Source organism: Macrobrachium nipponense, chromosome 13 (genome assembly GCF_015104395.2).
Source record: "Macrobrachium nipponense isolate FS-2020 chromosome 13, ASM1510439v2, whole genome shotgun sequence".
Classification (NCBI taxonomy): Eukaryota; Metazoa; Arthropoda; class Malacostraca; order Decapoda; family Palaemonidae; genus Macrobrachium; species Macrobrachium nipponense.
In genome coordinates, this window is record NC_087206.1 from 27,012,607 (window position 1) to 27,084,695 (window position 72,089).

The window sequence follows — 72,089 nt, forward strand, 5'->3', positions numbered from 1 at the left end:
CTATAAATTATAAAATTAAAAATTCTTTGGGATAAATCATTTAGTTAAATGAGTTTACTTATTAACTTCAACAAACAACAGTTGAGATTTTTCAGTCATTCAGTTGGTGGACATCAGCCTACTGCTATGCCATCCTGCAATGATGCCCAGAGCACCGCATCTGCTTGTACAGAAGAGCGGCAATTTTATAGTTAGATAGAACTGGAAATAACTTTGTACAAAAAAACATAACACAATTCACAAATATAAAGTCAAAAATTTTTCTGTAATCGGTTTAAGAAACCTTGTTCAACCTCTTGTAGTTGAAATCCATCCTGTGGTTTCTGCTGAACTTAGGACAATATTTATAGAGGAAAGACTTCAAACTGTACATGAGGGACATAGGCACTTAAATTCAAGTTTCTCCTTTGTCTTGATTATTAAAGAAATCATAATCCTGCACCAACTCTCATATTTAAATGACATACAACGAACTGTCTTTAAAGTCTCATTAATTGGGATGTTTTTTCAAACTCCAGTAATAATAGAGAAGACTGTATGGAGCTCTCATTGAACAGGAAAATGAGGAATCGCACAAGTACATCACAGTATTAACCAAGGAGCTCACTTGCAGCCTCTTCTCTTACATGCCCTAAGAAAGGTAGTCTGGAGAAGGTTCTGCTAAGGGCTCGGGTGTTGTAAACAGGGGGTTCGGGAACTCTGATGGATGAGGAAGAGGTCCGGCATGTTTGGGCTTTCGTCTGTATGCCATGAGCCAGCATGAAACAGCCACAGCGACAGCAACTAATGCTAGGAGAGCAGTAATGATTAGAGCAATTATGAAGCCCCATTTGCTGACACAGACTTCATCCACTCTTGGCTCTGATTCTGAAAAGACAAATACAACACAGTAATGCTAAGTACATAAGCAGTTACATTTTATTTGGGCTTTAATTGTTGTATAAAATATAAAATTTTTTGTGACAATGTCATCTAAACGATCTAATTTCCAAGGAAGTACTGTATCTGTTATAACTGTGCTTCCAAGTAAATTTTGCTTACCTCTAGGCTGCGTATATCTTTCTAGCTTGGTCTCAAGTGTGAGGATGGCTTGAGAACTGACTTGAATTTCCTTTAATTGACCATCATATGATGATTCCTCTAAGAATACAGAATTAGAATCAGGAGCTTGTCGTCGGCGTCTTTTGCCAAATGCATCATATCCATTGCAGTTGACAGGATGACAACGTCCAAAGCAAACTCTTACATTACACTGGAATCGAATTGAATTAGAGGATGGGAACTTAAATGCATTAAACAAGGCAACAAGAGCTTTACTGTCACCCTGCTCTTGTTCCCATTCCCCGAAGATACTAGGATCTGTAGCACAACCATTTTCATCTGTGACAATGTATTCATTGTCTTCTCCTTCAGAATTTGCTGTTAAAGCAACACAACTTCGAGCAAATCCGCCATATATATCTGAAATTATTGATGGCATTAATGCAGGTAAATGTATACTGAGCTTTACTGATGGTGACAATAATGTTTAAATTTATTACAATATGATAAGTTATTGGTGCATTATTTCAATATACAGCACACAAGAATTCTGAAAAAGATATGTGAACAATATCAATTGAGACTAATACCAGATGGGCACAAACAGTATTGAATATTATGTATATAGTATAGTATAATTAATCTGGGTATAACTTTGCTGTTTTCTACTAAAAGTAGACAAATTAAAATACAGTATACAGACAGTCCCTGGGTTACGGCGGGGGGTTCTGTTCCCGGCAGGGTGCTGTAAGCCGAAAAATGTCTAAACCCGAATCATCATAATTATCATGGGAATAAATAGAAACAGCGTTGTAAGTCCGGGTTACAGCACTACACAGCAGCTTAACAGCACCATAAGGCAAGCGCCTCAAGTCCGGAATGACTTAACCCGAACCTGATGTAACCCGGGACTGCCTTACTATGTTGTTACCTGGGCATTAACATAGCTAGGGTAATATAAATGTTCATACTTTTAATTTTAGCAAGTGATTACTTACCAGATGGCGTAACCAAAACACGAAGCATAAGCAGATCTCCAATTTCAGCTTTTTCTATGCTATTTCCAGAAGGATTTGTAATTTGCATAAGACAAGTTGGTGGTGGTCCTGTATTTGCTATTGTTCCTGCTGTAGTTAACATCGATACATTAAAACCAATAGTAATAGTCTTTTCACCGGTATTGTAAGTGCACTTGACATGGTAAGCTTGTGCCTTGTAAGTCAGTAATTTTGGATGTTTCTGAAGAACCAAGATGAATCTAGCCAAACCCTGAAAAATAATTAAAAAACAAAAGTGTTAATATTAATTTGTTTTGTAAGCTACAATATATAAAAATTCATCACACAAATTTAAAACAACTTCAGGTCTATTGCAGTACATTCTATTTATGAAGGGTTTGAATATGTAAAATGCACAGGGAAATATACTTACATTCTCATGAATAAGGCCACATGTATTGAATTTGACCTTGAAATCAATTGTTCCCACATCAACGTCTGGTCTGACAACTCTTCTGCATTCTTCATTTTTAGAGTATCCCTTCACATACATAATGCCATTAAATCCAGGATCCCCAACATTTATATCTACTTGAACACCATCAGCCAAGCAGTTTACTAACATATCTGGTCTCGGGAAGTCCGTCCTTGCAAATGTTGGCTCTGTTGTGATAAAAGAAATTAAGTGTGTTTTGCATAAGAGAAGAGTATCATAAGGCACTGGTCATACTTATTTTGATGTTTAATAGACATTACAATGCAAGAAGTCTTGATATCTTGATAAAAGTATAATGTGAAACAAACCCTTTTCATGTTGAAAATGTACTTACTGCAGCCATCATCTTTCTGGTATGGGTCTCCTGAGTATCCAGAAATACAGTTGCATATGGCTTTATGATTAGCATTAATGCAAGTTGCATATTTGGCACATGGGTCAAATCCGCAGGGAGGAACACATGAACCTCTGTCACAAGCTCTATCAATGGGGCAGTCTTCATCAACAACACAGCCAGGAGGAATGGGTATTGGTGGTTCACTTATTGCTAAAAAAGAAAAAGGAGTTTTTTTATGGTTATCTTGACATAAAAGAGAAATTAAGCTTTGCTTCTGATTTTCCTTGAAAAAAGCAATACATACCAATTTTCAATTATTTGATTTATTTGTATTAGATTTTGCATTGTATTACTGAAATACATATTACATACATCAGATATTTTAATTGTTAAAAATACCATGTGTCTGGTTATGTTTAAGCATGCAATATCATGACTGACACTACTTGTAAATTCTTAACCTTTGCTTCTTAAAGTATTTAAAGACTAAAACTGTTGTTTAAAAAGCAATCTAACCACACCATCAAGTAAATTTTCAGACTGCTAGGATTGGCTCTAAAACTTTATGAAATTTAGGGCAATTTAGAGTAGCTAGAAAAAGCCAAAGTACTGAGGAAGTCCAGTTGAAACAGAACAGAGGGGAAAAATAAACCAAGTAAAAGTAAAATTTTGTTGCTGGTTGGAGACCTGGAGTTGCTACAAAGAACTAAGCACTGCCATGCACAGTATTTTATTCTATAGGAAGTAACTCTCATGAACACAGGAGCATAAAAATGGTAAACTATTTTATAGTTTACGAACAGTAAATAATTTGTAAAGACCAGTATAATTTGCAATAACTTAACTTCTTTGTAGATAATTTAAAGGGTTAAGTATATTAATCCTTACTAGACAGGTAAATAGATTGATATGCAGCTCCTCAGGCCGGGTAAACTTTGAGGTTGGCCAATTCGCGAAAAAAAAAAACTTCAATGGAAAGAGGAAACTATGCAAATGTACATGGTGAAAGAAAAAACTTTAAAATTTTTTTCCTACCTTCCATGATTAGTTGAAAATGACTATTTGTGGGGCCTCTTTTAAAAGACGATTGTAAATTTTACCAACGTATGTATATTTTTTTAAATAAATAAATTAATTTTATTTTGTAAAATTATAATTACTGTTCACACAATATCTAAATAGATAAGAAATAAAACCAGTAACAAATTCTTAGCATATTTGTTGAAAATAATTTATGTAAATTTACTGTGAACGAAGATTCGGTAATCTTTTTTTTAATTTTATGTTTTTTCTAATATTTCTTTGGAATTTCTTTGTTTTTTCTACTATTTCTTTGTAAAGTTAAATTTACAACTGACATACTATCGTATAAGACAAGAAAAAAAACAACAGCAACCCCTTGGTATATTTGCGAGCAAATTTACAAAAATATGTCATGTGAGAGAGATGCAGAACATTCCTCCTTCAAGTCACAAGCACTACTTAAGTCCTGAGACGCCCACACTCGTGATCTTAGTCAGTATAAAAGTTGTCATAAGTGAATTTATGGGTTATAAAAGTATTGGCACCTCTTTCCTGCCTGATTCTTTCCAAATCAATGGCACATAATATTGTTTAACTACAGGATGAATCCGTCCACCACCCCAAACCTGTTATTACTACTCTTGAGGATTAATCCGTCCATTAAGGGTTAATGTGACAAGCATTATTTACCAATACAGGATCCATTTTCATCCTTTATGAGAGGCTGAGGACAGTCGCACGTTCCAATACGTGTTGGAACATAGCCCTTTTCAGGATCACATATACATCTTCCATCCTCAGTCATTATGAAGCCAACTTCTATGGGACACCTTGCACAGTTTCCATTTTCATCAACATAAAACTGACGATCAACAGGGCACACACAGCGATCCTCCTCATCTAAGATGAAGCCCTTTTCAAATGGGCAAACTGTAGCTGTTTCAAAGAAGGTTGCAAGTTTTTGTTAAGAAAGTGCAGTAATAAAAATAATGTTTAATCTAATCAAATTTGCTTAATACAAATGCCTTGTGTTCATTTTAAAAACAAAACTATCGAAAAATTAACACAAAAATGCTCGAATATGTTCAATAACAGCAAGTCTTCATTCTTAATATTTCACTGTAGTTAAATCAGTTCACTTCAGTTGCTTTATATTGAAATAAAAGATTTTAAATTCTCTTTATAGTGTTAATATTAAGTGAATTATATAGTGTGGAAAATGTAATGTTCAGATAACATTTTAAAGATGTAACACCATAATTCTATAAAAAAAATATGAACTATATGAAATATAATCAGTAAAATATATTACAACATATACTAGAGGATGATTAATAAAACTTGAACATTTTATCATTTAAATACAATTTCCTTACACTACAGTACTATGAAATTATAGAATGACAATGTGTCATTGTGTGCAGTAAAAGGTAACTGCACATCATAATCAAACTTATAAAATAAGCCCTTTACCAATCCCGTCATGCACCATGCAAAACAATACTTCCTGAAAAGAGAACAACATTTTAGTTATCAAGCATTCACAAAAGCACATGACAAAGCAACATTACATTGTGACATAGCCAGTCTCATTGTCAACCTCAGTCTAGTCTTTACACTAAGTAATAAGAACTTTTTCAGAAAAACATCCAGGATATAAATAACAAATTAAAATTTAATTTCATATGCTGTTAAAAATATCTTAAAATTATATACATACAGTCAAACCTCTGTCTTTGTATGCCTCTCTTTTCATACATTTCTGTTTCCATAGGCTTCTTTCTCTAAAATTTTGTCTCCGCATACACTCGGAAACACTCCATCCAAGGCCCTGTGCATGACCGGGCCCAGTATCGAGTGGCCAAACAAGAAACCCCATCTCTTGTTACCCATTCTGGCTTTGTTTCTCGCTGAACAACCATCTCCGCACTCATAGTCTGCATCACCGCGCATTTTGCCATAAACACTCATTGCAAAGTAGCCATCATAGGGCCAAAGAAAGTTGCAAGTGCCACCCCTTCGGTAATAAAGGCCAGGAATCCGACAATTTAAGAAAGATCTTGTAGAAAAATTTGAAAGTGGTGCACATGTAGCTGATCTTGCTAGGATGTACGGCAAGTCAGTGTCAACAATCAGCTCTATCCTAGCAAAGAAACATCAAGTCAAGGCAGCTGATGTTGCGAAAGGGGTCACGTCATTATTGAAACAGAAATCGCAACTAGTGGAAGATGTTGAAAAGCTGTTAGTGTGAATCAATAAAAAACAATTGGGAGGTAGTGTGCCTGAAGTGATCATTAGTGAGAAAGCTAAGATGTTGCATGCTGATCTAAGTAAGAAAATGCCAACAACAAGTGCTGCTCTTAGTGATTTCAAGGCCAGCAGAGGCTGGTTTGAAAAATTCAGAAAGCTTATGGGCATCAATAGTATTGTATGGCATGGGGAGGCTGTGAGGTCAGATAGCCATGCCGCCAAAGAATTCATTGGTGAATTCAAGGAGTATCTTGATGCTGAAGGATTCCTCCCACAACAGAGACAGGCCTATTCTGGAAGAAAATGCCAAAACAGACCTAAATCACGGAGGAGGAAAGTTCATTGCCAGGGCACAATCCTATGAAGGAGATAGGCTAACACTCTTGGTCTGTGGGAACAGCAGTGGGGATTTCAAAGTGAAGCCCCTTCTTGTGTATTACTCTGAAACTCCCCGAATGTTCAAGAAAAACAATGTGATCAAGAATACATTGCCTGTGATGTGGAAGGCCAATAAAAAGGCATGGGTCATGAAGCAAATTTTTGTTGAGTGGGTAAATGAAATGTTTGGCCCAAGTGTAAAAAAATACCTTGATGAAAATCAATTGCCCCTCAAGTGCCTCCTGGTAATGGATAATGCTCCTGCACATCCTCCTGGCTTGGGTGACCAGTTGCTAGATGAATTTAAATTCATCAAAGATGAGTTCTTGCCCCCTAATACCATTCCTCTCATTCAGCCCATGGACCAGCAAATCATCTTGAACTTCAAGAAACTCTACACCAAGGCACTGTTTGGAAGGTGCTTCAATGTAACCTCAGACACTGAATTGACCCTAAGAGAGTTCTGGAAGGATCACTTCAATATCTTTATTTGCATAAGTCTTATAGATAAGGCTTGGCAGGGAGTGTCATCCAGGACAATGAACTCTGTTTGGAGAAAATTGTGACCAGAGTGTTACCTCGAGAAGGGTTTTGAGGTGGTTTGAGGCTGATCCCGATGACCTTATGCCTGATGTGGAGTCTATTGTGTCTATAGGGAAGTACATGGGCTTGGATGTGAGTGGCGAGGATGTGGAAGACCTTATCATTGAGGAGCTGAAAGACCTTCAGCAGGAACAGCAACAGATGGCAGATGAGGAGTCTGAGGAGGAGGAGGTAGAGAGAGGGGATACTGTGCCTACTTCAGTGATTTAAGGAATGTTTTCCAAGTGGAATGATTTGATTGAAGAAATGTTTTCCAAGTGGAGTAATTTAAAATTTTTTTTACATCACCGTAACAAATACGTTGCAACCTGTGTCTTTAACATGTTTAATGACAACGCTTTGTACCAGTTCAGGCAAATCTTAAAGAGATGTCCGAAACAAATGTCTCTGGACAGTTTTGTTATTTGGCACAAGTCCAGTGACTCTCAAGCTGGTCCGAGTGCCAGTAAAAAACAAAGTGGGGAAGTAACCTCAGACAGTGCCACTAGAAAACATAGAGAAGTAACCCCAGGTAGGTTCATGATACCTGAAGTCTTTCTGGAGAGAGATTCCTCTCCCTCCTCCTCCTCCCTCTCCCCTTTCTCTCCGTCTTCCATACGCTAACAAGTCTTCCATAAAGTTAAGAGTGATGTTAAATGTTCATTATTCATTCGTTATTTATTTATAATAATTTCTCATTGTTTTATGTATGCAAAACTGTATTTATTCCCCGTAAAATGTATTTTTTAATATTTTAGGGGGTTTGGAATGCATTAATACTATTTACATTATTCCTCATGGGAATTATTGCTTCGGTTTTCGTATGTTTCAGATATCGTTGGAGGTTCCGGAACACATTATTATGAAAACCGAGGGACCACTATATAAAATGGGATGATCAATCAAAATTTTTATTTGGGTAAAGAATTCCTAACAGCATAACCTAATTATTGAGGAGTGGCATTGAAAAGCCTTCACCAACCTTTAAACCCATCGGTGTTTGAGAGAATTTTCAGCTTTTTATATGGCCACAGGTAACTAGAAAGGAAGAGTACAATCACAAAAATAGCCATGTGGTTGTTACTCCATACTGTGTACTGAATGTAATAGATGGTGCCATATGATGGCTCAGGAGTATAAAATAAACATTGAGTAAAGTCATGTTGATGCATGAAATGTATTACAAGAGCAAATAGGGAATAGAGGGGGAGTAAAATGCTTTGTGATATATAGGTAAGTCAAAAGAGGTAAAATATTTTCTCATACCTTGGGGACACAATGAACCATGAAGTAGGAATTGAGAGGGGAGTAAGAAAGTAGGTAGGTGCTAACAAGGATTAACTGGAGAGAGTGCTAGACTGCTGATAAAAATGCCTCATCAGAGAGAGCAGGTTATGATGAGTGCATAGAGCCTATACTATGCAGTGCAGGAAATGGGCCTTAAAAGGAAAATATAGGAGAGATTGACCATAAAATGTTATGATTCCCGGCTAGAGTACAGTTGGAATATTGTATTACATATGAGGGTTTTGGTGGAGATGTTTGATATTAAATGACGGTGTTTTATATGTGATAAGAAGGAATAAAGATTTATTGGCCAGAAAAGCAGTAGATATGGATATAAGAGCTCAGGTAGTAAGAGCAGACATATGATAATAGAGAGAACTTATTATTTCATTTCATGTCTAACCCCCATTTAGGGAAATGTAAAAAAAAAATATTTTCAATGACAATAATGCGATGGAAAACACAAACTGCACCAAATAAATATCCCACTGTTGCACAAATCAAACTTGTAGTGTATTCAGTATACCATAACTCCACCAAGGCATAATTTCTGTATGATATGGTAACTGATTAAGATTCTTAAAAATAAATAAGATAAAATAGTGAAAACCAAATAAAGTGTATAAAATAAGGTAAATTTTGGAATAGCAGTTTCAATTTGAGTAAATTTTTGAAAACTATAAAATAACTGCACAAATTAAGTGGAACTGTTTACAGTAGCTGGAATAAGTGTAGATATGTAAAGAACATTCTTGAAAATTAAATATAATGGGTCTAACATACTGTATAGTTTTAACACCTCCAATAAAAGCCACTAAACTTGATAAAAAGCTACCATTATCTCATTATAACAAAATGCAGAACACTTGATATAAGCATTTAATAGTTCCTTATTTGTATTATGAACTGAAATGATAATTTTTGGAAAGGACAAAGAATGTACTTAACATTAACAGTAGTCATTCTGAAAATGGTTTTACCATTAATGACTATCAGCATGACAAGTTCAAACTCTGTTACTGTAACATCATTTGGGCCAAATTTCAAGTCCCAATTCACACGATCTTAATGTTTATTAAACTACAAACCACATCCAATCTCTCTTTTAAGTTATAGAAGTGAAATTAAGAAAATACATTTACTGTAGTACCTCATTTCCTGTAACTTTAATAAGTAAGCTACAGGCTAGTTATCAGATAAAACTGTGGGAACAATTTCCCCGTATTTTCAAATTTTGTGGAATAAATGCTTCTGTCTTTAAGTCCTGTAAAGCCCGGTCCACACGGTCGAACTTTGCCCAACTGACTTTGTTCGCTGTGACATCAGAAGCAGAGAAACTGCGGATAAGGTTCTGACTTCCCGCTTCTGACGTCACATCAAACAAAGTCTGTCAGGCAAAGTTCGACTGTGTGGACGGCTTAAGTTTTCGTTCAGCTCACTCACTTTAAAAGGAAGCGTGCACTGCTGGATGCATGTGATTCTTAAAAATACACGTTTGTTAGCTGCATTGTTCAATTACACAATTAGGCTTTGTGCTGCATAACATTACATTTCAAACAGCACCCAACAAATCCACACACAAACATACACACATCTGCCAAATGCCAATGTTAGTTTGGTCACATGACTGACATCACTGAAAATGAATCATAAAGCAGATAACTTTGTTAGATGCATCAAATAGCATACGTATATCCATAACACATTCACAGGCAAACTGGTAATTAATCATTTGAGGCCAACTTGGAAAGTTAAACTATAATAACAGCTTACTTTAAGTAGAAGTGGAAATACATGAAAAAAGAAAAGCATTACCATTTTCCTGTAAAAGTACATACTGTATTTCATAAAAGAAGTAATTCCAGAGCATTTAAGATCATAGCCTTAATTTAATAGTATTTTATTCTATGAATCAACTACTTTTGAAATTTGGCAGTAAGAAAGTAGACATTACATAATGTCATTGTAAAATAAAACACTTCTTTTACGAAATTTTTGAGTTAGTTTCATTCTGAGTGTAATATGTAATGTACATGAGTTCATATGAGTTAAATTAAGCATAATTTCAATAGACATTTGTCATATGAAAATTCATAAATAACTGCTTAACAATATTAGTGCAAGAGTAGCATTCTTGGAACATTCTAGCCACATTAACAATGAAAGCAAAATACTAGCTGTAATAATCAAGCAATGTTAATACAGTACTTTTGCAATATAAGATGTAACATTCTTAGCATTATTACTTTTGAAGCATTACAGCTGTAATATTCTGGCAATGTTAAGACACTGAAGATTAGTAAAAGTAATAACATTCAAGCAATGAATAAAGATTTTAGTAGTAATAGTCAAGCAACGAATTTTACTTACAAAGCAGAAAATGAGCACAAAAAGCAAAAACAAAAATTTATGTCTTACTAAGGACACATTTTTCAGCAGCATCTCCTTGGTACCCTGGGAGGCATTCACAAGCAATTGTTCTTATTGGTATGGTGTCAATGACTCTGCATTCTGCATTTTCTCCACATGGTTCTAATTCACATGGATTAATACAGTCACCATTGATACAGGCAGTCTTGCTGGGACAGTCTCCATCAGACCTACATCCAATGACAACTGGAAAAAAATGGAAAATTAATTTTTTAAGAAAAGATTCCTATAAGACATGCTTGATACAATTTCTTGCATTCCCATGGCAAAATAATTTTTTCTTGCACTATTTTACCATTTTTGTAAACATATCATGTGCAGTATGTCTGAAAACAGCAGTCAAATAAAATAATGAATTAATCATACATAAATTGTATTACTACTTACTCTTTTCACAACCTGTATCTCTGGTACCATTAAAACCTGGTGGGCAGGGGCACTCTACAGAGTGATCCAGTACTCGGCAAGTTGCAGGTTCTTCACAAGGGTCAAAAGTGCAGGGACTCACACAGCGCTGGTTAATGCAACTTCTGTCATTTGGACATGAGTCATCAGCCACACAACCAATGGCAGTGCACTGAGTGCGAGGATTACCTCTGGATCCCGGTGGACAGAAACAGACTGCCTCATGGTTGACACCTTGGCAAACTGCTTCTTCTCCACAGGGTTCATTGTTAGGACCACAAACTGGGGCACACTGACCATTACGACAACCATGTGTAGGTGGACAGTCTTCATTGCTGTAGCATCCTATTTCATAGCATCGGATTTCTGGATCACCTTCATATCCTCTCTTGCATGAACAAACGGGATGATGTTCTACAATCTCACAATTTGCATTTGCACCACACTGACAAGGGTCCTTGCAAAAACCATTGAAACAAGCTTTATCTGATGGACATTCAGGATCTGAATCACAACCAGGTTTAATTGGAGGTAGCAGTTCACACGTTCCCCCTACTTCTGTTACCATGCCGTCAGGACAAATGCAAAGCATTGTACGAACTGGTAATGTATCTATTACACGGCAGGTGGCACTTTCATGACATGGATCTAGAACTTTGCAAGGATTTACACATTTTTCATCAATACAGGCATGCTGACTTGGGCAATCTCCATCAGTACGGCATTCAGGTTCAGGAATTGGGTCGTCACAGTGAATCTTTGGATTTCCAGTTTTTCCAACTGGGCAGCGACATTGGGCTTCATGATTGATATTGAGACACTCTGCAGATGGTGGGCAAGGATTCTCATACATACATGGATCTACGCACTGGGTGTTGATGCAGCCACGATCAATAGGACATTCTGAGTTGGCTCTACATCCAATAACAATACATTCATTATAACCATCACCTTGTAAACCAGATGGACAACGGCAAAATGCCCGATGTTGCTGTGCATAACATTCAGCATTTCTCGAACAAGGATCATTTACTAAGCATGGGTTGGCACAAACTCCATCATAACAAGCTTGATCATCTTCACAGTCATTGTCTATTTGACATCCAATTGGGAAACAACCAATATCTGGATTACCCTGGAAACCAACTTGACATGTACAAACTGGCCGGTGATTAATGATCTTACAATCTGCATTACGGCCACAGTCACAAGGGATGCGGCACATGCGATTGATACATGCTTCTTCTGAGGGGCATTCACTGTCAGCTATACAACCAGGAGGAATTGTTATCTCGACTAGCTTACAAGTTCCTTCTTCTGTCATTACAAAACCTTCAGGACATATACAAATCATAGTCCTTACTGGAATAGAATCTACTACTTGGCATTCTGCTGTTGAATCACATGGATTTAATATATGACATGGGTTGACACAACGTTCCTCAATACATGCTCTCTGACTTGGACAGTCTGGATCAAAACGACATTCAGGCGTAGGGTCATCAACTTCAATGGTCCTGTCTTCGCACATGAACCTAGGGTCACCATAAGGTAGGTTCTGAGGGCAATGACAACCAGCTGTATGTTGGAAAACATAACATACAGCATTTGGTGCACATTCATTATTGTAAAGACAAGGGTCAACACACTGACGATTAATACAAGCTTTATCTGTGGGACATTCAGAGTTGCTGCGACAGCCTATTACTTCACAACGTACGTATGGATCTCCTTCAAGGCCCGGGGGGCAGCGACACTGTGCTTTGTGCATTTCAGGATAGCATTCAGCACTTATGTCACATGGATCCCTAACAAAACAAGGATTTACACAAACACTGTTGGAGCACATCTTGTTTTGTGGACAGTCCTCATCAACACTACAACCAGCTGCAGAGGATAAAAGTACTTGGTTGATAACAGTCTTAAATTGGGATATTACAGTGCAATACTAAATTTTTTACTTGCAAGTTTAATACCAATAAAGATTAATAAACCTAAATATGGGAGTACTGTGATTTTTTTAAACATGCATATGGAGAGATGACAGTTTTTCTAATCTTCCTACCTTTATAACATCCTGTGTTAGGATTGCCAATAAATCCAGGAAGGCAGGTACAAATAGGGCGATGATCTAACACTCTGCATTCTGCATTTTCCCCACAGTCACAAGGAGTAACACAGTGGGTATTTAAGCATGCTGTATTACTTGGGCATTCACTGTCAGCTCGGCATCCAACACCTATGGGGGTTTGCACTGTGGATGGCAAGAATACTTATTAATGCATTCATTTAACATACAATTTTAAGGAGAGATGTTACTTAAAATTAGAAATGGTTACTTCATTCTGGCCAGATGTTAAAGTTTCTTTTTGGGTGAATTAGTTGTACAGTGTGAGTTAATGCAGTTAATACTGAGCTGAAAGCACAAAACAGTAAAGAATTCCACTTGAATGACATGTTGACTTGACTGAAAAGAAGAAATTGAAATTAGAATAATGCTTACATTCAACGCACTCTCCTTGCTGAGAAACGACCATATGTTCTGGGCAAGTGCATGTCATAGTCTTCAGTGGGTGTGTGTCCACTAGAGTGCACACAGTTGGATTACCGCAAGGTTCAAGAATGTCACATGGTTTCTGACATACACTGTTCATGCAGCCAAATCCAACCTCACAATCATAGTCTGAACGGCATTCACGTCTTTGCTTTTCAGTGCAAGCAATTGATGGTTCCCCTTCCAATCCAGGGGGGCAACGACAATCTACAGCATGATTTATACCTCTGCATTGTGCATTTGGTGCACATGTGTTGTTGTAAATGCAAGGATCTAAGCAACGCCCATTGAGGCACATGCGGTCGTGTGGACAATCTCTGTTTGCAGAGCAGCCAATTACTATGCACTGAGTGAGTGGGTCTCCTCTAGTACCTGATGGGCAGAAACATCTAGCCTTATGTACAATAGGCTGACATTCTGCCTTTGGTGCACATGGATTATCAACGAGACATGGGTTTACACAGTTGCCATTATAGCAAGAACGGTCATCTGGGCATTGCGAATCAGTTATGCATCCAGCTAGGAAAATAAAAAGATGTATGTTACTGAACTGAGTAGATATGTCTAAATGCCTAACAGTATGAAGATATTACAACAAAAAGTAACATTAAGTTTTTTACCCAAAAATTAATATGTTATAAAAAGCAATGTTAGAACTAGTGAATAAAAATGCAGTTAATTGGTATGGGTTAACATAAGTGAAAATTAAATTGGCAATAAGTTACCCTGGTGCTCATCTTGAAAAGGTTTTGTGAATGCCTGTATTATTATGAATTTCCAGCTGTTTACCTCCAGAACACAAAACTAATAAAGAAAAACAGTGAATGTTAAGGCCCTTACTAGCAGTACAAGCAATCTGTGGATTGCCTTCATAACCTGAAGCACAGGTGCAGATGGGTCTGTGGTTAACAACATTACAAAGAGCGTTGATACCACAGTCACATGGATCACGGCACTCTCGGCCAACACATGCCAAATCAGGGGCACAATCAGCATCACGTGCACAGCCTGACTCGGTGACTGGAACTAGAATTATACTGATATTAAAACACAGCCTAGGGACTCAAACCCACAAGCCCAACTTAGTACGTACAACTATGTATGTGGACATGTTAAGGAATGTAAGTTCAGGCAATCCCCGGCTTACGATGTGTTCGGCTTACGACGTTTTTCAATTATATTCATCAGAAAATATTTCCAGGTTTACAACGCCTGTTCCAGGATTATGACACTTACGACAATGATCTGGCGGAAGAAATATGACTCCAAAAATGCAAAATAATCAATATTTGAAGTTTTAGGATGAAAAATGCAATGATGCAGTTTACATAGTTTTTAATATCCCCAAAGCATTAAAAGTAAGGTTTTTCAGGATTTTTAATGATTTTTCGGCTTACGGTGATTTTCGGTTTATGACACGTCTCAAGAACAGAACCCTGTCGCAAGCTGGGGATTGCCTGTAATTTCCCTAAACTAAATAATGCTCTGTTACTAGTGAATAAGCTGGTGCAAATGGAAAGGCTGCTATACCATACGTCAAAACAAAAGTATCTTAGAAATATTACTTGTCTCAAACCAACATAAAAGTAGCATATTAAGTATTACATGTTATAGATGTTATTCATAATGCTTTGACTAGGCTATTGTTGGGTATATATTAAAGTAGTCTAATGGTATCTTCAAGCCAAAAAATTCTATTGCCATCATAAAAGCTAGGAAAACATGGCATTGAAATAGAAAAAAAAACTTTCATTACTGTCCTCATATGAAAGACAACATTTTTCATTTTTAAGGAAACTGTGAATAAGAATTCAAAATAGTATGTGCACTCTCCAGGTGTTTGATCTAATAAAATTATGCATTTTTTTTTTATCAACATGGACATATGCATAGTGGTTTATGACAAGTTACTTGAAAGGTGCAAATGTGGGGTTTGGATACACTTAAATAACATATACCCAACAAATAACATATACTACCTAGCATTTTCATCAACAGTCAGTGATCCATTAGTCATCATCAACATTAGTAGATATATGAATTAATTCCATATTCATTTGTTTTTAGGGTAAAATTTGGACAGACTAAATAAATGCTTCTTTATACATTTCTTATTAAACAAAGTTTTGAGAAAAACTTTAAATTTACAAGACCACTGACTGAATGCAAGTTTTTGGAAACAAATATTAAGACATTAGGTTAATCTTACTAGGTCTGCACTGAGTATGGGCATCTCCTTGATACCCAGGTAAGCATTCGCACACCACTGCTTTGAAGGGAAGGGATTCTACTACTCTGCATCTAGCATTGCTTCCACATAGATCAGTGGTACATAGACCTTGGCACTGGTTATCAATACAAGCCATACCCATGGGACAATCTTTATCTTGAGAGCATTCATCCCCAGGCTCATCAGAGATTTCACACCTGAATGATGGATCTCCTATGTACCCAGGAGGGCACTGACATACACCCTGATGAGCACTGGCAGAGCACTTGGCACCTGAGGCACAATTAATGTACAGACAGGGATCAACACATTGGCCATCTCTGCATTCTTTGTCAGGTGGACAGTCTGTATCTGCACGACATTGGAGTGTTTCACATTTGGTATATGGATCACCCCGTACCCCTGGACCACAGCGGCACCTAGGTTCATGATTAGTTACAAAGCATTCTGCACTCAGGGCACATGGATTCTTGACATAACAGGGGTCTGTACAAACTTGGTTATGGCATTTGTCTGTTAGTGGACAATCCGTATCTCTGCGACAACCAGCTGTTTTGTGAGAAAAATTAGTTAGAAAATTAAAATGAAAAATTTTTTCACTCACAGCAAATGAGATATTAATACTGTTATTAAAATATGGTTAATACTATGCTGAATTGTTTTTAACTTTTCTAAATAAAATTTTATTCATTAATTATAGAGCAGTGTATTGTCAGTAGTTTGGGTGTTGTTTCTTACTAGAATAGCAGGCAGTGTATGGATCTCCTTGATATCCAACTGTGCAAGAGCATATTGGATGGTGATTGGTCACCTTACAAACAGCATTTTCTCCACATGAACATGGGTCAAGGCACTGTCCCTTCAGGCATGCCAAGGTGGCTGGACAATCTGAATCCCTTGAACAAGGTGACTCTGGAGGTGGTGTTACTAAAGAATATATTACAGTATTAGTAAACATGAATAATTAAAAATGGTACTCTTTTTGTAAATAAACCTGTAAAATATTAATTACTATTGTAACAATTATTATTTGATAATGATATATGTATGAGACAGTTAAGGAAGAGTTGATGTTAGGCAGTTATAGCAACATGAAAACAGCAAAGTTACAAAAATAATCCTCATACTTTTCCGACACTGAGTTTTTGCATCACCAGTAAAACCTGCTGGACAAGTACAGGTGACAGACTTGATGGGCCTTGTTTCTTGCACTGTACACATGGCATTTGGTGCACATGGTTTTTCTTGCTTGCAAGGATCAGAACATGCTCCTCGCAAACATACCAGCCCAATGCCACAATCATGATCGACCAAACATGCAGTTAACTGTGGGCGACATGCTACATAAGGGTCCCCTGTATACCCCTCAGGACAACTGCATGTCTGATTATGTTTAAACACATTGCATAATGCTCCAACACCACAGATACTTAAGTCACATGGGTTTTTGCACTCTTCATTTATACAAGCATGACTAGGAGGGCACTCATCATTATTACGGCACCCTAATGCTACACACTGTAGATTTGGGTCTCCACGATCTCCTGGTATGCATGTACATTGTGTTTCATGGTCTGTCACTTCACAGGCTGCTGTTGGTGCACAAGATGATGAAGGAGATTCACAAGGATTAACACATTTGAAGTCAATGCAAGCCTTGTTACCTGGACAATCAATGTCATCGGCACATTGCACTGCAAAAAAAAAAAAATCTCAAAATAAAATCAAGATTAAATTAGAACTTTCTTTCTACATACTTCTGACATCTATTTCACAAACTACAAAAACTGAAAAAAGTTATTGAGCATATTGACTAGAAAACCTATTAAAAATATTTCATCTTGTATACTCATACTGGTCACTTTTAAATAATTCAATTGGATGCTGGGAAAATAGCTTCTTGTAAGACAACAAATTTTTTTGATTACCTCTATGACATGCAGTGCCTGGGTTGCCCGTATAACCAGGAGCACAAGTACAAAATGGTCGATGACTGACAACATGGCATTGTGCGTTGATACCGCAATTGCAAGGATCCCGACAGGCACCTTTTACACAAGCCTCACTAAAAAGGCAGTCTGTGTCTTTTACACAACCACCTTGTGATGGAACTGAAAGAAATTAACAATATAAGTATGTACTGTATAAACTACTCAAGTTACATTTTTAGGATATTTTGTGATAGGAATATATTAAAGATGGCTGATACTTAAAACATTCTGCATACAGTTTTTAATGTATCTAAAAGAGATTTTGGTGGATTCATCATGAAAATAATTTATTAGTTATAAAAACAAAAACTGTGATTTGAACTTACTTTCACGACACTCAATTTTTGCATCTCCATGGTATCCAGGTGGACAGGCACAACTCATTGATCTGCGTGGCTTGGAGTCAATAACAGAACAAATTGCATTAGCTCCACAAGGTTTATGCTCTTTACAGAGGTCACGGCAAACCGATTTGGAATCGGAGTCATCAAGGCGGATATATACAGCCGATACATTACTGTGGTAGCGAGTGACAAGAGATTCCAAGATACAGCCATGAGTCAGTGGGCAGTCTTGATCTATAACACACCCACTTGGTTCTTTAGGAAGGGAGCAGTGATACTGAGGATTACCCTGAAGCCCTATAGGACAGCTACATTCATAACTGTGATCAGTAACCTTACAAACTGCATTTGCAGCACAAGGGCTATAGTAAATGCATGGATCCTTACATTCACCATTAACACATGCTTCAAAGTTTCTGCAGTCATTGTCAGCTGTGCATTCCATGATCTTACATGATATTGCTGGATTGCCTGAGGTACCAGGAGGACACTGACACTGTGAACGATGGTCCACTGTCACACACTGAGCACTGGGTGGACAGGGGTTTTCCTTGATACATGGATCTTCACAGTAAAATTTCTTGCACACTTTAGAGGATGGGCAGTCTCTGTCTGACTTGCAGTCAACTGGAATAGAGTTCAAGGTAATTAACAATAATTCATAATGTTTAAACAGCCCTTTCATTCTCATACATACTGTTATGGATAATTATCTTAAAAGACTAACCAAATTTCTCTCTTATTCCTCTTTCTCTCTTTTAGCCTTATGCTGTTCAGTATTGTATTCTCAAACTTCCGTAAACATATACATAATTCAGTTCAGTACTTTCTGCATGCTAACCTTTAAAACATCCAACTTCGGGATCCCCTGCATAGCCAGATGGGCAGTGACATATTGGCCGATGATCAATAACTGAACAGGATGCATCAGTACCACAACCAGCAGGGCAAGGGCTCTGACATTCACCAGATACACAAGATAGCAGCAAGGGACAGTCAATGTCACTCTGGCAGTCTTCAACAGTATCAATCTTGCCTGTAAAAAAAAATATTCTGTATTAACCATTACTACTATACTACTACATAATATCTATAGCAGTTTAAGTCTCAAAATTCCAAATATGTACTTATAAAATTTATTAGGAAGATACTAACACATCAATTTTAAATAACACTTACTTGGAGTACAAGAAATTTGTGGATCTCCTTTATAACCATCTGGGCAACTGCAAGACATCCCTTTCATGGGCTGATTGTCTAGGATTTTACATACTGCCCCAGAGCCACAAGGGTGTACATTTTTGCAGAGATCTTGACATTTTCCATCAATACAGCCTTGCAGTGCTGGACATTCCTGATCTTTATGACATTCATCAATGGGTAAGCAATAACGTTCTGCATTACCAATAAAGCCTTCAAGACATCTGCATGTTGCCTCATGATCTTTAACAACACATGCAGCATTTGCAATGCACTGTACATATTGACATGGGTCTTGACACTGTAGTTCAATGCATTTTTGATGACTAGGGCATTGTGAGTCTTCAGTACATCCTGCTGGCAAGCATTTAACATAAGGATCTCCCTGAGAACCGCCAGGACATTCACAAACTGGACCACTGGGTGAAGATATGCATTTTGCATCCTGACCACAGGGATTTTCTACTGCACAAGGATTTGTACAACGACCATTGATGCATGCTTCTTTGACTGGACAATCACTCTTTTGAGAGCACCCAACTGGAAAATTAAATGTTAGGGTTAAAATGGTTGGTGTTGTACATTTATGTACCATATTTCCTGGCACTGAAGACACTACTTTTCTCCTGAAATGAGTCTCAAAAATAAACCGTATATCCTAGAGGCTGAAGGTTACATTTTTCATAAGCCTATCCTAACCTCAGTGGAAAGTTATCTCTGCTAGATAGTAATCAGAACTCCTGTATATGACCTCTGAATGAAGAGTATAAATTATGCAAATTTTAGAGTAATTTAACAAAAGTATAAAAAAAGAAAAATATATTAGTTACAAAGATCATTCATGTATTAACAGATTACAGTAGATAAATTAACTTACGAGTAGTAAGTTAATTTGTTTTTTAGTGATAATGCCAGTATTGTCTCCAACAATCTTAACTAAGAGAATACTATTAGCTGACAAAAGTAAAACTGTGGTATGTTAAAAGGGTTTACAAGTAAATTTTACTGTAGCAAGAATATCGTAATCAATCACAGTCTGTTATGCTTGTGAAGTAATTATATAAATGCTACCAATATACTATATTTTCAGGGTTTGAAGGTTAAAATGTTATTCAACATCTGTAATATTTGTATTTTGTAGATTTTGTTTGTAAAAACTATGTCAAAGTAATATTAAAATAAATGAACTGAAAAAAACTAAGCCATTGTGCTGTATCTGCTAAAGTCACATCTGTACTTCCATGCACTGAAACAGTCAAATGTGTGTAGTGCACAAACCATAAGAAAGCCAACAAGTGAAAATGTTATGAACTTTTTTTTTTCTCATAAAATTGTAATGTCTTTGAGGACAGAGTGTCTTCAACACTGGGAAATAGAGTAAAGTGTTGTTTTCTAAATTTACAGTTATATTTTCATTAATATGTAACATTTCATATTTTATTTCAATCACCAAATTAACTATCAGTAAAAACCAGTTTAAAATAGATACAAAGCAGTTCACACATTACTTTTCAACTGTAAATATAAAATTAATTAACTCACCTGGAGTACAAAGCGTGTAGGGGTCACCATGGCTGCCAGGATTACATGAACATATAGTACGATGACTAAGAGTTCTACAGAGTGCTCCAGGGGCACAAGGAGATAATTTGCATGGATCCACACATTGACCTTCTGAACATGTTTCATATGATGCACAATCTTTTTCCGAATTGCAGCCTGGTAATATGGAGGGTGTTGCTATACATGCTTTCATAGGATCTCCAGTAAACCCAGGTGCACACTGACATATTACAGTGGCTAAAGGACCACTCAGCACAGTACATGTTGCCTGATGACCACATGGATTTTTGTCACACAGATTTTCACATTTACCATCCATGCATCCTTCTCCAGAGCCACAGTCAAGATCAGATGTGCAGCTTGGTTTAGGCTCAATGGTTTTAGGTAGACAAATACCATCTTCCAATGTAAGGCCTTTTAAACAGGTACACTCTGGACGATGGTTGGTTACACTACATGTCTGAGTTACACTACATGGGTTGTTTACTTTGCAAAGATCAACACACTTTCCATTTAAACAAGCATGTGTAGATGGGCAGCTTGTATCTTCTGAGCATCCTAAGGTTGTACATGAGACATATGGGTCCCCTGAATAACCTGGTTGACATTTGCACTCTGTGGTGTGTTTTGATGCGGAACACTGAGCACCAGGACCACAAGACTTGGATAATGAACATGCTTCAATGCACTGATTGTTGAAACACACACTGTCATCATGGCATTGTGAATCTTCTCTACAGTCTACTGGAGAACAAGTATTAAATCCATCACCTTTGTATCCTGATGGACAGGAACAAATGGGACGATGATTGATTGGTCGACATTCAGCATGTAAGCCACAAGGATTATTAGTACAAGGGTTTTGGCATTTTCCATTTACACATGTTTCGAATATTGGACAATCTACATCATATTTACAACTTGGTTCATGAGTATCAATTTCTACACATTCTTCGTAAGCACTACCTGTATAACTTGGGGGACATTCACAGACAACAGTCCTTTGTTGACTTACATCTATTACTCGACACAAAGCTTTGTTTCCACAAGGTTTGAGGTGTAAACACAAATCTTTACAAATTCCTTCTACACATGCCAAGTTTGGGTTACAGTCAAAATCTGACTGACACTGTGGTGTTGGAGCAGGTAAACAAGTAGTATATGGATCACCATAGTATCCTGGAATACAGGTGCAGGTGGTGATGTGCTGTTGTACATCACATGAAGCACCTGACCCACATGGTGAATTTATCTCACATGGATTAACACAGGAACCTCTGAAACAAGCTTCATCATTTGCACACTCATCTGAGGATGCACATCCAATTGGTTCACATGAAGCTGTTGGGTTGCCTGTGTATCCTGGGCGACAAGAGCAAGTTGCATTGTGATTAACAGACACGCAAGTGGCAAGTGGGGCACAGGGATGGGCTGTGGTGCATGGATCACGGCAGTTTCCGTTGTAACATTTTTCAGTGTACGGACAATCAAAGTCTGTTTCACATCCACCTATGAAGTGACAGATTTGCAGGAAGAAAAAGGAGATGCTACTATCATAAACATTCCTTAAATTTCATCAATGAGTAGATGTTGAGGCAACAGTTGTTTCAGAAAGTGAATTCTTATTGAGGGTTATAAAGAAGTGCACTAAGGAAATTATTAATTCACAGGGATAAATGGTAGCAAACCAAGATATCACTCATTGCTTTGTAAAATACAGTACAACAAGGTTGATGACATAAGAATCTTACTTGGATGGCAAGCATGTTGGGGATTGCCAGTAGTAGTGGGTGGACAGGAGCACAGAGGGCGATGGTCATGCACCTTACATAAGGCTGTTATTGGACAGGCATCTCGGCATGGATGAATGCATCTATTACCTTGGCACCAGTGATCAGGGCCACAGTCATTATTAGATTGACAGGCTTGTCCAGTACCACCAATGGTCCAATTTGCACCAACCACTCCTGGCTCTAATGCTAAACATACACACAAACCCATTTTGTTAGTATTAACAGTAGCATCTTCTTATGGGGTAAATGGTGTTAAAAGGACAGCCAGATCAAATGGTATAAGGTGAACTATGATTGACTTCATATATATGTAAAAAATATTTACTCTAATATATAATTGCACTGAAAAATGCCTAGCTGTCCACTTAAGCAACCACATGCAGAAAAATGAGGAATTATTAATGGTTTTGTTGGTAAGTGGCTGATAACACATGAAACTGCTCACGCATTTTGTTATAAAGCTATAAGTAAGGTTAATACTATTAAAATGCATTACAGCAAATAAAAAAATATTTTTCTAAAGCTGACTGAAGAGCATAAATGAAACCTTTTCATCTCATGTTTAAACTGATCACTTTTGATAAAAGGAAGCAGCCGGAAACTGCAACGTTTTTCAACTTCTCTTCCGAGTTACTAAAAAGCACTTTTTAAATAAAAAACAATTATTTTCTTAGCGTGGAGATATATTTTTTTTCATTCTGATCTCATTCCTTTGTCACATTAGCCTTAACACAAATATGAGGCATGAATTCAAAGAATTATTTTTATGTTTAATAATGCAAAAAGCAATTTGTCCATCTAGCATATCAGCACGCAGTCATTGCATAGTACATAACTGCGAATGGTATGAAAACATGCCTTATGCTTGTAGTTTAAGTATGAAAAAGGAAATGAAAATTAATTTCCTAGAAATAATTACAACTAGATAATATCTCTCTTGGTCCTTCATGAACATTTAATCATAGAGTATCTCCCTTATGTAGCCATATTCCTGCAGATTTTACAAATTCAAAGAAAATAATTGTTTCCATTAAAAAATCGTTCACTGGAAGGGAAAACAAATGAAAGTGTACTGACATATGCAGGGATTATGCCATACATAGTAAGGCCCATTGCAGAATTGTATTATGAGCTGACCCCTTTTAGGTAGGTCAGTTCTATTCTTGAATCATTCTGATTTGAATATGGTAATACAATATTGTACCATTAGACTAGTCATACCAGAATGTAAATTAATTAGATATGCAGATACAGACAACAAGATTAAGACACCAGGAGATGTTTGAAAAAGATGCAAAATAATATAACTTAAAATTACAACATACATAAAAAAATCCTGAAAAAATAAGAAAATACAAGTCCATATGATTGTAAGTTAATAAGTGTGAGTTATGAAAGTGAAAAAGGGCATTTCTGTATGTAATTTTAGTTGTAAAGATTGGATTTCTTTGGCCAGATATTAGTATAAATCTTAATACTAGTAGTTAATACTTAAAACTTAAAATTGTTTCCTTGTGAATGTGTCAAGTAGTACCACAACTTCACTAAGGAAGAATACTGATGGTACAAACTTACAGCATCTCTTAAAATCAGCACTCAAATATACTAAAATGATTATCTTGTAAAGATTTGTTCATAAAGAAACCATTTTCATTAAGGAGTAACTTGAAAGATAACCTTGACTGGTATCATGGCAGTGTACTTGAAAGAGAAATAAAGTACATATACATGGAAACTTGTTTTATTTTTATAAGTACCTTAGGATTACGACTAGAATTGATTATATCTAGGATAAAGGTCTTTTAAAACCCTATTCTAACTTACTTTCTAGATTTTGGTAGAAGACTAAATTTTTTAACCATTGTTTGGAAAACACTACACAATGACTAGAATCTTGTTTGTTTTAGGTCTTTGAAATATGAAATGGATTTTCCACACCACGTTACTCATAATTAACACAAATTCACAGTCTTTGAATATGCCAGATACTTCATTCTTTTATTTATGACAAAGAAGGGTGGCAGTAATCCCGTGCATGTTCTTACAGATCCCTGAGTCCATAATGCATGTATGTACATGAAAAGATTAGGGAATAATAAAAATATAAAGGCCAACTCATCAAATAATATGAAATAAGGCTTGAGGGAGCCAATTACAAATACAGCTGATGTGTTGCAGTTGAAAAGGCAAAAATAAAAAAGTACAAATGTAATACCATTAATTCAAAAAAGTTGCAATAATTAATAAAATCTTCTCACTAACACTAATGCAAAAAGGAAAGCAAAGCAAAACAAGGCAGTAAAGAAAAGGTATAGACTTTTTCCTTAAGATATTAACCTAAAAACTAATTTAATACTTGGGTTTATACCAAGCATTTAGAGGTGCCAAACATCTTCATGAGCTTTTACCCTGAGGATGGGATACACTGGTAGTTAGGTTTCCTGGGCCCCCACCCCTTTTTTTCCCCTGTAATAGCAGTGAAGTAGGTAGTACCTCCTTCCAGTGAAACTTAGGGGATGGAAGAATCATCCTCGTTCCCTTAAAGGCCTGCCTTGAATTCCCATTGTGGTATGCTTTGAGGTGTAGAATTTCAGAGTTTACGTATTTACCTCTAAGGTTAACATATTGGTAAATGATTAGTAATTTTCCAAGGGCTCTTTATGAACTTAAACACAAAAATCTCAATTTATTGTCATTAAAATGGTTCCTGCCTTATGTTTACGACTTCTAACTTCTCATAGAGCCATGGGTTCATCTGTTAATCTTAATCCCAGAGCCTCTCAGATAAATGTTTAAAGTTCATATTATCAGTCCTACAGGACTACTAAGGCTCTAGTTTATACTAAAAAAAAATAAGGACAAAATGTCTGGATATTGGAAGGCCATGAATGTTGACTAACTGGTAATGGGTGTAAAAAATAATAATTTTGTTTTTAAAAAATTAAGTTTTTCCCTTTAAGACTACATTTTTATCGTGGTTTTTACTGATATACTGAAGGTCTAATGCTACAGGATTCTGGATTAAACAAGAAAATGTCTAAAACTTCAATTTATACAAAAGAATTCGCTACTCAGTTGTTAAAGCTCCCAAATGTAGTGTGATTCCATTATAACAGTGACATAAAAAAATTAGTTCATTTAATGTTTCCATATCTTATACAGCGAAGTATAATATGTACAGTTTTTTCTTAACACTGCCAATCTGTCAGAAATCTAATGACTAATATCACAACTATGTCTGCTCTTCACAGATTACATAAGACTCACATGGTTTGCATTCCTTTTCTGGAATCCCGCTGTATCCTTCTGGGCAGCGACATACTGGCCTGTGTTCTCTTGCATGACAGAAAGCATTGCGAGCACAAGGGTCATCAAGGATACAAGGGTTAATGCATCTTTGATTCACACATGACTCGGAATCACTGCATTCATCATCTGTACTACATTCTGGCCTGGGCATTTCTTGAAGAGGAGGCACTAAAAAAGAAAAAGAAAGAAATGTAAAATCAATTTAATATAAATAGCCACACATTTAATACTATATTTAAAAAGTAGCCAAACTCTATGATAAACATAGTACAGTACTATAGCAAAACTAAAAAATTTACATTTTTAAAAACAAAAAAGTACTTACTTTTTTTGCATTCTACATAAGGATCACCTGTGTAGGATGGAGCACATTCACAGAATCTGTTGTGGTTTTGTGCAGAACAAATGGCATTTAAACCACAAGGTTGCTTCCTACACAGAGGAATACATGTTCCCTCATCACAATACTCATGACCATTACAGTCAGTGTCATGTCGACACTGTGGTTCAACTGCTCCTGTAAGCAATAGTGGTATGACAGCATTATAGTTCTGTTAAACAATTTTAGTTAAGCTATGTGCAAAATTAATCTCAAGAATGTTAAAAGGCACAAATGAATAATCAATCCCTAATTTGATTTCCCTGTATAACATAGGGCATTACCTGGAGTTATGCATATTCCATCCTTGACCAAAATCTGATTTGGAGGGCATTCACAAACCATTGTTCTTAAAGGTATGCCATCAACTACACGACACTCTTGGGATGGAAGGCACGGTGAACTTACTGCACATGGATTTTGACACATAGCATTAATGCAAGCCTGCTTTGATGGGCAGTCAGGGTCTTGACGACATTCTGGTTCCACTGGAGGTTCTGTTACTGGTGGTTCTTTAACTGAGAAATCAAAGCGTGTTACTCTTGTAGTTTTATCCTTTAGATCTACTTGGCATTTGTATCACCATTATATGGTGCTGGATTAATTATGACAAACTTTACATGGACTAACGAGGCAAGAAGTATTCATGTTATTAAGTTCCAGATAAATTATTTTGTAACCTAAAAAGCAGCTGTCAAGAGCAATTATGTTGTACCCTAAAAAGCAGCTGTCAGAAAATCTCAAATTGTTAAAGAATTAAAATGTAGCACTTACCTTGGAAGCACCGTATAAATGCATTGCCAGTAAGATGTGGAGGGCATACACACATGGCAAAGTGGTTGCCAGCTTTGCATTCTGCCTGTTCTCCACAAGTTGATGTTTCACAAACAGGAACGCAAACACGGTTAAGCCGGTCGCAAGCTTTGTCATCAGCACAGTCATCATTGGAAACACATCCTACTGTAACACAGGCAACACTTGGGTTTCCCTGCATTCCCGGTGGGCAGAAGCACTGTGCTCTGTGAAGGATTGCTCGACACTCTGCATTCAAGCCACAAGCAGGTCCACTGTAAGAACACGGGTCGACACAATTCTGGTTGATGCATGCCTTGTCGTTGGGGCACTCTTCATCCTTCATACATTCGGCTGGGAGAGTTTCAAAATCATTATTTGGGCTTACCTTTCATTGAGTTAGTCTATCTATAGGCAGGGGTTAGCAGTATATCCAGAAGCAGAGGGTTAGATGCTGCGAAGCAAGTTAGTACCTCTCCATGATGGCCACTTCACTTCTATACCATCATATCCGACTTCTTACACATTATGCGTTGTTTCCAAAAACATCCATAATGAAAGTTTCCTTGAGTCACGATCTTGTGATTATAGATATCTGCAAGGAGATTCCAACCCATCACCAAACTAACATGCAGATTTAAAGGTCTAGTAAAATCATATGTAAGTTTACTCACGTTTGAAGCATTCAACCTGTGGGTTGCCAGCCCAACCATCAGGGCAGTAACAGACAGGACGGTGTTGCTGGGTTCGGCATAAAGCATTGCGGCCACATGGATCTTCAACCAAGCAAGGATCAACACAGATTTGATTGATACAAGCTTGATTGGTGGGACACTGAGGATCTTCGCGACAGTGAGGCTCAACTTGAGGGACTGTTCAAAGGTAAATAGTTCCTTAATAAAATTCATCATTGCATTTCTTAAAATAAGGGTCTATTCTGGTCAAGGTGCTGTCTGATTATCAAGAAAAAGAGGTCATAGTGGTATTTCTGTCCTGCTGTACAATTTACTACTAAACAAGACATCTTTCCTGACTTACCTTCAAGGTAACTAATTTGGAAACGGTCAAGTGAAAAGACAAATGCTGTATTTCCCAGTGAGCAATTCACATTGAATTACAGGGGATAGAGAATATAATAGTAATATGTAACTTAAATTTCAGAGATGCATTGAACAGCCTTTTCAAGTCCCACTTAAACATATCAAGCAATTTGATATAAAGGCTGTGCTTCAGCCATTTATGGTTTTAATATGGGAAAAAAAGGAGCAGCAACATCTCAGGACATACTATCTCTATCTGCACCAGTCAACTATGCATGCACCTCTTTCCAATTTAGTAACATTAGCACAATCTTTTATCTTTTTGGCTCTGTTAAGACATATAATGTGATTAAAAGCAAAATCTGCTTTATATTACCTGGGACTGGTATATTGTATATCTTTTATTTTCATCAGTGAGCAAATTACTTACAAAATGGTTCAGCTAACATCCAGCTTAAGAATTTTTTTCTACCTACATTACTGATGTTTTCTCCTGCTTAAATACAGTATGTATACTAATTAGAAAAATTCTTAGGCAGAGTGAAGTTCTCCAACTGATTTATTAAACTACATGATAGTTACTTTAATGTTACATACATACATACATAGGTATACAGAGGGAAATATGAAATAATTCAGTATAGTATAAGGAGTTTTTATCCTTGATATGCAATTATATCAACTACTTATACCTGGAAAAAATAATGTGTACCAATAAACATGTCAGATTTTCTGACTTATGTTAATAGATTCAGATTAGAGAGTGAATTGACAAAAGTAAGCGGCAAATAACAGCAACTTTGGCATGTTAAAGATATCTAACATATTTCCAGTCTTTCCTACCTGGTTCACACCCAACTGATGGTTGGCCAGTGGTGCCCTCTGGGCAAATGCAGTAAGGCTGGTGTTGGTAGGGTTTGCAAACAGCACTATCAGGGCAAGGGTTGGCAGCAAAGCATGGATTTTGACAACGTGAGTCCAAACACTTGTCAATTTTAAAACAATCGATGTCTATTTCACACTTCCGTGCTGGGCGTGGGTCAGCTATAGGATTATTGGGGTTAGGTCATGTTGTTAGTTAGGGCTACAGCAGTGCTAAGTTTACAGCAGAATTCGTTAGTAGTGGTAGTAATGCTATTACTGTAAGGTTTAGTTAACATGTACACTGTTTTCTATCAACCTTACAATTCATTATGATTATACACAAGGTGGGGGGGGGGGTGGGGGGGGGGATTTTAGACAGTGTAAGTACATAGTATATACTTACTTCAGTACATAGTACTTACTTCAGTACATAGTACTTACTTCAGAATTACACTGAAATAACCATCAATATTTATAAAAAAACAGGAATGAAACTAGGTTGAGCATGATTCTGCTACCACTACTAAGAAAACTTTAGAGGATTGTGATTAGAATTTGAGCCTGAAAAAGTTGGAATAGCCTAACTACATGGAACTATATTGTGGGAATTGGGTATTATTTGCTAAATGTACACTGAGGTCACAAAGTGTAAGAAGCTGTTAAACTTACTTATGTATATAATATCTATCTATCTATCTATCTATATATATATATATATATTATATATATATATATATATATATATATATATATATATACACATATCACAGGCAGTCCCGGTTATTGGTGGACATGGCTAATGGTGATCCGGTTTCATGGCACTTGTGTAGCACCATAAAATCAGCAATTTATGGCCCCATAATGTGCAGAGTTCTGTTTATCAGCACCTAATAGAGTTATGACACCATAACATGCCTAACACAATTGCTGTTCACTGGTTATCTGTGCCATAAGCACCATAAATCAATGAGTTTCAGTCAATGGTGGTTTTTGCTTCTCAGCACCCCACTGAAAATGGAACCCCTGCCTATATATAACCGGGGACTGCATATGTGTGTGTGTGTGTGTGTGTATGTATGAATATATAAAGTATATGTGTGTAATATATTATATATATATATATAATATATATAATTATATATATATATATATACTAATATATATATATCTATCAGCAAGTCCCCAACGTACAGCAGGATACTTATTCATAAATAGGTGCCATTAACTTCATTGTAACTTGATTACAGCACCATAACCAGATACTTATTCTTGTTGTAACTGTGCTTTAACAGCACTTACAGCACTGTAACTAAATACCTATTCTTGATAAATGTATTTGAAAAAGTGCTATAAGATCAGAACACTGTAAGACGGTGCCACCATAACTTGGGATGCATGTGTGTGTGTTTGTGGGTGTGTTATAAAATTATATAATATAAATATATATATATATATAAATATATAGATATATTATATTATATATATATATATATTTATATAATGGGCAAGGTACCTCAAAATTACAATTTTGAAAACTTTTCAATAAAAATTTCAAAACACCGTCATAATTTGAATCGTTAAATGTGCTTCCCACAATATAATTTCTATACATTATGCTGCCATGCCGAGTGATAAGTAAAAGTTAATGCATCAACATGGTGGATATCCAAACAAACTGAGTTTCTTAATTTCTAAAAAAAAAATGTAAGTTTGGATTTAGAGGCATTTACAAATTGTATTTGATGTTTTCTGTCTGTCAGTATAAATCCAGTATCCCATTTACATGTTCAAAAAAGCGTTTACAATGATAGCTTATTGCCCTTATAATCCTCAACCCTTAGGAGCCAGGGTAATAATTCAATATGCAGCACCCCATGCCAGCAAAACTTTGAGGTCAGCAAATTTACAAAAAAAAAAACACATCATTGGAAAGAGGAAGATATGTTAACGCACATGGTGAAAGAAAAAAAATCCAAAAAATTTTCCCTACCTTCCACGAGAAGTTGAAAATGATTATTTACAACCCCTTGTGGGACCTCATTTACAAGGTACATAATCATAAATTTTACCAAATTACATGTTTTCCTAATAATTAATTTTATTTTATTTTGTAAAATTATAATTACAGCTCACACAATATCAAAATAGATATGAAATAAAATCATTACCAAATTCTAAGGATATTTGTTGAAAAATATTTATGTAAATTTACTGAAAAAGAAGATTCAGTAACTTTTTTTATATGTACATGTTTTTTTCTAATATTTCTTTGCAAAATTACATTTGATTGATTGATTTATTAAAGATTATCTGGCATCAAAATTACATTTACAACTGATATACTATCATAAAAGACATGAACAAAAACCAACAGCAACCCCTTGGTATATTTATGAGCCAATTTACAAAAAGATGCCATGTGAGACAGAAACGCAGTACATTCCCCCTTCAAGTTAGAAGCAGAACTAAAGTCCTGAGATGTCAGACTCATGATTTTAGCCAGTGTAATAGTTGCCACTAGTGAATTTATGGGCTATAGAAGTACTGGTATCTCTTTCCCAACCGATTCTTTTGAAATCGCTGGCGCTTATTATTTATATCTGCAGGATCACTCCGTCCACCACCCCAAAACTATTATTACTACTCCCGAGGAGCAATCCGCCCAATAAGGGTTAATGGCTGGGCATGCTCATATGATGATCTATTACAGGTTTTGAGTGATGGATGGGCTAACTCATGTGAATAATAATATCACGTGCCATATGATTTGGATTAATTGAACAGGAAAGATGTTCCTTCTCTTCAATGGTTCATCAATGACTAATGGCAACTGTAGTAGCTCAGCACAGGACAGAGGGGGATCAGTGTGCCCTGAGACTTGATCGAGTAATGTATTGCCCCTCTCTATCTCATGACGTCTCTTTATTTATTTTCTCATAAATATGCCCAAGGATTGCTGTTGGCTTTAGTTCTTATCTTTTATGATAGCATGTCACCAATAATTGTAATTTGGAAAGAAAAGAGCAAAGAAATATTAGAAAAAACATGTATACAGTAACCGCCGAATTCGGGGGGATGGTTACTAGACTCCTGAGAATAGCTAAAGTCTGCAAATATTTAAAACCCCTCCAGAAACGCTTAGAACTCCCTATTTTGATAGTTGAAACACAAAAAACCCTCTAAAAATGCTTATACCTGAGTATTTTAAGTTTTATCACAAAAAGTGCATTTAGTCATGAAAATTATATGAAAATACAGTAATCTGTGAATATTTCTCAGTAAAAATACTGCATAGAGGTGAATTTTCTGTGAATAATGGGTATATATGGTCCATAGAAAAATCCGCGAATAGGCAAGTCTGCAAACTGTGAGTCTACGAGTAGCGGGGGTCGACTATGCCTCAAAAAATTACTTCTCTCTCCCCTATCTCAGTAAATCTTGTAAATATTTTAGTTCTTATCTTTTATGATATTGTGTGAGTTGTGATTATACATTTACAAAAAAAAAAAAAAAAAAAAATATTAAAAAAACAAGTATAACTTTGTAAAATTAGTATATTTTTATGAGTATCTTTAAAAGAGGTTCCAAACAGGGTTGTCAATAGTCACTTTCAACTTCCCATCCATGGATGATACTGAAAAATGTTCAGAATTTTTTCCCTTTCACCATGTGTATTTACATATATCTTCCTTTTTCTATTGATGTGTTTTTTCGTAAATTGGCCAACCTTAAAGTCTGCCCAGCCTGGGGTGCTGCGCTTATATTTAGCCCGTCCCTTAAGGCAAAGCAATAGTGATCAGTTTCCACTTTTGAGTTATTTCCTAATAACAATATGTACATTTAATGTACTACATATATGTACATAATATTTAATTAAAATATTAGAATGATTTATCTATATTAAATACAAACTGTTATAATGCTGAGATTTTAAAATTCTATACTGATAATAATGAAAAAGCAATTTTGAAAGTAGTGGTTATTATCTTTTAGTATTTTTTTTATTAAAAATTCCACATATAAATATAAAAGAGCAATGCCTCTCCAGCAATTGTCCATTTCCCAAGCAGTTGCTGAAATTCACTGCAGACAGAAATTACGTTATATAGTAGCTAGTTACTCTTAAGCATGCAATATTTTTCCATGGCATGCAGTGCTTGATTCTCAATGCTAATTTCTACATGATATTACTCAAACAAACAATCCTGGGTTAAATGGTTCATACAGAATCATTAATGCAAAACAGTACAAGTCAGTTCTTTTCAGAAACAAAATGAAACACAGAGGTCTTCTTTTGTTTCACAAAATTTTTTTTATCATACGTGCATCACCGTGCCCTTCATGTTAATAAAGGTTAATAGGACCTTTGGGGAATGATGTTACCAACTTTTGCGCATTCAATATAAAGTTCAGGTATGCATGGGAAAAATAGCTAACAATAAATAATGAAATTCATAGCTTACCTTCTCACACAGATTAGGTAGCTATGATATAAAATCAAAACACAAATAAAGTTTTAAAATTGCAAAGGGCATACACTCATTAAACAAGAGCCACTGAAACTATGTGCATTCTACTTACATAACATATATTGTACTGTAATATTTCTGAACTCGAAGGAAATTATGTTTACTTACTTGGATAACAGTTGATATGGGGCTTCCCAGTGTATCCTGGTGGACAAGAACACTCTGGGCGACGATTTATTACCTAGACGAAAAAATTAATAGACCTTTTATATTACCCTTGTTGGACAACTTTATTTTTTCACCTGCAGTTTACAGATTATGATATGTACATGGACTGAATATAGAAACTAAAAATTAATTATTTGAAAAATCCTTGGAAAATACGACAGAAAATATAAAAATAATTGGCAAAGTAATATGGTTATCAAAACGTGAGTTGCATAGATACTAAATTATAAGAACTTTACTGCAACCTTCAAGAGATAGGATAACAAATACTAGTAAAAACCTTGCCAACATGAACAAAAAAAGTTAAGATGGAGAAAATCAGCAACATGTAATAAATTCACTAGCTGAGTGTTGAAGACATTGTTGTAACTTGCCTGGGATAAATCAGTCAAATAAATATCTATTTAACTTGAGCTGCATTCTCTGCCAAAAATGATATTTTCAAAACAGCATAAAAATCTTTTTGGTAAAATTACTCAAGAAAATATATACATTTTCACTTGAAATCACAGCACAACTGTTAAACTAAGCCATCAGTCTACATATGTACATACTATTATTAATAATATTTTGTGAGTTTTTCTTAGGATTGCAGTTGCAAGGAACATTATCCTTCAGGAAAGCATTTGGATTTATAAACATGTTTCTGAGGCTGATTGGTTTAGCCTGTCAAATATATGATTTTTTTTGGTGCTCAGGGCTATTAAGTTCTGAAATTGCCTTCTTGCTGTGACTTTCCTCAATTATTAAAGTACTCAATAACTATTACAGTCATCTATCCTTTTTAAGGACAGTTTATTCATTCTTTTGGGATCAAGCTCGACTTTTTCCTTCCCTGTTCTTGAATTCATCAGGTCTGGACTTTATAAAGATGTTGGGTTGTCCCACTCATCAATTTCTAATACTGTAAAAATAATGATTCTGTTACGCTTACCTGACACTCTGCATTGGGAGCACAAGGATTTAGAACTGCACAAGGATCAAGGCACTGCCTGTTACGGCAGACCTCAGTTGGACCACACTCATCATCTGTGGTGCAGCCCAGTGGTTCAGGTGGACCTAGTAGTGTAAAAGGTGAATATTAGCCACCTAGCTATGTCTATGCAATCTATGGCATTTGATGTATGCATACGATAACACTTAAGACTGGAATAACAATGGCTTTCACTACTTTTGAATGAGGTATGTACTTACATACATTCGTACTGTACTGTCATGAACATTTTAAAATACAAGAAATTACTTTTTTGTTTTTCTATCCATGACCAGATTTTGTTATAACAATTAAACCAGAACTTCATTTATGATTTCATAACAAAGAAAATGCAAAAATAACAATAACTTTGCAATCAACAATAAAATATATTGTATATATGTATTATTATTTTAAAAAGAAGGGTAACTTTGGTTGGGTGCAGTATAATTGTGTGCAATAATCTAAAAATGGCTAGCTTGTGAAATCAGTACTTATGTGGAACAATCTAAATAAATATGAAAATTAATTACGTGAAATGTTATCTTTATCTGAGTGATTAGTTTATTATAAATATTGTATTCCAATTTTTGCACCATAGGATGTAGACAAGCAATGTTCCACCCAAACACTGATTTAGACATCCGAAAGGAACCCCTGACAGTACTAGGCAGTGCATAATTTTCAATAACTGCATCAATGACAGAACAAAGAACAATTTTAGGAAATATGCAGAAGGTTCTGCTGGTTCCATACATGTACGTATGTACTTACTTACTTACAGTAAGTATCTGGTTTTGCTTAATTTCATATAGCTAACCAAATCTGTTAAACTTTATAAATTCTTATACTGTAATAAATAGTATATAAAAGCAAAATATGGTAAAAAATGCTTCAGATATTTCAGTATTCTGTAAGCTGTAAGTCTGTAGGAGTTATCCTGTAAGTTCTGGAATTACACAAAATTATGATTAATAACAGTTAGTAGCAAACAGCAGCATGTATGTAAATATATCATACTGCTAGAGTTGTTATCGAAGCAAAATCATGATAATTCCATAAAACATTATGATTCCATTTTTGTGAAGTTAGACTGAGGAGATATAACATAACTTGGAATAATGTAACTGTAAACCAATTTAGCGTAGGTAAAGGCTTCTCAAAAGGGGTTAATACATGTATGTATGGCTAACTTACTCTAACAGCATAATTATTTTATGAATTCATCAATGTCTTTCTCTGATAAGGAACTAAGGAAAATTTCATAATAACTAATCCATTATTGTTAATATTTTTAAAACTTGTTTCAGAAAGAAGCTTTATATCATTCTAATTTCAAAATATATCTCCTAATAACTATGTTGTAAAAAATCCCATGCCTCTCCATATAGAGTAATATAAACTTACGTGGGGTACATTCGACATATGCATTGCCCAAAAATCCGGGAAGGCATTCACAGGTCATAGTTCTGAATGGTAGAGTGTCAATAACACTGCATTTGGCATTTACTCCGCAAGGCTTGATGACTAAGCATGGATCATCACAGCGACCATCAAAACATGCTAACTTGCTTGGACAATCACCATCTGACTGACACTCTTTAAAAGATGGTTCTCCCACAGGTTCTGTAAGATGGAAATAAAAAATGATACATGTCACAGCAAACCAGAGCTTACAGATATAATCACTTACAAGCTATCCTTCATAGATCTTATCAAAGTTAGAACAACATTCAGAATGTTAAGTTTGGCCCACCACTGATGAAAAATTGTTAACCAATTTAATTACCTTTCTGAGTACTTCTGCATGACCGTAAAGAAAAACAATAATAAAAAGAGACTCACTCAAGGTACATTCTACATATGGATCGCCTTCATAGTCAGGAGGGCATAAGCATTGGGGCCTGTGATTGACAACACGGCATTCTGCATTGGGGCCACAATTGCAAGGATCTTGACATTGTTGTTGGATGCAAGCTAACCATGATGGACATTCAGGATCTGATGTGCATTCTGGCCTTTCACAACGTACATATGGATCACCCTGTTTATGAGAAAAATTATTAATCTTTTTAGGGTAAAATAGGAATACTGTACCTACCTGATGTGATTAACATAATTTAAGCACACTGTCAGAAAAATTATACCTCAGCCATATTAATTTATTCCAATTACTTTACGTATGTTAAAAGTGGCCATATCACAGTTCACTGATCTATTTTTATGTATTTTGAGTATACAGTGAAGTCCTGAAATGAATTAATATTTCGAGTAAAGGAAGAAAAAAAAAGAATGTTTTCAATATGGTTACTTATACGGCCACAAATCCTGTCTGAGCTTAAACATTAACAATGATTAACATAAGCTGTATAAGCCCAAAAAATAATTTATAGTCAGACACTGCACTATAATTCTATTAATGTTTAACCACTAACGGTCATGATTGTCTTCAGAGTTCATGGACAAGGTCAATCCACTGCAATATATACACAATTCTCAAATATATATATCTTTCATATTATGTATGTCAAATTCATGTGTGCTAAGAAAAATTATGGATCATACAAAATCAATAGTCTTCAATCTTCTGTAATATGCATTTCCTTACCAAGAATCGCTCTGGGCAGTAGCACTGAGCTCGGTGATTGACAGCGCGGCATTCTGCATTCACACCACAGTCTTCAAACTTGCATGGGTCTTCACAATCGTTGTTTATACAGGCATGAAGTGTAGGGCAGTCTGAGTTTGCTCGACACCCAGCTTTAGTAATAAAGTTAGAAGAGTGTGTCATCAATATCAAATCATGGGAGTGCTTCAAACACTTTGCAAGTAAATACAGTCCTTGTAAAAAAGGTTTCTCACCATATCAGGAGTATGTTAAGATTGTTATGAAAATGTATTAAGAAGGACTGTTATCAAAGAGTATGGTAGTGATTATTAACAAGAGCTTTCTTTAACAGTACAGCAATACACCAAGGCTAGACTGACATTTAATAACCATTATTAAATGATTAAATAAATTAGTTGAATTAGTTAAACAAATATTATATGAACCTCCCAATTAGTAGCATAATGGCTTTTGAAAAATGGAATAGTAGTAAAGTATTGTTTTTGAAAACTTATTTATCACTTATATATAATTTCATTAAATTAATATGCAAATGAAAGAATATTCTAAGAGAATGCAATATAAAAATGCATCAAATTAAAGAGCACTTTACATTAATATTCAAAATAACCTATATGGTGTTTAGAATTTGCCAATTTCACCTTTTGCTAAGGTTGCCATGAGATATTAATGATATTTCAATTTGGTGATGGTTAAAAATTATCACTGGCTCTATTAGCACAATGTAATTACATTTCCAATTCCATGAACTACAGCACATAATTTAGAAACTTGTATGGTGTGTCAATCACGTTTATCATAGAGCTTGGATATGATTTTTCCACAAGAGGTCTGTTAGTTCCAACAACTGCAAGTTTAGCACCATTATATCTTTACACAAATTCTGATTGTATCAATGGCCTAATCAACCAGAATTAGCAATAAATGGTAACAAACAATCACGACTAATGAATTCAAAATATAGTTTCCTTTGCAAAATATTTTCATTCATAAATATTATATATATATAACTGCATAACATATTGTTGCATAAAATGGGATGTAATATTCTTATCACACTATAAAGTACATGTACATCTAAAAAACCAAAAGGATGTAATAGTAGAGTTAACTATCACTAGTGACTAATTTACATATTAAGGAGTCTGAGACTATTGAAGAGATGTGGCATTATTACATAATAAGATCATTGCTTGCACAGGATGTATTAGTATGTTTTATGAAAATCTTGTATCACTAAAAATTAAGCAAATTTCCATTTTCATCTAAATCTTAGTTAACCAGTCAGAAAGTACTAAATCTTTTTTGTTACGACTTTAATACGTACTTTAATGTATTTTCTAGATCATTAACTACATGCTATGAAGTGATAACATTAGATAAATTATGTGTCTAGTGAAAACAGGTATCCTTAAACAAATAAAAATTTACAAAACACAGTAGTTCATGAGAGAAAAAAATATTAACAATGCTGAATCTGAGAAAGACACACAAACAGAGATATGTGAAGAATGAAAAGTGGCTATAAGGTTAATATTACAGTGCTGTTTTGCATAAAAATGTGAGATTGACAGCATAAGTTTTTAATAGGTAAGCAATGGTTTTGTGTACTTTACAAATTAGAGGCCATTTTGAGCTTCTCGGCCTAGAAATGAGAAACTGAACGATGAAAGAAGACGAAATGGCCGTTGATAATCAGAGATGCAAAACATGCAAGAAGAATACAGTGAAGATTAAACTTTGATGAAAATAAAGACAGCAAGCTCTGAAACAAAGGAACTTTATATTTTCCTTTGGTGGGTTTCTTTCCTATGCTAGCTGTTGAATGTAACAAAAATTCTTGTCAGCAGATGTCATCCTCAACATGTAGAATATTTTAAAAATGACAGTCACTGTGAGATGCTTCTCAAAATGACAAAAATCTATAAAGAATCAAAATCTGTTGTTCAATTAAAAAACTATTCTAATTAACTGTTACAGGCAATATAAATGAGAGAAAGAATGAGATAGTAAAATACAATGCATAAAATTGTCTCCTCTCATCTTACCAACAATACACTGGATGTTGGGATTTCCAACAAAACCATCGGGGCAGGAACAGACTGCACGATGCCTTGTCACATGACACTCAGCATTTAGTGCGCAATTGTCATACAGTGTACAAGGATTCTGACACTGCTGCTGGATGCAGGCCAAAGCATCGCTACATTCATCATCCACAAGGCATTCAGGCCGAGGGGTAATGACTTCAACTGAGGGAAGGAAAAAATTAATTAATTTCTGAAATATAATAGCAAGAGTAATAGTAATGTATCGCAGATAAAGTGATAAATCATGAAAGTAGCAGTAGAGGGAGCAGAGGAAGCTATTGGAAACTTCATATTCAAAGCATATAATACAGTATACTGTACAGCAGTCATAAACTCCAATTTCTTTTACGATAAGCAGAAACAATTATGCTCAGAAATAATTATGCTAATACAAGATGAATTCTATCTTTGTACTGTATATAATATTTATTTACACTAATACAAGTGGAAGAAGTAGAATAAGGAAACTAACAATTTTCATGTGCAGATGATGCAAGATTTAAAAATGATGCAGAATAGTTTAGATGCAATTTATATATGCTGAATGATGCAACATATACGATGCAGGCTTCATGATGCAAAAAACAATTATGCAGAACTGGGAAAATGCAATCTTTGAAAATAAAGCATATCCTAAATCAATCACTGACAGGCACAAAGGAAAACATGCATCGTGCTCTGACATGCGTAAACCAGAAATAAAGAAAAAGTACAAAGAACAAGGCCACATTAACATTCTTACTGATGCACTGAAGATAGGGGTCCCCTGTTAACCCTTGGGGACATGAACAGATGGGACGGTGCCTGATGGCATCACAGAGGGCTGTAGGGGCACATGGGTTGGCTACTACACACGGGTTCCGACAGTTTCCACTGAAGCACGCTTGATCATAAGGGCAATCATCATTCACAGTACACTGCGGCCTCAGGACAGTAGGTACTTGGGTTGGGGGAGGTGTTGTTGGTGGAAGACACTGAATATAGGGATTGCCAGAATATCCTGGGTTACAAATACAAACAGGAGTATGCATTGTTACTGTACACTCAGCATTTTGACCACACACATCTCGGTAAGTGCAAGGGTCAAGGCACCTTTGGTTGAAACAAGCTAAATGGAATGGACAGTCATTGTCAACAATACATTCCGGGCGAGGTGTTGTTAATGGTGTAGGTGGTGTTGTAGGAGGTTCTGGTCTTTGACAAGAAACATATGGGTTGCCTATATATCCTGGTGGGCAGTTACACTGTGGTCGATGATTTTCTGCACTGCAAACTGCCAATGGAGCACACGGATTACTTGTAAGACAAACATCTCTGCATACATTACTGATGCACACTTGTGTAGTGAAACAGTCAGGATCTATCACACATTCAGGAGGAGCAGTTATTGGTTTTATGGGTCTACAAACAGCTTCATGCAATTCACTATAACATTCCGAGTTGGTATCACATGGCAGAAGGCTGCAGACTTTAACACACAAATGATTATGGCATTTTTCATCAAAAGCACACTGCCCACTTAACTTGCATCCAGCAGGAAGTGGAGCTTCTGTAATAGGTGGAGGAGGCCTTGTAAGGGGGGGCTCTTTAACAGATGGAGGCTGGGTCTCAACAACAGGGGGTAGCCTTGTTGTAGCTCCCTCAATAGGAACAATTGGATGGCTGATAACTGTTGTGGATCCACTGATAGGTGGAGCTGGTGTTAAAATTTCATCTACAACAAGAGCTGTACATTTATTCTGTGGATTTCCTGTAGTACCAGGTGGACATAAACAAACAGGTCTGTGATTAAGTGTCTTGCAGTCTGCATTTTCACCACATATACCAAGGGCGCAGACATCATAACACATGAGGTTTATGCAGGAGTTATCTATATCACAATCATCATTGTTTTCACAAGCGATCTGAATTAGTGGTACTATTACAGGTGGTGGAGGCAGTGGTGGTGACTCTGTTGAAGGTATGATAGGCATTTCTACTTCAGGTGGTGGTACAGTAGATGGTGGTGGTGATACAGGTCTCAGAGGCTCATCAGGAGGTAAAGTTGGATCTTCTCCTATAGGAGGAGGAGGTAAAGTAGATTCTATGACAGCAATAGCAGAACACTTTAATGTTGGGTTTCCTGTAGTTCCTGGTGGGCATACACATACTGGTCTGTGACCTGTTGTTTGACAATCTGCATTTTCCCCACATAATCCAGGGTGACACATATCAAGGCACAATCTGTTCACACATGAAAGATCAAACTCACATTCTTCTGAACTCTTGCATCCTACAGGGTTAGGTGGAGGCATTGGTGGGGACGGAGGTCTTGCAGTAGGAAGTTCAGTTGGTCTGGGTTCTGGAAAATCTGCCTCTGGTGGTGGAACAGTTGATGGAGGAGGAGATACAGGCATGATAGGGCTGTCTGGTGGCAATGGCACAATTTCCTTCTCGGGTGTTGGAACAGTTGTTTGTTCAGTAAGTAAAGCTTGACAACCAACAGTTGGGTTTCCTGTTGTTCCAGGAGGACACGTACAAACTGGCCTGTGATTACTGATTTTACAATCAGCATCCTCCCCACAGATTCCAATAGCACATGCATCATAGCACACATGATTCAAGCATGAATTATCAACTGGACATTCATCATTATTTTTACAAGCTATGACAATTGGAGGAATTATTGGAGTAGCAGGCGGTGGTCGTACTGGAGGTTCTGGGGGTCTTGAAGTAGTTTCTTCAACCAATGGAGGAGGTTGGACGGACGTAGGCCCAACACCTGGCACAATTGGTTGACCTGGAGGTGAAGGAGTACTTCCTGCTATAGGTGATAATGGAGTTGTTGGTTTTTCAGTAACTAGAGAAGTACAATGAATAGTTGGGTTGCCAGTAGTTCCTGGAGGGCATACACATGCTGGTCGATGTTCAACTGTCTGACAATTAGCATTTTCACCACATAAGCCAGGATAACACACATCAAGACAGAGCCGGTTTACACATGTATTGTCATATGGACACTCATCATTACTCTCACAGCCAATAGGTAGGGTTGGAGGTGTAGGTACTGGAGGTGGCAATGGTGATAAAGGTAATTTTGGTTTTGGAGGAACTTCTGACACAAGAGGAGGAGGACGCGCTGATGTAGTACCTTCAATTGGTTTTACTGGTTGATCTGGAGGAAGGGGTATGAGTTCTCCAATTGGCTTCACCGTTTCAGGTTTTACTGTAGAAACTGCGTGGCATTTAACTTGAGGATCTCCCGTGGTTCCAGGTGGGCATAAGCATACTGGTCTATGGTTAGAAGTCTGACAGTTGGCATCATCACCACATATTCCTAAACTGCATGAATCATAACATAACTTATTCAGACATGAATTATCCGTGTCACAATCATCATTATTTTCACATGCAATAGGTACAGATGGAACTATTGGTGGTGGTGGCGGTCTTGTTACAGGAGGCTCAGGTGGTCGAGGTGTTGGGTGTTCCATGAGAGGAGGAAGTCCAGTTGTTGAAGTTCCTGGGATAGGTTTAACTGGAGAATCTGGTTTGATTGGAGCTTCCCCTGGTACTGGAGATGGAGGCACTGGGGGATTTTCTACAGCCAATGCAGAACATTTGATAGTTGGATTGCCTGTGGTTCCCGGAGGGCAAGTACACACTGGACGATTTCCCTGGGTTTGGCAGTCCGCATTGGGACCACACAGCCCTGGGTAACAAACGTTGAGGCACATTTTATTAACACATGAATTATCTTCTGGGCATTCATCTGAACTCTCACAGCCAACAGGAATTGGACCAGGTGTAGGTGGGGGTGGTGGACGTGTAATTGGCGTTTCAGTAGGTCTAGGAGTTGGTAATTCTGCAAGAGGAGGTGGACCAGGGGAAGTTGGTTCAGCAACAGGTCTCACTGGTTCTCCAGGAGCTCCTGGTATAATCTCAGTGACTGGTGGAAGTGGAAGCTGAGGTTTCTCAGTAAGCATTGCTTGGCAACCTCGTGATGGATCTCCAGTTGTTCCAGGAGGGCAGGAACATATGGGCACGGTGATTCATGATTCTTGCCAATCTGCATCCTCACCACAAACACCAAGACTACATACATCATAACACAAGTTGTTTATACAAGAATTATCAGCCGTGCAATCATCATTATTCTCACATGCAATAACAAAAGGAGGAATTACTGGTGGAAGTGGTGGTCTAGCAATGGGTGATGGAGGTGGCCGAGTTGTAGGAGGCTCTGCTAATGGTTCAGGTGTTGTGCTTGATGGTCCACTCCCAGGGAAAATGGGTGCATCAGGAATTATACCTGGAGTGCCTGCAACTGGAGGATAAGGAGTTGTAGGTTCGTCAGCTACAAGAGCTACACATTTTTCTGTTGGATTTCCTGTGGTTCCAGGTGGACATGTGCATAAAGGTCGGTGCTCAACAGTTTGACAATTTGCATTTTCACCACATAAGCCTGGGTAACAAACATCAAGACAGAGTCGATTGATACAACTGTTATCATAAGGACATTCATCAGTACTTTCACAGCCAATAGGGTGTGGTGGTGCTGTTGGTATAACTGGAGGTATAGGCAAAGGTGGTTCCGTTGGACGAGATGTTGGTAACTCAGCAACAGGTGGTGGTAGTGTTGATGATGGTCCAGGAACTGCATGAACTGGAATATCACTGACCAGTGGTTCCTCAGCTATTGGAATAATAGTTGTCGGGCTTTCTGCTGTAATTGCGTGACAGCCAACTTGTGGATTACCAGTTGTACCAAATGGGCACAAACACACTGGTCTGTGATTGACAGTCTGACAGTCAGCATCATCACCACATATTCCTAAACTGCATGAATCATAACATAACTTATTCAGACATGAATTATCCGTGTCACAATCATCATTATTTTCACATGCAATAGGTACAGATGGAACTATTGGTGGTGGTGGCGGTCTTGTTACAGGAGGCTCAGGTGGTCGAGGTGTTGGGTGTTCCATGAGAGGAGGAAGTCCAGTTGTTGAAGTTCCTGGGATAGGTTTAACTGGAGAATCTGGTTTGATTGGAGCTTCCCCTGGTACTGGAGATGGAGGCACTGGGGGATTTTCTACAGCCAATGCAGAACATTTGATAGTTGGATTGCCTGTGGTTCCCGGAGGGCAAGTACAAACTGGACGATTTCCTTGGGTTTGGCAGTCCGCATTGGGACCACACAGCCCTGGGTAACAAACGTTGAGGCACATTTTATTAACACATGAATTATCTTCTGGGCATTCATCTGAACTCTCACAGCCAACAGGAATTGGACCAGGTGTAGGTGGGGGTGGTGGACGTGTAATTGGCGTTTCAGTAGGTCTAGGAGTTGGTAATTCTGCAAGAGGAGGTGGACCAGGGGAAGTTGGTTCAGCAACAGGTCTCACTGGTTCTCCAGGAGCTCCTGGTATAATCTCAGTGACTGGTGGAAGTGGAAGCTGAGGTTTCTCAGTAAGCAATGCTTGGCAACCTCGTGATGGATCACCAGTCGTTCCAGGAGGGCAAGAACATATGGGACGGTGATTCATGATCTTGCAATCTGCATCCTCACCACAAACACCAAGACTACATACATCATAACACAAGTTGTTTATACAAGAATTATCAGCCGTGCAATCATCATTATTCTCACATGCAATAACAAAAGGAGGAATTACTGGTGGAAGTGGTGGTCTAGCAATGGGTGATGGAGGTGGCCGAGTTGTAGGAGGCTCTGCTAATGGTTCAGGTGTTGTGCTTGATGGTCCACTCCCAGGGAAAATGGGTGCATCAGGAATTATACCTGGAGTGCCTGCAACTGGAGGATAAGGAGTTGTAGGTTCGTCAGCTACAAGAGCTACACATTTTTCTGTTGGATTTCCTGTGGTTCCAGGTGGACATGTGCATAAAGGTCGGTGCTCAACAGTTTGACAATTTGCATTTTCACCACATAAGCCTGGGTAACAAACATCAAGACAGAGTCGATTGATACAACTGTTATCATAAGGACATTCATCAGTACTTTCACAGCCAATAGGGTGTGGTGGTGCTGTTGGTATAACTGGAGGTATAGGCAAAGGTGGTTCCGTTGGACGAGATGTTGGTAACTCAGCAACAGGTGGTGGTAGTGTTGATGATGGTCCAGGAACTGCATGAACTGGAACATCACTGACCTGTGGTTGCTCAGCTATTGGAATAATAGTTGTCGGGCTTTCTGCTGTAATTGCGTGACAGCCAACTTGTGGATTACCAGTTGTACCAAATGGGCACAAACACACTGGTCTGTGATTGACAGTCTGACAGTCAGCATCATCACCACATATTCCTAAACTGCATGAATCATAACATAACTTATTCAAACATGAATTATCAGTGTCACAATCATCGTTATTTTCACATGCAATAGGTACAGATGGAACTATTGGTGGTGGTGGAGGTCTTGTTACAGGAGGCTCAGGTGGTCGTGGTGTTGGGTGTTCCATGAGAGGAGGAAGTCCAGGTGTTGAAGTTCCTGTTATAGGTTTAACTGGAGAATCTGGTTTGATTGGAGCTTCCCCTGGTACTGGAGATGGAGGCACTGGGGGATTTTCTACAGCCAATGCAGAACATTTGATAGTTGGATTGCCTGTGGTTCCTGGAGGGCAAGTACACACTGGACGATTTCCCTGGGTTTGGCAGTCCGCATTGGGACCACACAGCCCTGGGTAACAAACGTTGAGGCACATTTTATTAACACATGAATTATCTTCTGGGCATTCATCTGAACTCTCACAGCCAACAGGAATTGGACCAGGTGTAGGTGGGGGTGGTGGTCGTGTAATTGGTGGTTCAGTAGGTCTAGGAGTTGGTAATTCTGCAAGAGGAGGTGGACCAGGGGAAGTTGGTTCAGCAACAGGTCTCACTGGTTCTCCAGGAGCTCCTGGTATAATCTCAGTGACTGGTGGAAGTGGAAGCTGAGGTTTCTCAGTAAGCAATGCTTGGCAACCTCGTGATGGATCTCCAGTTGTTCCAGGAGGGCAGGAACATATGGGACGGTGATTCATGATCTTGCAATCTGCATCCTCACCACAAACACCAAGACTACATACATCATAACACAAGTTGTTTATACAAGAATTATCAGCCGTGCAATCATCATTATTCTCACATGCAATAACAAAAGGAGGAATTACTGGTGGAAGTGGTGGTCTAGCAATGGGTGATGGAGGTAGCCGAGTTGTAGGAGGCTCTGCTAATGGTTCAGGTGTTGTGCTTGATGGTCCACTCCCAGGGAAAATGGGTGCATCAGGAATTATACCTGGAGTGCCTGCAACTGGAGGATAAGGAGTTGTAGGTTCGTCAGCTACAAGAGCTACACATTTTTCTGTTGGATTTCCTGTGGTTCCAGGTGGACATGTGCATAAAGGTCGGTGCTCAACAGTTTGACAGTTTGCATTTTCACCACATAAGCCTGGGTAACAGATATCAAGACAGAGTCGATTGATACAACTGTTATCATAAGGACATTCATCAGTACTTTCACAGCCAATAGGGTGTGGTGGTGCTGTTGGTATAACTGGAGGTATAGGCAAAGGTGGTTCTGTTGGACGAGATGTTGGTAACTCAGCAACAGGTGGTGGTAGTGTTGATGATGGTCCAGGGACTGCATGAACTGGAATATCACTGACCTGTGATTGCTCAGCTATTGGAATAATTGTTGTCGGGCTTTCAGCTGTAATTGCATGACAGCCAACTTGTGGATTACCAGTTGTACCATATGGGCACAAACACACTGGTCTGTGATTGACAGTCTTACAGTCAGCATCATCACCACATATTCCTAAACTGCATGAATCATAACATAACTTATTCAAACATGAATTATCAGTGTCACAATCATCGTTATTTTCACATGCAATAGGTACAGATGGAACTATTGGTGGTGGTGGAGGTCTTGTTACAGGAGGCTCAGGTGGTCGTGGTGTTGGGTGTTCCATGAGAGGAGGAAGTCCAGGTGTTGTAGTTCCTGTTATAGGTTTAACTGGAGAATCTGGTTTGATTGGAGCTTCCCCTGGTACTGGAGATGGAGGCACTGGGGGATTTTCTACAGCCAATGCAGAACATTTGATAGTTGGATTGCCTGTGGTTCCTGGAGGGCAAGTACACACTGGACGATTTCCCTGGGTTTGGCAGTCCGCATTGGGACCACACAGCCCTGGGTAACAAACGTTGAGGCACATTTTATTAACACATGAATTATCTTCTGGGCATTCATCTGAACTCTCACAGCCAACAGGAATTGGACCAGGTGTAGGTGGGGGTGGTGGTCGTGTAATTGGTGGTTCAGTAGGTCTAGGAGTTGGTAATTCTGCAAGAGGAGGTGGACCAGGGGAAGTTGGTTCAGCAACAGGTCTCACTGGTTCTCCAGGAGCTCCTGGTATAATCTCAGTGACTGGTGGAAGTGGAAGCTGAGGTTTCTCAGTAAGCAATGCTTGGCAACCTCGTGATGGATCTCCAGTTGTTCCAGGAGGGCAGGAACATATGGGACGGTGATTCATGATCTTGCAATCTGCATCCTCACCACAAACACCAAGACTACATACATCATAACACAAGTTGTTTATACAAGAATTATCAGCCGTGCAATCATCATTATTCTCACATGCAATAACAAAAGGAGGAATTACTGGTGGAAGTGGTGGTCTAGCAATGGGTGATGGAGGTAGCCGAGTTGTAGGAGGCTCTGCTAATGGTTCAGGTGTTGTGCTTGATGGTCCACTCCCAGGGAAAATGGGTGCATCAGGAATTATACCTGGAGTGCCTGCAACTGGAGGATAAGGAGTTGTAGGTTCGTCAGCTACAAGAGCTACACATTTTTCTGTTGGATTTCCTGTGGTTCCAGGTGGACATGTGCATAAAGGTCGGTGCTCAACAGTTTGACAGTTTGCATTTTCACCACATAAGCCTGGGTAACAAACATCAAGACAGAGTCGATTGATACAACTGTTATCATAAGGACATTCATCAGTACTTTCACAGCCAATAGGGTGTGGTGGTGCTGTTGGTATAACTGGAGGTAAGGGTAAAGGTGGTTCTGTTGGACGAGGTGTTGGTAACTCAGCAACAGGTGGTGGTAGTGTTGATGATGGGCCAGGGACTGCATGAACTGGAATATCACTAACCTGTGGTTTCTCAACAATAGGTACAATGGTGATGGGCATTTCAGCAGTAACAGCTGTGCATTTTATCTGGGGGTCACCTGTTGTACCGTAAGGACAAAGACAGATTGGCCTATGGTCCATTGACCTACAATGGGCATTTTCCCCACATATGCCAATACTGCATGCATCATAACATATCTTATTAAGGCATGAGTTGTCCATACTACAGTCATCATTGTTATCACATCCAATTGGTAAAAGTGGCACTATCGGAGGTGGAGGAGGCCTTGTTATAGGTGGCTGCTCTGGAGTTTTAGTAGGAATGTCAGCTATTGGTGGAAGTCCAGTTGTTGCTGGCATGGAAATAGGATCAATTTTATCACTAGCAGGTACATGGGGATCACCACTGACAGGAGGCTTGACTGTTGGTGGTCTGTCTGTCAACAAGGCTGAGCATTTGATAGTTGGATTACCTGTTGTTCCAGGTGGACAGGTGCAAACTGGGCGATGACCTTGAGTCTGGCAGTCTGCATTCGTTCCACAAATCCCTGGATAACAAACATCAAGGCAAAGTTTATTAACACATGAATTATCTAATGGACATTCATCTGAACTTTCACATCCTATTGGAAGAGGTCCTGGAGTAGGTGCTACAGGTGGCTGTTTAACTGGAGGTTGCGATGGCTTAGGCTTCGGTTGTTCTGTCAGTGGAGGTAGAGGATGTGCTGTTGTTTCTGCTACAGGAAACACTAATCCATCGACTAAAGTAGGAAAATCTACAATTGGAGGAACAACTAAAGGCCTTTCAGTAAGTATGGCTTGACATCCAGTGGTAGGATCACCAACACTTCCCTCAGGACATAAACATACTGGTCTATGATTTTCTATTCTACAGTCAGTATCATCTCCACATACACCAAGACTGCAAACATCATAGCAAAGGTTGTTGATACAAGAGTTGTCTGTGGTACAATCATCATTATTTGTACAAGCAATTGCAATAGGTGGTATAATCGGTGGGGGTGTTGGGAGAATAAGTGGAGCATCAGTAGGTTTAGTTGAAGGCATCTCTGCTAAGGGTGGTAGTGTAGGTGTTGTCTCTATACCAGGTACTAAAGGTGGTTGTGCTGGCATTTCTGGCTTTCCTGTGATAGGATCAATAATTGTAGGTCTTACTGTTGATAGAGCACTGCAGTGTACTGTGGGATTGCCCGTAGTGCCAGGAGGGCACAAGCATGAAGGTCGGTGGCCAACTGTTTGGCAGTCTGCATTTTCACCACATAATCCTGGATAGCAGACATCCATACAGAGGCGATTAACACAAGTGTTGTCGTAGCTACACTGATCGTTGCTCTCACAACCAATAATGATGGGTGGTGCTGAAGGAATTGGCAATGGAGTTGAAGGAGTAGACTGTTGAAGGCTAGGTTTATGCATTTCAGCTATTGGTGGAGGTCTTGTGCTTGCATCTGAAATTGGATGAATTGAGTCTTCAGGAGTGAGTGGCACCTCAGAAAGAGGAGGGATAGTAGATGAAATTTCACTGTCTACAGCATTACAACTAAATTGAGGATTTCCAGTTGTGCCAGGTGGACAAAGACACACAGGCCTATGATTAACAGTTCTGCAATCAGCATCTTCACCACATACCCCAAGACTACATGCATCATAGCAAATTAAGTTTATGCAAGAATTGTGAACATCACAATCATCATTATTTTCACATGCAATAGAAATAGGAGGAATTAAAGGAGGTGGAGTAGGTCTAGATTCTGGAGGCACTGTTGGACGTAATGTGGGAAGCTCAACTAAAGGAAGCTGTGTTGTAGAGGAGCCTAATATAGGGTTAATTGGAGAGTCTGGTCGAGCTGGCCCCTCTTCTGCAGCTGGAGGAAGAGGTGTTGACGGCATATCAGCTATCATTGCTGAACACTTGATTGTTGGATTTCCAGTTGTTCCTGGTGGGCAAGTGCATAAAGGTCTATGTCCATGTGTCTGACAGTCAGCATTTTCACCACAAAGGCCAGTGTAGCACATGTTGAGACAATGTCTGTTAACACATGAATTATCACCCGGGCATTCACTTGTACTTTCACAACCAATAGGTAAAGGACTAGGCGTTGGTGGGGTTGGTGGCTGTGTTGCCAATGGCTGCAGTGGTCTGGAGGTTGGGAATTCAACCAAAGGAGGTAAAGTAGGTTGTCCTGTCTCTGCTATTGGTCTGATGGGATCACCAGGTAGTGTAGGTTTTGTTTCATATATAGGTGGCAATGTAGTGATGGGTTTCTCAGTTAGTACTGCCTTACAGTCAAAAGTAGGGTCACCTGTTGTCCCAGGAGGGCAACTACATACAGGTCGGTGATTAGAAATCTTACAGTCAGCATCACTCCCACAAACACCAAGACTGCAAACATCATAACAGAAGTGATTTATACAAGAGTTATCTGTAGAACAGTCATCATTATTTGTACATGCTATTGCCACAGGAGGAATAATTGGTTTTGGCAATGGAGGACGAGGCAATGGCTCTTCTAAAGGCTCTATTGAAGGGAATTCCACCAATGGAGGAAGTGCTGTAGTACTTGGACCAACATCTGGAATAATATCATTCTCAGGAGGCAGAGCATGTGTTCCCACCACTGGTGAAATGGTTGTAGGTCTCTCAGTAGATAAAGCACTACAATGGTCAGTTGGATTTCCAGTTGTACCTGGGGGACATATACATGATGGTCTGTGGCTTAATGTCTGACATTCTGCATTTTCACCACATAAACCTGGGTAACATATATCTAAACAAAACCGATTGACACAAGAATTATCATATGGACAATGGTTATTACTTTCACAACCAGCAGGTATAAGTGGAAGAATAGGTACAGGTGGTGGTTGATATGAAACAAGTTCTGGAGGACGTGTGGTGGGTTCATCTGCTATTGGTGGTGGTCTTTCTGATGATGGACTTGCCACTGGACTAACAGGAACAAATGGTTGTTGAGGAGGATGGTCTGTTATTGGAGAAAAAGTGCTAACTTTTTCTGTAACTGTTGCCTTACAACCAATTTGTGGATTTCCTGTAGTACCAGGTGGGCAAAGACAAACAGGTCGATGCCCAACAGTTTGACAGTCAGCATCTTCACCACAAAGATGAAGGCTACATGCATCATAGCATAGCATATTAATACATGACTTACCCATGTCACAGTCATCGTTGTTCTCACAAGCAATTGGAATTAGAGGTATAACTGGAGGTGGTGTTGGTCTAATTATAGAAGGTTCAGCTGATGGTTGTGTTGGCAAGTCTGCAATGGGAGGAACTCTTGTAGTTGTACTACCTGGAATGGGTCTAATGGTTATATCAGCAACAGATGGAATTTCTCCAGCAATTGGGATAATTGGAATTGGAGTTTCATAAGCTAATGCTGAACATTTGATTGTTGGATTGCCAGTAGTTCCAGGAGGGCAGGTACATACAGGCCGATTTCCTTGTGTCTGACAGTCAGCATTCTCACCACAAATCCCAGGGTAGCATACATTAAGACAAAGTTTATTAACGCATGAGTTATCACTAGGACATTCATCTGAACTTTCACATCCAATAGGTAAGTTATCAGGAATCGGGGGTGGTGGTGGTGGTTGAGCAGTAGTGGGCTTCTGTGGTCTAAACGAAGTTGTTTCTACCAAAGGAGGTGGAGGTATTGAAGATGGTCCAATGACTGGCCGAACTGGATCTCCATGTCCTGGATCTAGAATTTCTGATATTGGTGGCTTTAATGTTGTAGGTTTCTCAGTTAGAAGGGACTGACATCCTCTTGTTGGCTCACCAGTAGTTCCTGGAGGACAACTGCAGATAGGTCGATGATTGTGAATTTTGCAGTCTGCATCCTCACCACATATCCCAAGACTGCACACATCATAACATAAGTTATTGAGACATGAGTTATCAATTGTACAGTCATCATTATTTTCACATGCTATAACAATTGGTGGAAGAATGGGTGAAGGTGGTGGTTTTGGTATTGGTGGATATGTTGGCTTGACTGGAGGTATTTCGGTCAATGGAGGAAGAGGTGTGCTGGATGGATCCTTGCCTGGGATAATGTTTAAGTCCTGTTCCACAACAGGTGTTCCAGCTACTGGAGGATGAGATGTGGACACTTCTGCTACTATGGCGCTACAATGTTCTGTAGGGTTGCCCGTGGTTCCAGTAGGGCATAAACATGTTGGTCTGTGTTCAACTGTTTGACAGTCAGCATTTTCTCCACATAACCCTGGATAACAAACATCCATGCATATACGATTGACACATGAATTATCAAAAGGACAATTGTCAGTGCTCTTGCATCCAGTAGGTATTGCTTCAGGTGTGGGTAGTGATGGTTTAAGAATTGTAATTACTTCTGGAGGTCGAACTGTTGGTTCTTCTGCTATTGGTGATGGTTTCTCAGAAGATGGCCCAGAAATTGGATGAACTGGAACTGCTGGCTGTTGAGGAGGTGTGTCAGTAATAGGAGACATGACTGGAACCTTTTCTGTGATAGCTGCTTTACATCCTATTTGAGGATCTCCTGTAGTTCCTGGTGGGCAGATGCAAATAGGACGATGGTTGACAGTTTGACAATCAGCATCTTCTCCACAAAAATTCAAACTACAAGCATCGTAGCACAACATGTTGATGCATGAATTTCCACTATCACAGTCATCATTATTTTCACATGCAACAGTTATTGGAGAGGGCAAAATTGGAGGTGGTATTGGTTTAACTGATGGTGGATCCAAAGGACGTTTAGTAGGATATTCTACGAGAGGAGGCAATGGTGGTGAGGTTGCCCCAAGAACAGGATGAACTGGTTGCAGTGGTCGCTGGGATACCTGTTCAGAAATTGGAGGCATATGTGTTGAAGGTGTCTGTACTACCATTGCTGAGCACTTAATTGTTGGATTGCCAGTAGTCCCAGGTGGACAAGTGCAAATAGGTCGATGCCCTAAAGTTTGGCAATCTGCACTGTCACCACAAAACCCTGGATAACATACATTCAAACATATTTTATTTATGCATGAATTATCTCCAGAACATTCATGAGAGCTTTCACACCCAACTGGGAAAGGACCTGGCATAGGTGGTTTGGGTGGAGGAGTTGAAGAAACTAGGGGAGGTCTGCTTGCTGGAGAATCAACAAGAGGTGGTAAAGGTGTAGATGTAGTACCAGGTAATGGCTGAACTGGTTGATCAGGTATGTGAACTCCAGTACCTGCTTCTGGAGAATGTGGTGCTAAAGGTTTCTCAGTTAACAGGGCCTGACATTTATATACTGGGTCTCCAGTGGTACCAGGAGGACAGCTACAAACAGGCCTGTGATTCTGAATTCTACATTCTGCATCATCTCCACATACACCAAGACTACAAACGTCATAACAAAGGTTATTGAGGCAAGAATTATCGGTTGTACAATCATCATTATTTTCACAAGCTATGACAACAAGAGGGAGAATTGGTGATGTAATAGGTCTTTTTTCAAGTGGGTCTATCGGTCTAACTGGAGGGAATTCAGCCAAAGGTGGAAGAGTTGTGATAGCTGGACCTTTCCCAGGAATAATGTTTCCCTCATGTGACACTTGAGGTAATTCTACTAATGGTGGGTAAGGAGTTATTGGATCTTCTGCTAACATGGCAATACAGTGGTCTGTTGGATTTCCAGTGGTGCCAGGAGGACATAAACATAGAGGTCTATGCCCAACTGTTTGGCAGTCAGCATTCTCACCACATAATCCAGGGTAGCAAACATCCATGCAAAGATGGTTGACACAAGAATTATCAAAAGGACAATCATCAGTACTTTCACAACCAATAGGTATTGCTTCAGGGGTTGGAACAAGTGGTGGAGGAGTGGTAATATCTGGAGCTCGAGTTGTTGTTTCATCAGCTACAGGAGGCGGTTTTTGAGAGGATGGACCAGCAATTGGTTGAATAGGAGCAACTGGTTGCTGAGGGGTCTTGTCAGTAACAGGAATTAAGATAGGAACCTTGTCAATTGTTAAAGCGACGCATCCAATCTGAGGATTTCCTGTAGTTCCTGGTGGACATAAACATACTGGGCGATGATTAACTGTTTGGCAGTCAGCATCTTCTCCACAGAAGTTTAGACTGCATGCATCATAGCACAACATATTAATACATGAGTTACCCATATCACAGTCATCATTATTTTCACATGCAATAGGAACTGGTGGTATTACAGGAAGTGGAGGAGGTCGATTATCTGTTGAAATTGGAGGACGAGGTTCTGGGAACTCTGCTAATGGAGGAATCTGAGTTGATGTTGGACCTGAAATAGGTTTTATTGGTACTTCTTCCTGCAAAATTGGGTCTCCTGTAATAGGATGAGGCACTGTTTGTGGAATTTCAATTTCCATAGCAGAGCACTTAATTGTAGGGTTTCCTGTAGTGCCTGGTGGACATGTACAGACAGGTCTGTGTTTATGAGTCTGGCAATCTGCATTTTCACCACATAAACCTGAATAACAAACATTCAAGCACATCTTATTCATACATGAATTATCTCCTGGACATTCGGTAGAACTCTCACACCCAACAGGTAGTGGACCTGGTGTTGGTGGAGAAGGAGGACGTGGTTGTGGAGTTGGAGTTGGTCTCAGAGTGGGTTGATCTACAAATGGAGGTAAACCTGTAGTAGATGTGCCTGCTATAGGAAGAATCGGCTGATGAGGTGGGGGTTCGCCAACACCTGCTTCTGGTGGCTTTGGAGTTTTCGGTCTTTCGGTAAGAAGAGCCTGACATCCCCGAGTTGGATCCCCTGTAGTTCCCGGAGGACAACTACAAATAGGACGATGATTATGAATTTTGCAGTCAGCATCTTCTCCACAAATACCAAGGCTGCATACATCGTAACAGAGGTTATTAAGGCAAGAGTTATCAGTTGTACAGTCATCATTATTTTCACAAGCTATGACAACAGGTGGGAGAATAGGTGTTGGAACCGGTTTTTTCTTTGGTGGTTCTGTTGGTCTGAATGGAGGTAATTCTGTCAAAGGAGGCAGAAGTGTACTTACTGGACCCTTCTCAGGGATAATGTTCTCATCGTCAGGAAGAACAGGTACTTCTACAAGTGGTGGAAGAATTGTAACTGAACTTTCTGTTGCTATAGCAGTACACAGTTTTGTTGGATTGCCAGTTGTTCCTTGGGGACATAAACAAGAAGGAATGTGCCCAATTGTTTGACAGTCTGCATTTTGTCCACACAAGCCTGGATAGCACACATCCATGCACAAACGATTAACACATGAATTATCAAAAGGACAATCATCAGTACTTTCACAACCAATAGGTATTGATTCAGGGGTTGGAACAAGTGGTGGAGGAGTGGTAATATCTGGAGCTCGAGTTGTTGTTTCATCAGCTACAGGAGGCGGTTTTTGAGAGGATGGACCAGCAATTGGTTGAATAGGAGCAACTGGTTGCTGAGGGGTCTTGTCAGTAACAGGAATTAAGATAGGAACCTTGTCAATTGTTAAAGCGACGCATCCAATCTGAGGATTTCCTGTAGTTCCTGGTGGACATAAACATACTGGGCGATGATTAACTGTTTGGCAGTCAGCATCTTCTCCACAGAAGTTTAGACTGCATGCATCATAGCACAACATATTAATACATGAGTTACCCATATCACAGTCATCATTATTTTCACATGCAATAGGAACTGGTGGTATTACAGGAAGTGGAGGAGGTCGATTATCTGTTGAAATTGGAGGACGAGGTTCTGGGAACTCTGCTAATGGAGGAATCTGAGTTGATGTTGGACCTGAAATAGGTTTTATTGGTACTTCTTCCTGCAAAATTGGGTCTCCTGTAATAGGATGAGGCACTGTTTGTGGAATTTCAATTTCCATAGCAGAGCACTTAATTGTAGGGTTTCCTGTAGTGCCTGGTGGACATGTACAGACAGGTCTGTGTTTATGAGTCTGGCAATCTGCATTTTCACCACATAGACCTGAATAACAAACATTCAAGCACATCTTATTCATACATGAATTATCTCCTGGACATTCGGTAGAACTCTCACACCCAACAGGTAGTGGACCTGGTGTTGGTGGAGAAGGAGGACGTGGTTGTGGAGTTGGAGTTGGTCTCAGAGTGGGTTGATCTACAAATGGAGGTAAACCTGTAGTAGATGTGCCTGCTATCGGAAGAATCGGCTGATGAGGTGGGGGTTCGCCAACACCTGCTTCTGGTGGCTTTGGAGTTTTCGGTCTTTCGGTAAGAAGAGCCTGACATCCCCGAGTTGGATCCCCTGTAGTTCCCGGAGGACAACTACAAATAGGACGATGATTATGAATTTTGCAGTCAGCATCTTCTCCACAAATACCAAGGCTGCATACATCGTAACAGAGGTTATTAAGGCAAGAGTTATCAGTTGTACAGTCATCATTATTTTCACAAGCTATGACAACAGGTGGGAGAATAGGTGTTGGAACCGGTTTTTTCTTTGGTGGTTCTGTTGGTCTGAATGGAGGTAATTCTGTCAAAGGAGGCAGAAGTGTACTTACTGGACCCTTCTCAGGGATAATGTTCTCATCGTCAGGAAGAACAGGTACTTCTACAAGTGGTGGAAGAATTGTAACTGAACTTTCTGTTGCTATAGCAGTACACAGTTTTGTTGGATTGCCAGTTGTTCCTTGGGGACATAAACAAGAAGGAATGTGCCCAATTGTTTGACAGTCTGCATTTTGTCCACACAAGCCTGGATAGCACACATCCATGCACAAACGATTAACACATGAATTATCAAAAGGACAATCATCAGTACTTTCACAACCAATAGGTATTGATTCAGGGGTTGGAACAAGTGGTGGAGGAGTGGTAATATCTGGAGCTCGAGTTGTTGTTTCATCAGCTACAGGAGGCGGTTTTTGAGAGGATGGACCAGAAATTGGTTGAATAGGAGCAACTGGTTGCTGAGGGGACTTGTCAGTAACAGGAATTAAGATAGGAACCTTGTCAATTGTCAAAGCGACGCATCCAATCTGAGGATTTCCTGTAGTTCCTGGTGGACATAAACATACTGGGCGATGATTAACTGTTTGGCAGTCAGCATCTTCTCCACAGAAGTTTAGACTGCATGCATCATAGCACAACATATTAATACATGAGTTACCCATATCACAGTCATCATTATTTTCACATGCAATAGGAACTGGTGGTATTACAGGAAGTGGAGGAGGTCGATTATCTGTCGGAATTGGAGGACGAGGTTCTGGGAACTCTGCTAATGGAGGAATCTGAGTTGATGTTGGACCTGAAATAGGTTTTATTGGTACTTCTTCCTGCAAAATTGGGTCTCCTGCAATAGGATGAGGCACTGTTTGTGGAATTTCAATTTCCATAGCAGAGCACTTAATTGTAGGGTTTCCTGTAGTGCCTGGTGGACATGTACAGACAGGTCTGTGTTTATGAGTCTGGCAATCTGCATTTTCACCACATAAACCTGAATAACAAACATTCAGGCACATCTTATTCATACATGAATTATCTCCTGGACATTCGGTAGAACTCTCACACCCAACAGGTAGTGGACCTGGTGTTGGTGGAGAAGGAGGACGTGGTTGTGGAGTTGGAGTTGGTCTCAGAGTGGGTTGATCTACAAATGGAGGTAAACCTGTAGTAGATGTGCCTGCTATCGGAAGAATCGGCTGATGAGGTGGGGGTTCGCCAACACCTGCTTCTGGTGGCTTTGGAGTTTTTGGTCTTTCGGTAAGAAGAGCCTGACATCCCCGAGTTGGATCCCCTGTAGTTCCCGGAGGACAACTACAAATAGGACGATGATTATGAATTTTGCAGTCAGCATCTTCTCCACAAATACCAAGGCTGCATACATCGTAACAGAGGTTATTAAGGCAAGAGTTATCAGTTGTACAGTCATCATTATTTTCACAAGCTATGACAACAGGTGGGAGAATAGGTGTTGGAACCGGTTTTTTCTTTGGTGGTTCTGTTGGTCTGAATGGAGGTAATTCTGTCAAAGGAGGCAGAAGTGTACTTACTGGACCCCTCTCAGGGATAATGTTCTCATCGTCAGGAAGAACAGGTGCTTCTACAAGTGGTGGAGGAATTGTAACTGAACTTTCTGTTGCTATAGCAGTACACAGTTTTGTTGGATTGCCAGTTGTTCCTTGGGGACATAAACAAGAAGGAATGTGCCCAATTGTTTGACAGTCTGCATTTTGTCCACACAAGCCTGGATAGCACACATCCATGCACAAACGATTAACACATGAATTATCAAAAGGACAATCATCAGTACTTTCACAACCAATAGGTATTGCACCAGGGGTCGGTACATGTGATGAGGGTGTAGTAGTAATAATGACTGGAGGTCGACTTACTGGCTTATCAGCTACAGGAAGTGGTTTCTCAGAGGATGGACCAGCAATAGGATGAATAGAAATAACTGGCTGTTGAGGGGGCTTGTCAGTAATAGGTGGCAAAACTGGAATCTTATCAGTGGTAGTAGATATACAACCAACTTGTGGATTTCCTGTAGTTCCTGGTGGACACAGACACACTGGACGATGATCAAATGTCTGGCAGTCTGCAGCCTCTCCACAGAAGTTCAGGCTGCAGGCATCATAGCACAACATATTAATACATGAATTACCCATATCACAGTCATCATTATTTTCACATGCAATTGATATAGAAGGTATGACAGGAAGTGGAGTAGGCCGATTATCTGGCGGAATTGGCGGCCGAGGCTTTGGTGTTTCAATCAAAGGTGGACTTTGTGTTGAAGCTGGGCTAGATATGGGATTAATTTGCACATTGTCTTCCAATTGGGTGACCTCTGCTATAGGACGAGCTGGTTCAGGAGGTTTTTCTACTTCCATAGCAGAGCACTTTATGGTAGGGTTGCCAGTGGTCCCTGGTGGACAAGTGCATATGGGCCTATGTTTATGAGTTTGACATTCAGCATTATCACCACATATACCTGGATAACATACATTCAAACACATTCTGTTTATGCATGAATTATCACCAGGGCACTGGGTAGTGCTTTCACAGCCAACAGGTACTGGACCTGGTGTTGGTGGAGCAGGTGGACGAGGCTGAATAGCTGGAGTAGGCCTTGGTATAGGCAATTCAGCAATGGGAGGCAATGGAACAAATGTAGGATCTGCTACTGGCTGAATTGGATGGCCAGTTGCATATACCTCAGTGCCTGATTCTGGTTCTATCACAACTGGTCTTTCAGTAAGCAGAGCTTGACATCTATGAGTTGGATCTCCAGTAGTGCCAGGAGGACAGCTACAAACTGGTCTGTGATTGTGGATTCTGCAGTCTGCATCTTCACCACATATACCTAGGCTGCATACATCATAGCATAAGCTATTAAGGCAAGAGTTATCAGTTGTACAATCATCATTATTTTTACAGGCAATCACAATTGGTGGGATAATGGGCATTGGTGGCATAGGTTTATGTACAGGAGGATCTGTTGGTCTCACTGGTGGTGATTCAGTCAATGGAGGAAGAAGTGTAATACTTGTAACTCCCTCAGGAAAAATGTTTATATCAAGAACTGTAACAGTTTCTGCTATTGGAGGGAAAACAGTGGGTGCACTTTCTGTTGATATGGCAATACAGTGTTTTGTTGGATTACCAGTAGTTCCAGGAGGGCATAGACATGACGGAATGTGCCCAATTGTTTTGCAGTCAGCATTCTCACCACATAATCCAGGATAACAAACATCCATGCACAAACGATTAATACATGAGTTATCAAAAGGACAGTCATCTGTACTTTCACATCCAATGGGTATTGCTTCTGGACTGGGAACTGGTGGTGGACGGGCAGTTACAATCACTGGTGGTCGAGTTACTGATTCTTCAGCAACTGGTGGTGGCTTTTCAGAGGAAGTACCAGCAACAGGATGAATAGGATGGGGTGGCTCTAGTATGATACTTTCAGTAACTGGCGACAATACAGGAATCTTTGTTGTTGTTGCAGATTTGCATCCTACTTGTGGATCCCCGGTAGTTCCCGGAGGACAAAGGCATACTGGTCGATGAGCAATTGTTTTACAGTCTGCATCTTCACCACAGAAATTCAAGCTACAAGCATCATAGCATAACATGTTAATACAAGAATTATCCATATCACAATCATCATTATTTTCACAGGCTATTGACACAGGAGGAATAATTGGGGGTGGAGGTGGCTGTTTTACTGGTTCTTCTATTGTCACATGAGTTTCGGGAAATTCTGCCAAGGGAGACAATGTTGTCTGTGTTGAACCAGCTATTGGTAATATTTGTGAATCAGGTGGCATAGGTTTTGGTTCAGGAAGTGGAGGTAGGGGAGTTGTGGGTGTTTCTGTGACCATTGCTGAACACTTGATTGTAGGGTTGCCAGTTGTACCAGGAGGACATGAACATATTGGTCTATGTTGTAATGTAAGACAATTTGCATTTTCTCCACAAAACCCTGGAGAGCAAACATCTAAACATATTCTGTTGATGCATGAGTTACTCGTGGAGCATTCATCAGAACTTTCACATCCAACAGGTACAGGTCCAGGTGTTATTACTACTGGAGGAGGTGACTGTACTGGAGGCTGTGCAGGTTCATGAGCTGGAAAATCTACCAGAGGGAAGCTTGTTGATGATGATTCAGTAATTGGCATGATTGGCTGATCTGGTGTTATTTCAGGAACTCCAGTTTCTGGTGGCTTTGGCATTAATGGTTTTTCAGTGAGCAAGGCCTTACATCCTTGTGTTGGGTCTCCTGTGGTACCTGGTGAACAACTGCATACTGGTCTGTGATTCTGGATTTTGCAATCTGCATCTTCCCCACAAACACCTAGACTACAAACATCGTAGCAAAGATTATTGATACAAGAGTTATCAGTTGTACAATCATCATTATTTTCACAAGCAATAACAATTGCTGGGATAATCAGTGGTAGAATGGGTCTTGGTTCTGGAGGATCTAGTGGCCTGATTGTTGGTGGTTCAGCCATTGGTGGAAGGTGTGTGGTGGCTGAACCTTTGCCAGGAATAATGTTTGAAACTAGTGATGTAACAGTTGTTTCTACCAATGGAGGAAGAACAGATATTGGACTCTCTGTTTGCAAAGCAATACAACGTTCTGTGGGATTTCCTGTAGTTCCAGGAGGGCATAAACATGAAGGTCTATGCACAATTGTTTGACATTCAGCATTGTTTCCACATAACCCAGGGTAACATAAATCCATGCACAGATGGTTAACACAGGAGTTGTCAAAAGGACAATCATCTGTGCTTTCACACCCAGCAGGTACTGCCTCAGGTGTTGGTATTGGAGGAGGGTGTGTGGTGGGATATGTAGGAGGCTGAGTTGCTGGAAAGTCTACAACTGGTGGAGGCCTAGCAGATGAAGATGAAGCCACTGGATGGATGGGTTTCCCAGGCAGATAAGAAGGCTGTTCAGTTTCTGGGGATAAAACTGGTATCTTTTCAGTACTTGTGGCTTTACATCCTATTTGAGGATCACCAGAGGTCCCTGGTGGACAAATACATACTGGACGATGATGGAAAGTCTGGCAGTTTGCATTCTCACCACAGGAATTGAGACTGCATGCATCATAACACAACTTGTTGATGCAGGAATCGTTAATTTCACAGTCATCATTGTTTTCACAAGCAATGGTAACTAAAGGCATTACAAGAGGTGTAGGTGGCCGTGGTGTTGTTGGTATCTCTGTTGAAAGAGGGGTCTGATCAGTTAAAGGTGGCAGAGTTGATGCAGGAGGTCCTGGAAGAGGACGAATAGGGAAATCTGAGATGGTAGACTCTTCTGCAATTGGGGGCACAGGTGTTGAAGGCATATCTACAGCCATAGCAGAGCATTTAATGGTAGGATTTCCAACAGTACCGGGGGGACATCTGCATTTAGGTCGGTGACCTTTAGTTTGACAGTCTGCATTCTCTCCACATATTCCCGGATAGCAGACATTAAGGCACAACTTATTAACACAAGAATTGTCACTAGGGCAATCCCCAGAACTTTCACAGCCTACAGGCATTAGCCCAGGTGTTGGTGGTGGAGGGGGAGACTGAATTATGAGTACTGGGGGTGATGAAGTATGTATTTCAGCAACTGGTGGCATTCCAGTTGTTGAAGTTCCAGCAACTGGCTTTATTTGATCTTTTAAAGGAGGTAAAGTTTCTGCAATTGGTACAGTAGTCAATGGTCTTTCTGTAGCCAGTGCAAGACATCTCTCCGTTGGATTTCCAGTTGTTCCCGGAGGGCAAGTGCAAACAGGACGATGAACTTTGATTTTACAATCAGAATTTTCTCCACATATACCTAAACTACAAACATCATAACACTGTTTGTTATAACAAGTATTATCTATTGTGCAGTCATCATTATTTTCACAAGCTATTACAATTGGAGGCACTATTGGAGGCAAATGAATTTTAGATGGTTCTTGGATGGGTACTCTTTTAGTTGTTATGTCAACAATTGGTGGAGCAGTTGTATGGAGAGGTCCTGTTACAGGAATTATTGGAGCAGCAACGATTGGTCTCATTTCAACAAGAGGTGGCATTGGTGTCAAGGGTCTTTCTGTGGTTTCAGCAGTACATTTAATTGTTGGATTTCCTGTAGTACCAGCTGGGCAAACACATATTGGTCGATTGGCAACAGTAAGACATTCTGCTTCTTCTCCACACAAAGAAGGGCTACAAACATTTCCGCAGAGTTTATTAATACATGTATTATCATAAGGGCATTCATCATTGCTTTCACATCCAATAGTAATGGGTGGAGGAGAAGGGAAGGAGGTTGGTCTTGGGAAAGAAGTTGTGGGGTGCCGCTCATGTTCAGTGGGATGGAACTCGGCCAATGGACTTTGTGTTGTAGTGGTTTCTGCAATAGGTGGATGCTGACTGACCACAGGCAAGGGTAAATGTTCTACAATTGGAGGTAACCTGTCACAGAAATATCCTGATCCAGTAAACCCAAACTTACATTTGCATGTTGGAAAATGTTTTTGAGTAATGCAATCAGCAAATGGTGAACAGGGGTTTGATGCAATGCAAGGATTAATGCACTTCCTCTGAGCACAGGCTTTATTGTCTGGACATTCACGATCAGACAAACATTCTGGTGAAGGAGTTTCTGGTTTTGGTTCTTTGCATTCAATGAATGGATTGCCAATAAATCCTGGTAAGCACTGACAAATAGGGCGATGATTTACACCTCTACAAGCTACATTAGGTCCTTTACATGGATTGGAGGAAATGCATACAGGTTTGCACTCAAAATTCAAACAGATTTCATCATTGTCACATTCAGTGTCTCTTGTACAGTCATAGTCAACTTCCTGGCTGGGAGGTCTTGTAGCAATTCCAGGTCTTAATGTTGTGTGAACTGGATAGTCAGAAACTGGTCTAAGTGAAGTTGTTGTGGCAAGTTCACAATAATAGCCACTGCCAATGTAACCAAGGATACATTTACATTTTGGCAAATGAACATGCACTGTGCATTCTGCCAAGTGAGAACAAGGGTTAGCTACACGGCATGGGTCTACACAACGTTTCTCAGCACATGCTCTGTCTTGAGGGCAGTCTTTATCGGTTAAACATTCTGGCCTTGGTGTTATTGGTATAGGTTTGCAGGCAACCATTGGGTTACCATGATATCCATGAGGGCACTTGCAAACTGGTCGGTGCTTGATGACTGTACATTCAGCTCTGTCTGCACAAGGTGAATTCAATGAGCAAGGATTAACACATCGCTCATTGATGCAGGCAAAGAGATCTGGGCGGCACTCACGATCCTGTAGACACTCAGGAGGTGGGCGAGGCTGGGAAGGTGGCAGCTTTTGAGGATCTAGAGGCATAGAGGTTGGGGAAAGGGTTGTTTCTACAAGCGGGGATTGGGTAAAGGTAATGGGGTAGCACCCTTTATAAGGGTCACCTGTATAACCTAGGAGACAATAGCAAATAGGGACACTATTAGTAATTCTACATTCAGTGTTAAAGCCACATGCATTCTGGGAGCACTGGACGGGCGATGGTGGTGCTGAAAAGAATTAGGGATCATGCAATTAAGACATGCATTAGACAGTCTTTTTCTTTTAAGTTTGTACATTATATTACATGCTGCATACAGATAATATATGGGCATTCACAGAAAATATATGTTCTAAACAAAAAATTCTTGTAAGCATGCTATATGCTCTGTAAACTATTTCATGCACAGGTATATGACATGCTACCTGACAGGCTAGAATTCATGCTCAATTCATCTCACTCAACAAGAATTCATCTGACATACATGCAAAACAAAATCTTCAAAATAAATCTTATTCTAATCCACCACAAAAAAGAAATAAACAGACACAAAATGGGTAGGGTACTTACCAAGCTCACACCTCACATACGGATCTCCAGTGTAGGCACGGGGACAGCTACACATGGCATTGTGATTGATAACATCACAGACAGCATTTATACCACAAGTACCAGGACAAGGATCTCTACATTTCTGATTCACACATGATAAGTACTTGGGGCAATCAGAATTAATAATACACTCTGGTCGGCACTCCACATATGGATTGCCAAAATATCCTGGCAAACAAGCACACACTGCTCTTTTATTGGATACTTCACAGTTGGCATTGATACCACATGGATCAGGATTACAGGGGTCTTCTGGGGCATCTGAAAGATATACTTACATTACTGTATCATTAAAAGAATTCAAAGAGTATTTACAATTCTAACACAATTACTATGTATAACTTTTATTACTGGATCTGATTGCCATTAGTATCATTATTATAACAAACTATTATTAAAATCAGTCCATTCACTGTTAGAACAAAATATCATAAGAACTAAGTCTGTCTACAATAAATTTCAAATTGAGGTAAGTTTTCTTTGGATAAAAACTTCAGACATATGAACACTTGCTGTTAGCTATAACTGTCAATGTACTGTATGTATTGGGTTTAAAAGTGACCAGAGTAGTCTACCTCTTGGTAACCCTACGACAACAATCTCCTTTGGATCAACAAATCTTAAATTAAGATGAATAAAATTAAGATGAATAATCTAAATAATGTACATTTTTTTATACTATTTATAATTTCTGAGTATGCATTAATTTTATGTGCATGTTTCAGAGTATGTAGCTTTTGATGTTTTTCCAATTCATCTGTAAGTAATCTACAAGTTGCCTCACTTTATCACCTCCAGTTAGAAACACTACATTTCTAACATACAATGCTCTTCTGATCAGCATTACATTGGTGATATTTTATTCTACACTATTTTGAATAAGCTAAACAAAATCTGAAACTTTCTTTTAATAAGAAAACTAGAACCTAGGAACAGTACAGTATTCAAAATTTGTTACAGCTTTCCTTATTTCTCATGAGATGTTTATTACTCTAATATTGTTCTTTTCTATTTTTCACCACATTTATACTGAACTTAATAGTTATACAATGTCTGGATGGAGTAATATACCGCAATACTAAAATGATATAGCAGCAATTCTGTTTTTACCCACTTTTGATGAAACAATACTCATTACTTAGTATAAATTCTACATTTGCCACATTAAGTTTTTGAATAATATAAAATATGTTAACACACAAGCTTTACTAATATCTAAAATGGAAAACAGATGCTAGTTTTTTCTCTATATATTCAATGTATTGAAGAGACATCTCAGTATATATGTATATAAGCAGCTTAATTCTTAATAAAATGGTTTTACTTTAAAGTACTAACCTGGCTTAGGTCTACATGCAACCAGAGGATCTCCAGTGTGGCCATCAGGACAACTGCACAAAGGATTGTGGCTTATAACACTGCACTCTGCTTGGCTACCACACACTCCCCTACATGGGTCCACACACTTTGAATTAATACAAGCCTTGCTCAGAGGACAGTCTGAATTGATGGTGCATTCTGGTTTGCAGCCAATATTGGGGTCACCAAAATAGCCAGGAATACAGGAGCACACAGCTCTGTCAGCAACAACCCGACATTTTGTATATGGTCCACATGGAGTTGGATTACAAGGATCGGGTGGTGCTCGGACTGTCAGGCAAGAAAAAAATCAAAATGAGGTAATGTCACATAACTTTGTTCTTCCATACAAAAAGGTGATGATATTCACTAAGTGCTGCAAGTCGAGTAATGACATTTGGAAATACTTAAAAAACTTGCTATGAAGTTTAAGCTAAAAATGGTCTTAGAATTACATAGTTATAGTTCCATGAGATACAGTATTGCAAAAAGCAGAGTCTTACAACACTCTATCAATTTTACAACTTCATAACAGTTGGGTGTTTGTAAACCTTTATGCACAAAAACTAATATGAGGAAACTAATGCACTGAAAATTTACCAAGAAAATTACCAATGTAAAAACATAAGCATAATTTTCTTTTCTTAATGCCTGTCCATACGTAATTTAAACCTGCCTTTGTTTTGATTAATTCAATTTAATGAAATTACAAACAAAATACAAAATGGATTTAGCACATATCAACATACTTGGTTCACAGCGAACAAATGGGTCACCAGTCATGCTTCGTGGACATGTGCAAACTGGATTGTGATTAACAACTTCACAAATGGCATCAATGCCACATGTTCCAGGACATGGATCTGTGCAGCGCTTGTTGTTGCATGCAAGATACTGTGGACACTCTGAATTTATTACACATTCTGGCCTGCAAAGCACATATGCATTGCCAAAGTATCCTGGCTTGCATGAACAAATGCCCCGATCTCCTTGTATCCGACACTCAGCATTAGCAGCACAGGTTCCTTCACTGCAAGGATCCTCTTTGTCTCTAGGTGGCAGAGATGTAGTAGTTACTGTGGGAAAAATACAGAAATCACTTTATAAAGCTTCTCCATTCTGATCTGTTTTTGCTAACAAACAAAACTGAAGTATCATAAAACACAAAAAAAGAAAGAAAAAAAATCCATGATTACATTCGCTTACCAACAGGAATTGGAAGGCATCGAACAAAAGGTTCTCCTGTGTAACCTGGGAGACAGATACACACAGGAGAATGATTTATAACTGAGCAGTCAGCATTAATACCACATGCACCAGGGCATGGATCGACACATTTTTGTTTGTTGCAAGCCAGAAAGGCTGGACAATCTCGACTGGTAACACATTCTGGACGGCAATTTGGTGGGGCACCAACATATCCTGGTAGGCAAGTACAAACAGGACGACTGGCCACCATACGGCAATCAGCATTGGGACCACAAACTTCACACATGTCCTCAGAAGATTCCTCTGATGTGTCCACAACTAGAAAAGGGACATGCAAAACATGCAGCAGAAACATGCAATAATAGATTTCTATATGTGCTTCTCAAGAAATTAGAAGTGCTAAATGGTATAAGAATCAGTATAGTATTGTTAACATAGCAGCAGTCAGTAAAGTGAGAGATATTAAGTAAACTTCGTAGTAATTATGAATTAGCTGAAAAACTGTATCACAGATCAAGTTTCAAGATATTATAACACTGGTGTAACAGGACATTATGGAAATAAAATTGCATACCGGGTCGTAGATAACAGCGTTGGTATGGGCTACCCTGGTAACCAGGTGGACAAGTACAAATAGGTGCATGATTTGATACCCGACATTCTGCATTGATGCCACAAGTGCCAGGACAGGGATCAATACATTTGTCATTGATACATGCTAAATCAGAAGAGCAATGAGAATCTGCTGAGCATTCAGGGTCACACTGAAGATAAGGATCACCAAAGAATCCTGGAATACATTCACACACTGCACCGCCATCTTCCCTGTGGCACTGAGCCTGAGGTCCACATGGTGAAGGCAAACATGGGTCTTCTTTACCAGGAGAAGATGTTGAAGCCTCAGCTGATGTAGAAAGCAAGAATTAATAAGGTAAAGCCCAGCACAAGAATGTATGAGAAATTTTATGGGATCACTTAAATGCAATGTTAAAATGTCATTATATCATGCACAGAATCAAAGAGAACAAGCAGTTTTTATTATTTTTGTGGCATTCTTGGTATTATATAGCAGTAAGTTAATATCTGACAAACAACACAAAAATTCTTAAATTTAAAGTTACTTTAACACACATCACAGCATAACTTAACAAGTCATGCTTACGTTTTGGTGTAACAGGGGAACATTTGATATATGCATCACCAGTAAGGCCAGTTGGACAAATACAAAATGGACGATGCATGATAGTATGGCAGGCAGCCTGAGATCCACATAAACCAATACATGGATCAATGCATTCATTCCTTTCGCATGCTTTATTCCTGGGACAGTCAGAATCAACAATGCATTCAGGTCGACATTCCACATAAGGGTTCCCAAACATGCCAGTGGGACAGGTACATTCAAAGTAATTGCCAGTAACAGAGCAAATACCACTAGCACCACATGGATTTGGAATACATGGCTGTGGTGGCACAGTAGGTTCCAAAGGTTTGGGTGGAGTCTTCACAGGAGGTGATGTATTTATCACAGGTCTTGAACTGGTAGCTGTAACCATCATTCACTTATTAATGAAAATGTATTTAATTTAATGTGGTTTCTAAGAATTTTTTGGGTTAACAATGAAATTTGTGCAGTACTTAATGTTAAGAGTGCAATGAATATAATGTACAGTACTGATATCTAAGTGAGGAATTGAAAAAGTACATTTTGAAAGAGCAGTACATCGCTTGGAACTTGGTTAATTATATGTACATACTGTAATAATGAAAGAAATCCACACAATAACTTATTTGAGGTAAAAATTCTGTCCAACATTATTCAAATGAGTATTATAATTATCACATGTATGAGACCTGACAAACCCCTAAAACAAACAAACAAAAAATCTTACTAGTTATGAGTAAGCACTGGATCTGGGGATTGCCCTCATATCCCCTGGGGCAGGTGCATACAGGATTATGATTCACCATTTGACATAATGCTTGAAGTCCACAAGCACTTGGGCAATGGTCAATGCATTTTTCCCCAACACATGCTAAGTATTTAGGGCAATCAGAATTGGTTATACATTCTGGTCGACATTGAGGAGGAGCCCCATAGTAACCTGGTAGACACTCGCAAACAGGGCGTTCTCGGACAGGGCGACAAGAGGAATAAGGCCCACAAGGGGTGGGGCTGCAGGGATCAACATAAGGTGGTTGCACAGCTGCAGTGAACAGTCAAAAAGACACATAAGATACAAGAAAACAGGCAACAAACAGGTTTGTGTATGTGCAATATCTCTTTACATTTGTGTGAGATAAATCAAAGAGAAACATATCTGATAGTTGGTAAAAGGTTTTAGTCAGTCTGAATCTTGTTATTCTGCAAACTTATACATATACCTGGCATTCTTCCCTTCAGCTTCCCCAATTTCATAGATTAACATAACAAACAAAGATATAACATTATCTCTAAGCCTCTTTAACAAAAATTAACTTATGTCCATGTCAAAGTACTCTTCAACATATTCTTTCCACAATAAAACTAAGAATTGCTAATAAAAGTCTGATCTTCATATGCTCCAGCAACTGAATTGTTTTATAACTGTAGTGAAACAATAAAAAATTTATATGCTAATATATAGTACGTAGTGTGTTTTCCTTTACTCCTCAATCTCAAACACAACCACTTCGTACTGATGCTTTTTTGCACTACACTATTACCTAAAGTTCAAACTGCTCCCTATGATATCCTATCCCATTAGCTGCTATTTAACCAACAGAATTTTTACATACACCACACAGGTACCATAAACTAATTCATATGCCTACAGTTTTCTCATTGTCATTTTTCTTACAATTAATGAACCTATCATTCTAACAGAATTCCAGACATATATATGTGTTTGTGCATGTCTAAAATTCTTAGTGTCAACTGAGTCATTTAAAATATATGCAGACTTTACTGAATCTCACTAATCACATTCAAATAGTGTATATGTAAAGATCATGGTGTCACACTCAACTGTAAGTATCAATGTGTAGCAAAGAAATAGTAGTAAAAAATAATAAAAATCCCAGTAAACTCACTAGAAACTGGTTTAAGTGAACATTTCTCATAAGGATTGCCTTCATAGCCAGGCAAACATGAGCAGACTGGATTGTGGTTTGCCATATCACATTGAGCATTCAAACCACATGTACCAGGACATGGATCAATGCATTTGAGGTTACGGCAGGCAAGGGCACTGGGGCAATCTGTGTTAACAACACATTCTGGCCGACATTCTGTGTATGGGTCACCGAAGTAATCTCTGACACACTTGCAGAGGTAGGAAGAGCCATCACGATGGCACTCAGAATTAAGACCGCAAGGTGGTGGTGAACATGGATCTTCTGGGACAACTGGTGCTGGAGAAAATCATGCATCATGCACATTATATATATATATATATATATATATATATATATATATATATATATATATATATATATATATATACAAAAGTTGAAAAGAAATCAAAAGAAGTAAAAGTATGTAGCATTAAAAAATTATAAATTTGGTTAAATAATAAATTTAGTATATTAAGTATTTGTAAAATAACATGCATAGTATTCCACAGATAAAAAAAATCAGTTACCAAGAGAGAGGAAAAAACATGCTTACTGGAAGGTATGAGGACACAACGTGAGAATGGATCCCCTGTGAGATCATGAGGACATGTACAGACAGGACTGTGGTGAGATACATGGCATTCTGCATTGACACCACAAGTGCCTGGACATGGATCTATACATCTATTTCGTGAGCAAGCTTCATCACGTTTACAGTCTGAATTAACAACACATTCATAACGGCAAAATTCATATGGGTTTCCAATCATTTCTGGCTTGCAGGAACAAACTGCAGCATTACCATCATAAGTACATATAGCACTATGACCACATGGATTTGGGAAACATAGGTCATCATCTTTAGGAGGAGGAGTCACATCTGAAAATTATATAATCAGCATTATTGATAAATCAAAACGTTACAATTAAACAGATTATGCTTTCCACTGTTAGTAAAAAATATAGCTAATCCTTCATAACTCTCAGGTAATACATACCAACAGGGGGCTTGAAGCAGCGTATGAAAGGATCCCCAGTCATATCCTTAGGGCAGTAGCAAATAGGATTATGATTAACCACTTCACAAATTGCTTCTGTGCCACATGCCCCTACACATGGATCACGACACTTCTGATTGACACATGCTTTTAATACTTCACAAT

At 38.7% G+C, this 72,089-nt stretch overlaps 1 protein-coding gene across 1 annotated transcript; it reads right to left on the reverse strand.

Moving 5' to 3' along the window:
- Positions 1-10,799: 10,799 nt before the first annotated feature.
- On the reverse strand, positions 10,800-43,640 carry LOC135225272 (fibrillin-3-like). The gene is made up of 21 exons (XM_064264602.1): positions 40,418-43,640; positions 39,741-39,837; positions 36,939-37,000; positions 36,364-36,582; positions 34,918-35,042; positions 28,057-28,254; positions 27,365-27,722; positions 26,537-26,728; positions 26,170-26,379; positions 21,089-22,618; positions 19,188-19,382; positions 18,329-18,973; positions 17,940-18,122; positions 17,139-17,705; positions 16,750-16,938; positions 16,150-16,284; positions 14,622-14,789; positions 13,731-14,300; positions 13,293-13,481; positions 11,210-13,114; positions 10,800-11,008 (listed from the first exon to the last, which is right to left on the reverse strand). The coding sequence occupies exons 1-21, from the start codon at positions 43,638-43,640 to the stop codon at positions 10,800-10,802; spliced, it is 11,169 nt and encodes a 3,722-aa protein (XP_064120672.1).
- Positions 43,641-72,089: the final 28,449 nt, after the last annotated feature.

Excerpts from the sequence above, each read along its gene's own strand:
- LOC135225272 (XM_064264602.1), bottom strand. The coding sequence starts at position 43,640 with ATGCTTACTGAGAAACCTCAGCTTCCACTTCCACCAGTCACTGAGATT. Across the intron at positions 37,001-39,740 it reads TGTCAGAATCCTTGTACACT|GGTGATCCATATGTACGTTG; the intron begins GTATGACAATTG and ends TCTCATAAACAG. Across the intron at positions 28,255-34,917 it reads CTCCCAATGCAGAGTGTCAG|TCCCTCAAGTTGAGCCTCAC; the intron begins GTAAGCGTAACA and ends ACCTTTGAACAG.